At 35.0% G+C, this 67,245-nt stretch overlaps 1 protein-coding gene across 1 annotated transcript; it reads right to left on the bottom strand.

Moving 5' to 3' along the window:
- Positions 1-9,105: 9,105 nt before the first annotated feature.
- On the bottom strand, positions 9,106-29,638 carry CLDN16 (claudin 16). The gene is given in 7 exon segments (XM_045556906.1): positions 9,106-9,388; positions 10,112-10,303; positions 12,894-13,058; positions 16,460-16,562; positions 29,118-29,300; positions 29,302-29,372; positions 29,375-29,638. Coding segments are annotated over 7 exon segments (918 nt in total). The 5' UTR covers positions 29,445-29,638; the 3' UTR covers positions 9,106-9,254.
- Positions 29,639-67,245: the final 37,607 nt, after the last annotated feature.

The raw sequence follows: 67,245 nt of genomic DNA, 5'->3' as shown, positions 1-67,245 counted from the left end.
AGTAAGAAGATGAGAGCTAGCCATAAGATTTTAGTACCTGGAAAGATGAATGAGATGGATACAAATGGTTGTCATAATTGACTGGGGTTTTAACTTTCTCCACATTGCTAAGCATCTTTAAGCAAGAGCCAGAGAATGATCAAGCAAACCCATGCTGCAGCAATCCAGAAATGCCCAAGAATTAGAGACGAGAGAAGTGAAAAAGATTCAGAAAATTACAATGAAGTTAATCTATAGGAAGATAGCACACTAGTCCCCATCAGAACATGACAGAAAAAAGTTGCAGGAGATAAGAGGAATGATTAAAGAAAAAATAATGTAACTGTGGCGTTAAATTAGCTATTAATAAATAGAAAATAAAGTGAAAAAATAAGGTAATTATTAAACTCATTAAAAAGTTGGATAACTTTAAAAGTGGTTAAGCTACAAATATTATAAATAATTAACATTGTTAAAATGGTTAAGCTGTGAATAACATAAATAACTGATGTTGTTTAAATCAATTAAAATCATTAAATTAATATTTTAAAAATATACATTATTCATATTTACAAGCTAGGCAAAGGGAAAGTGCTTGGGAGGGAAGGTGGCAGTAAGGAAACTAAATCCTAATCTCAGATTGTGGAAAGCCAATTAACAACTTAAAGGAAAAATCAAATGGCAGTAGAGCACATAATTTCAAAATTATGTCATAAATATATGAAACAAAATGCTAGAAGAATTGAAAATTATTGTCACATAAAATCTTTAGGTAATTGGGCAACAGGTGATTTTATTTTTTATACATGATTCTGGATTTTCTAATTGTTCAATAATGTTTATATATTACTTTTATAGTTAAAATTCACCAAATTTCTGTTTTGAAAAATAGACACAGAAGAAATATATGTGTGTGTGTATATGTGTGTACATATATATAATTGTTTTTATTTAACAGATGAGAAAATGTGAACTCTGTCTGGAAGAGGATTTGATTTGCCCAAGGTGTATAGCTAATTAGTGTTTGAGTTAAAACTAGAGACTAGGTATTTTCATCTTTCAATTCCTATTCCAAGTATTTTTCCACTGCAATCTTCCAACTCCAAATCAGCTATGAAAATAAAGAGAATGTGGATTATAATTACATTTATCTCAAATAAGTAATTCTAAGAAACAAGTTTTCATTTGTATCCTATTAGCTATTGTAGGTTAAAATTCATTCCATTTACAGAGCAGGCCTTGGTTATAATTATTAATAACACCTAGAAAAGTATAAGCACATCCAGAAATAGTCTAATGATATAGCAGCTGAATTTTGCCTAAGACATTAGTGAAAGCCATGGTTGAAGCAATCAGAATGTGCTTTTAAGTGACTTGCATTTATGTGTCAGTGCAAGTCTAACCAAAGTGCATGCTTAGCATGTGGTTTGTTGGTTTACTTTTGAGTAGTGGAGGAGGAAGTGTGAGAATAGGCAAATAGGCAAGTAGGTAGGACTAATAGAAAAAAAGAGTTTATTTTTGTAAAAATTTTACTGACAAAGTCCTCTTAAAAAATATCACAAGTTACATTTTCATTTAATATCTGAAAAATGACTCAATTGAATGACTATTTGTGTGCAACAAACTTTGTTAGTATTACTTTTAGTTATCACTGGTGGAGTGTCCACCAGTTTTCCTTTCAAATAGCAAGTGGCTAATGGAAATTGCTCTGACCTCCATCCAGACAGAGACCTGAAAGTTCTGTAGCAGGTACCCTTCGTGGCTTGCTGACTACTACTGCAAATAAAAAAATAATAATCCTAATTTTTATTTTATGATTATTATGACATTTAAAAAATAAATTTAAAGAGATAAACATGTATTCCTTTTCTGGTATCTCATCTCTCAAATATCTTCCTGTATCTTACTTCTGTAATTCTATTTTAACTGGGTGTCTCCGATTTTATTTCTAACAGAATTGGAATTTTTTTGTTCCCATATTAAAGAACGTTCATTTATAAATGACATTTTTCTTTCTGCTAAAAGGTGTAGCTCTTTCTTTGTGTGCCCACCAGAGGGCATGAAAGCCTATCTATGATTCCAGCCCATTAGCTAGATTTGATTTAACGGGTAAATGAAACTATGAAGCTGAGTTACTACTATTATCAGATTATTGACAGACCCTAGCAATATGAAAAAATAATGAGGTTCCAATTTGGGAAGAGGTATCTGGTACTTTAGCTCATGTTGCTCACAAGAAATCTGAGCATCAGATGGGATGCCTGCCATCAGAAGAGTAAGTTTGAGATATACTCTTCAGGGCATGAGAACTTTGAGTTTGAGTTGCCTGCAAAGGTGGGCTAATCTATGCATACGATGCCCATGTGGTATGTAATATCTACAACACTGACCTTACAGGTCTAGAGTATTTCTTTTTTACCTGACCACAATTTCTTCTTTAATTTTCAGTTTTGCAGTTCCAAATTTGTTCATTCGTGTTAGGAACACAACTTTTATGAAAGACAACTTTAAAATTCAATATCTTTCACAGAAATGAAAAAAAGCTGTCATAGAACTGAAAAGCATTGGTGTGGATAATAAAATGAAAGTCACCCAGAATATTATATTTAAGGCAAAATGTGATACACTTCACAATTTAATTTTGTGTAAGAGAAAATGAGACAATGAAAATATGTTGGCTATAAGACCCCACTCTTAATAATGATTTTTTTTTAAATCAAAAAAAAAGGAAAGGGACTAGAATCCAAAAAAATCTTTTACTTTCAAATTCATTTTGTTTGTGATTTTGTACAAAATAACTTCATACAGGTATTTTTATATTTAATATTAGATCCTTGGCAAAATAGTATCATTTTTATGTTATTTTAGTAACTATAGCTTTGGAAAAGTGAAATAGAAATAGTTCCCCTTTATAAAATGAAGTAGTTTGGTGATAAACAAAATGCAATTTTTATTTGTTCGTTTGGAAAATAGTTATTCTTTCCTCTAAGATTATGCTCATCTATACCTATGATCTGAATCATGAAGGAAACAATGTATATCAATCAAGATGCCAGATTTTTATATTATTAAAAGATAGTACAAAAAAAAACATAGTATTGCTCAAAAGTACTGAAATTATTGATGAAAGTAGGTTGGTTAAAATTTCATTATCATGTTTGTTGGGGAGGGTTTCCTCTGGAAAATTTGTTTATGGGATGTAATAAGTTAACTAATTTCCCTTTCTCTAATAATTCATATAATAATGTCTCTCTTTATATTTAAGAAATAGCCAGGTTTTTTTCTCCAATGGATAGGAAAACAGACCAAATAAAATGAAGTCATGTGTCAATTCAGATTATTCTCTCCTTTATGTATCTAAATCTAGGTAAATTTATAATGTTAAAGAGTCTTAGGTACTACTGACTAATTGTCTTCTAGATTTAGAAGGGCTTAAACTATTATCTTTTCTTGAAGAATACTGAGAGACACAAAATATGAAAGCCTAGGGATTTATTAGAAATAACCCATGGACAATTGCATGCTTACCTGATATCCTACAGATTGCTTGCCACATGAGACATGGCCAACAAAATATATTGATGCTATTTGAGGAGAGTTGGAATAAGGAATGGCATGACAATCTCTTCAGAGAGACAAAACATTGCTGGGATGCTAAGCCATATCTGGAAATGTAAGAATTTTTTTTTCTTTAAGGAGAGTATGCAATTAAAAGGATACTTTGATAAACTGCTAAAAGTAAGGGACAGCCACCCAAGGGGCACACTCAGGTAACAATAGATGGTCACTAACTGCTGGCCTTTGAGGTACACATTTTTGGGATCCGAACTAAACTATGTAAGACTTTTGAGGAGAGTTTATTATGTATATATGTACATATAAATATATACATAATATATATACATAAATATATACATAATATATATGTATAAATATATATGTATATGTATATAATAATATACATAATATATAATATATATGTATAAATATATACATAATATATATACATAAATATATACATAATGTATATACATATATACGTAATAAACTCTCCTCAAAAGTCTTACATAGTTTACACATATATAAATATGCATTTACATATACATACAGTGTATGTATTTATTTGTATTACATTTTTGTTTACATAAGGAGTGAATTCCATTAGGAAGGCAACAAGAATTGAAATATGCTCAGAAAACAGCCATCCCTGAAACATGAACTCCACGTGATTAGCCTCCACAACGATTTTATAATAGCTCCCGTTATTCCCCAGTAACACATCCCCCGCATCTTTATTTTGTCTGGTTTTGGCAATGTTTATTGACTGCTTCGCTTTCTGCTATATTAGCTAAATTAGCTTATTTTGTTTCTATTTACAAAATTTGAAGACTTTCCCTTCTCCAGTAGAGTTCCCCTCTGACTTCCTTCCCTAATCAATACTTCCCATTCATTAGCTTAGAAAACAAAGACACTGTATAATGTCTATTTTAATTTAGTAAAATTAAATTAAATTAAAAAGTGCCATACCACTTGCAGCTAGGGCATTACTCAACCTCTAAGTTTACATAAGCTTAGCTTTGCATATAACAACTTAGTTTAGAAAACAGCAGAAAAATTTGATGATCTCAACAGTCTTTCCTAGGTTTCCACCTAAACCCAGTTTTTTCCTAGCAGACTCACCATTACAATTAAATGGCCCAGGTCTACTTTGCTTCATCTCCCTGTATCTGTACTAAGGTTTCATCACAAAAGTATCCTTTTTACTTGCTTTTTTGTAATATTTCTGATTTCCTTTCCAACTCCAATTTTGTTTTTTCTCCCTAACTATTATCAACAAACATTTAACCTGTCAGTGTGGAGGCAGCTTCATTCTTGCAAAGGAAACCTTACAGTATTTCACATTTTTCAAAAGTCTCCCTAACCCTGATTCAAATAGTGATTCTAGAAATTAAAATTACAGTATTTTACTTAAGATTGATATCAACTCCAAATTGTGGACCATTTTGGTCCAATTAGAAAGAACGTGTTTTAGACAACTGAGATAAAATAAACACTGAGAAATTGGTATTAAGAAATTATTCATTGTTAATACCATTGAATGTGATAATGCTATTGTGACTATATTTTTAAAGTCCTTATCTGCTATGTATCTATAATGAAGTATTTGTGAGCAAAATGATGTAATTTCTGAGATCTGTTTTAAATAACCAAATAAATGTTTTTGTTTTCTTATTTTGGGGCTCTGAATAAAGCCTATATGGTGAATTTAAGAATGTGTCTATCTTATACTTGCTAAGTCTAATCTTAGCTCATGGCTCTCCTTTATGTAAGCAGTACAGTTTAATAAACTATCTTTTCTTTTTTTGTAGAGTATATTTTATTGAAAAAGTAATACATGGATTAGCCCAGTATATGCCGAAATTCAGTTATTCACATACAGAGTGAAAAACATTTTTACTTATTTTTATTTAATGTATTTTCAAATCAACTCAGTTTCAAATTTAAGTACATTTAAGTGGAAACTTTAAATTATATCACAAATAGAAAATTGACATTTTTCCAAATCTACATAAAAATAATGGCTATAAAATAAATATATTCCATGTACCACCTGAAAATATTCCAAATACCATTGGTAGTAAGTATATCACCCTTGGAGAACTTCATTATTATATGCTTTGAAATTAGAGATACAACATTGCATGGGACTAAAAACAAGAAAAAAATTTATAATTTTCATCTTCAGAAATATATCTCCAAACAATTAGTGAATATAGAAAAAGTTACTCAATTGTGCTTAATTAAATAAATGCAAATCAAAACAATCTTTGTTTATGCATAAGATTGGCAACAATATTAAAGACTGCTAATATCTTGTGTTGGCAAAGTGTGGAGAAATAAGCATTTTTATACACTATCGGTGGAAGTGTAAATTTATTACAACCTTTTGTTGAAGTCCAATTTGGCTATAGACTTCAAAAATTTTAATACATATTTACATGAATTCAGCATTTCTACTTTTAGATACAGTTAAAAATTAATTCTATAGTTATAATGTTATAAAAAGGCAAAGATGTTTATTTAAAGCATATTCATTGCAACATCGCTCATAATAGCAAAACCTAGCAATAATGGAGATGTTTAAAGGGACAGATTAAGTAAATAATGGTACATATGTATAGTGAACTATGCAGCCATTAAAAGGAATGTGGCACTATGGAAAAAAATGTCAAAATATATTTAATTATTAATTTTATTTTTAAAGGGACTATGTAGAGTAAAGGTATATTGTTTACATTTTCAGTGGATCTATATATGCCATATATTTAAATTTTTTTCTTTTAAAAATATAAGAAATTGTGATAGGTGCACCTTTCAGGAGAGGGATGATGGGGAAAGACTGTGTGTGGGTAGGAGAGACATTGCTTAATATTAATATTTACATTTTCTTCTGTTAATTTTTTAAAGACTTTATGCATTTATAATTTTTAAAAGTATGATAACAAGGACTCTCTGGGTGCTGGGATAATTGGTATGGTTTATTCCTTTGTTTTCTTCTTCATTTTTTTTCTATTTTATGCAATGTTTTTTTTTTTTTTGAGACAGAGTCTTGCTCTGTTGCCCAGGCTAGACTGAGTCCCGTGGCATCAGCCTAGCTCACAGCAACCTCAAACTCCTGGGCTCAAGCAATCCTCCTGCCTCAGCATCCCGAGTAGCTGGGACTACAGGCATGAGCCACCACGTCCGACTAATTTTTTGTTTCAGATGTACAGTATCTTTTGAAATGCTTGAGGAAACTTAAATATGAACTGAGTATTAAATAAGAGAAGAATGTATTGCTACCAAAAGGCAGAGATTGTTAACTTAAAAAAAAAAAGTAGGTATAAAGCAACATATATGGAATGATGTATTTAAAAAGAGATGTGTATATACGAATGTCTTTGTGCATATGTGTATAAATAAAGACTATATGGAGGGATGTGTAGGTAGTCGTTAAGTTTTAGTAGTGATGTTTTAGATGGGGAGAATATGGTACCTTGATATTTAAATAAGATATATTTTTGAGTCATTGTGTTTTCTAACGTTCTATAATGCACATAGACAAATTTTGTAATAATAAAAGGCTAACTTCAACTTTAAAATATAATACTGTAAAGTAAATAGTTAATAAAGGAGTAGGTAAATAGCATGTCCAATTTTCTATTTTTTTCTTTTTTTTATTGTTATAAACAGGCATGACTAAATTATAATACCCAGAATTTAGTGAGCTATTTTAATGTTTAAACATAATAATCTTATTATTTGTGTATACTGTTTATATTATTTTTCTTTCTTGCCTTATTAATCAACCATCATGTCAATTATTAATTCTTTACCATTTGATATTTGTTTTGTTGTTCACTAGTTGCTCTACAAAATATATTCTTTTTTATGCTTTATTTTGGGATGCTTCATTAAATTATAATGGATTAGGAATAAATATTTCAAATAAATAAAAAAACCCAAATATTGTTATCCCCCTCTGAGGATATACAAACATTTTAATTAAGAAAATGTTCAAAACAGTTATACATATTAATTATCACCATGAATCTCTGAAATATTTTATTATACAAATGAAATCTTTAAAAGGAAAAAAAATTAACACTTTTAAAACCTAATCTGTTTTTCCCTGCCTTTGCCATGGGGAATTTCAAGAGACTTATTAGAATATATAAAACTTGACAGAAAACATATCATAGAATTAAAATGGGAGTAAAAATTTTAAAAAAACAAGAAAAAAGAAAAACAAAATAATGAGTAGGATAATATCTGTGTAACTAGTGTATATGATCTAAAAATAATTTTAATGTCAATTATATAGTTAATAATATCCATGAGACAAAGGTGAATTAATTGCTCTTAATTCTAAGATCAGATTGGAATTGCTCCAAAGAGGTACTGTGGGAAGTCATGAACATTCTCAACAACATTAATACATGCACTTGGATTTCATCATCTCATTTTCACAACATGCTTAGCATTTTAAATTTGAAACACATTTTTTGGTGTCTTCAGAAATTCACAATTTAATTTCCATTTTTCCAGAGAGCTAATTTCTAGTTCAGTTGACATTCTTTTAAGGTACTGCAAGGTTGCCTCAAGGATATTAATGATATTCATATGAATTACAAGGAATCAGAAAACTTGAGATTAAATTTGATAACCTTTTCAAAAACTCTAAAATTTAAAAAATGCAAGATGATTGATTACAAATATGTATGAAAAGCTATTAGCAATCATCGACTTCTTTAAGTGTGTATATAATTCTGTTTTTTAAAAATAACACATTTTATGAGGGAAAATTAATTTTTCAGTAGAGAGTTATGAACTTTTATTTATTTTAACCGCATATATTTGTTAAATTTTGTCATATGTCAAATATTTTGCTGGGTTCTGAGAATCCAGTGGTGCACGGGCACTTGCATTGGTGCATCCTAATACGATGCATCCATGAAACATATTTGGATGTTCAATTAATAAATGAGTGAACTCCATGGTTGAATTATTGCTGCTGTAGTCTAATAATTTGGCAATATACAGACAAAGTTAGAATAGTGGTGAAATAATACACAGATCTTTTATGTTGTTAATGAGGTAGAAAATCACCACTGACTCCAGTATTAATTTAGCATTTGCCTTTGACATTTAGAATGTGGAAGAGGAACTTCTTATCTTTAACGCCCACCAGTGGCTGGTATATGAAGCTATTATTTTCTTTCTCTCTTTTTACAGAATCAGAGAAATAGTAGGCTTTGACATACCGTGAATTTCAAAGAATCATCTTCCTCAAAGTTATCAAATAACTCGCCCACTCGTTGAGAATACAAAAAGTGAACCAAAGGCCAGGAAGAAAGATAGGAGTTTATAAATCCTTTCAAAGATTAGGATTTCTGGCTTCATTTGAGATTGCTTTCTATTTTTAACATATCATTTTATTTTCATATCACCATGTCATAATTTCTAATATAAATATAGAAATCACAAACATTTCTACATCCTCACATCCTTATATTAAATTACAGAGAAAGTGTGTGGGGAGAGAAGCAGATAGAGTAATATGAGAATAACAGAAAGGATAAATGATAGGAGATTCAAACTGTTTGATTAAGCTAGCAGTTAATTTAGTTGAACATGAAGTCTAAATGTTCCTGGGATGACATGCTATTTTATTAACTTGAATATATTGATTTTTTAATTAAATAATATACCAACGCAGATTGACAAGTGGCATCTTACACCCTTGTGTCTACAGCATACATTTTGGCAGTCTCTGTCCGAGGGGCCACGTATGACTTAGCCATGGAAACACCAGCAATTGAATAGGCTTTCCTCACAGAATAAGAATAGTTTCTCTCAGATCCAACATCTATTTGAAAGAAATAAATGCAGAGACATAAAAATAACTCCGTAAATGACTCCGTAAATGACTCATAAATGACTCCGTAAACTTTGGAAATGAAAAAATAATGCCATTTTACATATTCTTCCCCCAAAAGGGCAAGAATATAGATACTCAAACTAAGAATCATCTAGTAACCCTAAGAAAATCTAATATTTTCATCCTGAAAGTTGTTTCTAGATTTAAAATTCAGCCAAGTATTTTTTTTTTCTGATGAGCAGAGGTATTCTCTTAGCAGTTTCTTAAGTGGTACTTGTAGAAATCCAATATAACATGTTAAATTATTTAACAATAGATATTCGGCTGGCTCTTAGTCCACTTTTCCATTTAACATTAATTATAAATTGAGCTGATTGAGTGAAGTTTTATATATACACATCATATACATATTATATATGTTTGTGAGTGTGTATGTATATATATAAGATTATGACATGCCAAAATAACTATTATATTTGAATATTGGGCATGGGTTTAGCCATGCATTTTTTTTTCAACTAATATACCACTAACAGGGAAATAAGTTTTGAATATTACAATTCAATTGCCCTTGAACAACTGGAATTTTTAATGATAATAGGTAGGAATTTAAATGAACAATATTATTTTATTCTTGTAAGATGTGTTTCTATTGGGCTAGGAAAAATGATAATGGAGTCAAGAAAGTATGCTATTTTATTTTATTCTTACCTTTGAAGAGGTATAAGCAGCAGGTGAGGACAGCTCCTGCTAAAAAGCAACCCAGAGACCCAGCCATTCCAAGCCAACAGGACCAACCAAATTTATATTGGATGCCAAGAAATATATTGTGTAAAATCAAAGAAGAACGTTCCACATAAACATCAACAGCATACCACACAGAACCAATGATTCCTGGGGCACCTGAAAGAAAGAGAGGATGCTAAGAATAATATGGGGCATTTTCCAAATTTAAATCCAAGGAAAACTGCTTACTACCCAAAATAAATGGCACCATTTAGAGAGGTAACAATACTATGGACTCATGGGCAACTCAAATTTTAGATACCTCTTCTATCTCCTCCTTTTGCCTTCTATCTTATATATCTTTTAAATTTTATTTCAGCTTATACATAAAGAGAAATACAAAAATAAAATAATGCAGTGTTCATCTGGTTGTGTAAACCTAAACTAACTACCATGATTTTCTTTAATTTTCCTCTTTCCTATGCTATATTAGTATTGTATAGAGGAAAATGTTCAAAATGAAACAAAACAAAAAAAGATCACAGAGTCTAATACAAATAGTATAGAACATATATTCATTCTATTCTGATTTTTAAATTGTAAGTACATATCATTAAAAATATTCTGTTGTTCCTGAGCCCCATCATTGAAGCTATGCCAGCTACATAATCAACACCTACATGGAAACTATGCTTTTAAAGTCATTTCGTTTGTTGAGGTCAAAGACAAATAACTAAAGTAAAAAATTGTCTTTATTTTAAAGTAAGTTCTTATATACCATACTATATAAGAATGGACCAAGAAATGTTATTCCCTTTAAATAAAATTTGATTTCCACGAATTAGCCTCTCTGATAATTGACTGGTTTGAAATGATGCCACTAGGGTTCTCTTACTCTAAAGGGATCAATTATTTGTCAAAGCCTAGATACAAAAAAGAAAGGTGTGGAGTTGGGGGACAAAAAGCTATGAGGGAAAATTAATTTTTCAGTAGAGAGTTATGAACTTTTATTTATTTTAACCACATACATTTGTTAAATTTTGTCATACATCAAATATTTTGCTGGGTTCTGAGAATCCAGTGGTGCACGGGCACTTGCATTTGTGCATCCTAATATGATGAATCCATGAAACATGGGCTGTTTCTAAAATTTGTAGTCCTCAAAATAACTTTTACATTTTTTCCCTAGAGAGTTTGTGCTATCTGTTCATTGCATTTTTCTCCTAATTGTTTAATGCAAGGAATTTAAGAAGAACTACATCATGAACATATGACCTTTAGAAAACAGGGTATAAATTGCCATGCCTTTTTCATAACACTGTTACCCTTTGGTTTACACTAGATACTCCTTTTCTGAAACTTCAGAATAGATTATGGCCTTTTAAAAATGTGTTTATTTAGCATACTAATTCTGAATGATGGTTTCAAAGCTTTGGCCATCCCTGGTCATGAAGTCATTTCTTCAGTCATTCCTGCCAGAATTTTCTTCAGTGACTTGCATTTTCTTTAAATTTTATTTGCTTTGTTGTTTTATAAAAAATGTGTATATAGTGATGCCTCAAAGAGTATTCTGGAATAAAATTGTATAGTCTTGAATAATGTTTAAATTTATTAAATAAAATACATTGTTACATGCAAAAGCTTTATGCTGTCAGTAGGCTGGATATAGAAATGAAATGTCCTAAAAAGGATAAATTATTAAACTTTTATAATTTTGTAATGCAACTTGAGGATTATTAGGACCTTGACTCAACACTTCTGTGTGAAAGAATCAGGGAGGTCCCAGTTTTGAGTGTAAAGGTTTAGGCCCTCTGCTAAGAGCTTGCTCTGCAGAATCTTCACAGCAGCAATTCAGGGTGGGTATTATTGCCCCAGCTTCACTCTATTTTGCAAATCAGGAAACAGAGATCATGGAAATATATCTCCATGTATTTTTAGTTCCAAAGCCCCTATCCACTTACTTCCCTACACTGTCTGGTCAGATTCTCACTTACATTTGCTTTACTAAATTTTTGCTGCTACCAGACAAGAAGATGATTTTCTCTCTGGGGTGTGCCCCTTGGTATACAATCTTCTTGTACTTTGATTTCTCCTCCCAGCATGCCTTCAGATTCAAAGAAGATATAATGTTGTGATGGAGGAGTACTAAGCTTTGAAGTTGGAGACAGACAAGAGTAATGTATCAATTTTGCCATTTCACTAATAAACAGCATATAAAGAAAGTGCTTCCTGACTTACTGTTTATTAGTCATGCTTAATTTATTAGTCTTCAGAATTCCATTTCTTTATCTGCTTCTTAAGTGGGGATAATAATATGATCTGTTTATTGTTTCATTTATGATCAAATGGGTTGGTGCATGGGAAAAGTTTCATACAGGATTTGGCACAATTAAATTCATTGCTAAAAAGAATTGGTGGGGTGGGTACAGCTAAGGAGGTGGTGGTTTGGGGCTTACTTTAGGGTTTAACTTCAAGAATAACCACAAAGAAATTATTTTAAAAATTTGAAATATTATATAACTTTTCAAATGGCTAAAAAATAGTTTGAGAACTTTGGCATATATTGATATGGGATATTAATAAAAGCCAAATTATCTAATTCCAAAGCTGAAGAATGTAGGGCTGGTAGACGTGCTCCTTATTCATTTGATCTAGAAAAGCAAGCCACATATGATCCTAAAATGAACTGCTTCGAAACAGTACCCTTCTTTTTCACCTGAAGTCCTTAGCAGAGTATCTCTACCCCATCACTATTCCAGACCAGTACCTGCTATTAGTAATGTGGTTCCAGCAACAAAGCACATGCGGATTTTAATGTACGGCTCATCAGAGAGGAATTTCACACAGTCAAGACCAAGCAGCAGGGTGATAAATCCAAATGCAGCTAGAATATCTGCAGTAATCATCAACGCTCGTGTTGCCACCAACTTCACTGGAAGACCAGGGCATGTGGTTACAGAAGAGACAAAGGAAGGAAACATATTAACTCACAGAGGTACATCAAAAACAGACAACTTCATAACATTAAAATAGGCCTACCAATAGAATTCAGAATTCACATTTTTATGAACTTGGACATAAGTACCCTTAATTTTTTTTATAAAACTCAAAAATACTAAGAGATTATTGACATTACTTCTTTAAGCACTGATGATTACTTGGTTTTGTTGGCATCCTAGCAGATCCTGGTAGATAGCTGGTACTAAACAAATGTTTTCCTTTATGCCTCTTGCTCTGAAAAGAGTCTTGTTCATAAGTATTATAAGTGAATGCTGACTTGAAGCTAGAGCATCTGCTCTACAAAATTACCCAATAAAGGCTGAATAAAGATATGAATAAATTATCACTATAATTGTTCAAGTTTAATTGAAAACAATTATTTCGTTAAAATTTGGCACAGGAAAGCAGGATAAAACATTTCAAGACCTCTCTTGCCTGTTCAGGCTAGTGAGAGCCATCAGCAGCTCTTTAGGAGGAGAATTCATCTCTGCTATTAAATAGTAGAAGACTATTTTGGAAGCCACATCAGCTTCTTTCAGCTCTTCAGATCATAACTCCTCTTGGCCAACATTCCATATCAAGCCTTCGACCTTACATTGTCAAATAAGCTACAGCCCATAATAATATATGGTAAAAGGTCCAAGAAAGAAAAGATTAGGTAAATAAAAGTGGAATACTAGCAATCATCTTCTATAGTAGAAGCATCTTCAACTGTGAAAGCCTCCTAAACTCTGAGTTACAGTTATGCTAAATTAAAATTAGGAAAATTATGTCACAAATGGAGGGTTAATTACCTGAAGTCAGAACTATTACTATTTCAGCTGGCTAATGAATAAGCATAATAAAATTTATTCCTTTCATAGTACACTAAATATATTTTATTTCTATAGTGATCTGGGGTTTCCTTGAATTTTAAATGACTTTTCTCCAGTGGTAAGTCAATTTAGGGCTTACTTGGCAAAATGTTGCTTGCAAAAATGCATCCAATTTTCCTTATTTAAAATAAAAAATAATTTATGATGCATCTGAAAGAGGAAATCAATGTATAAAATCAGTTCTTGCCTTATTAACAGGAGAATATACTATATGTAATTATCCTATTAGCATAATATATGAGTACATATTTGTTTCTAGAAGAGAATTTGCAAAACCTCAAAATTTGGCATTATTTCAAAAAATTCAAATGTTTTAAATATAAGACTCATTTTTCACAAAATAGAGGAAAGTGAAAAATATGCAACTCATTAGGTAATATCACTATTTCAACATATCCTCTTGATCACCACATAGTATATACAAATGGGCCTCCTACTCAGTGTCCCATGCCCAGGGGTCCCTGGACTTTGGAGCATCTCCCTTGAAATTTTCCAAGTCCCCTTTCAGAACCTAGGACTACCCAGGCACAGCAGTACCATTAAGTTGGGGTGGCCTGAACTCCCTCATGCAGACCCTCACGGGTCCTGGTCTTACCCTTCCCTTCAGGACTCTCTGCATCCCATCCCACATACAGGGTCTCTCAAGAGCTCCAGGACTCATACCTATGGGGTGGAGTGGGGGTACCATCGCCATCCAGATTCTAGGAGAGCAGTTTTGCAAGTAGATGGTTCATGCTTGCCAGAAAGGAATTTCTTTGGGGGGGATCATGTGAAATGTGGCTGTTAGGATGACATTAATATGATGATTTGTGGGGACTCAAATTATCTATATCAACAGGAGCCACACCAAACAAATATTTGAGGCCACACACTTTAGGGCCATAGGACAATGGGGAGAATTATCTAATTGTGGGTGTATAAAAGATAGCAAAACTAAAACTAAAATTCTACCTCCTCATAGGTAACATCCCAACGTAGAGACTAAAATATGTAGTTTTCCTATAATATGTTTCCATCTCTATTGTCTTTAAACATATGAGAGAAATTTTTAAAGAAAAATTTGGTATATTATTTGAAATTAGTACGTAAAAACAGAAGAAAAACTATGTGAGATATTATAGGCAAAAGATAAAAAAAGGAACATATTAAAATATAAAGAGTGGTTTTCTCTGCATAGTGGGCTGATGAGTGATTTTATTTTCTTCTTGCATAAATGTATACAATAGTTTTTAAAAGTTTGAAATATTGAATCTTTCATTTTTCTTCTCAGCTCTGACCACATCACTGAATTTTGCAATAGGCTGAATTTCCATTCCTATTCACCAAATGATGTTTCTTTGTAGGTAGAACTAGATTAGTACAGGGAGGAAAAGGAAAAGAATTAAGAGCACTTTTTTTTAAACAAAACAAGGACATTATGAATTATGTTAAAAAATGTTTCAGGTACCCAATTCCTAAATAGCAGATTAAAATATTTTAGAGCACTGCTCTTTTTAAAAGCTTTTCTCTGGACTGAAATAGCTGTTCAGGGGAAAAGTCACATTCCAAGGGTTTACTTTTAATTTATTTTGAGAAAAGAAGTTGCCATGTGGTGCCATCTCCCATCATTTGCTTTGAAAGAAACTATAACTACTTTGCTTTGATAACAGAACTGGTGTTTGTTGGCACAGTTCAATGTTCTAAAATAAGTAAGGAAGGAAGGAAGTAAATAAATAAATAAATGCTAGGGAAAAGGATTGAAAGAATCAACAATTAGATTTTTTTAATTTAAGAGATCTCTTTATTCCTAGCAACATGGGCCTTGCTAACACCTAACTATAATTTAAAGCTGAAAGTAGGGAAGACAAAGGACCTGGCTTTCATATTGCCTGTAACAACGTGTCACATGTGTTGATTTTTTTCATCCACTGATCCCCACTGTCTGTGTCTCTCTTTGGCTACCTGTCTCTTTTTGTCTCTGCCCCTATCTCCACCTCTTTCTTGCTTAGCAAACTTTCAATTGAAATAACTACAAACTTTCTCTTTGAACTAAGTTGTAGCTTAAAGATATCGCTGAAAGGCTTTTCCTCTAACCTGTCAATTTTAATCATAAAATCACAGCACTCTAAAACAATCATTTCAATTCAAAAAGTGTTTACTATAAGTCTACTGTATAAAGCACTATGCCCAGCTCTTTGGGGAATAGCAGAGATAGATAGTATTTCTACCCCCAGAGAATACAAATATATGGAAAAAGATAAAATATGTTACAATATTTTAAATGTTTTTAAAATGTAAATACTTTCAAAATGTTTCAATTCACATTTCAGAAATGAACTCAATTTCGAATTGAAACATTTCAAACTGGACAGGACCTTAATACAGTACTATAGAACACAAAAACCCACAATGGAGGCCTGAGCTCAGTTTTCTGTGGCATTCCCTTCCCGGCAAGCAGAGAGGTCTAAGGCATACGTACAAGGATGTTCCGCATATATGGAATCATACTCATCACAGGTGCGAATCCCATCGAAAGCATTTGTGACACACTCCCACCAGAGGCCGCGGCACTTTGTGCTCACCTAGATATCAGAGAAGACACTGTGTAAACAACTCATGCAGACACATTTCAGCTCCCCTTAATCAAAGGGAAAACTTAGCTGTTGTGTTTGCTGCAAAGAAAAATGGTTATAAGCATGATGAGAATTTCATTTACAGCAAAAAATGCATTTTAGAATATTTTGCCTTAAGCACTGACAAAGGTTTTCTGGACCAGGAACTAAGTCAATTTCCTGATGGGGGCTGGGCAGAAAAATAAAACATGGTTAAGAGGGATAAAATCAAAACTAAATATAATATATTCAAATATCTCTGACTGCTTCCATCATAGAGTAATTGTTTAACATGGAAACAATTCATTTCACCTCTCTGTGCTGACATTTACTCACAAAAGAAAAACAATATACAAATAGATAATAATTGTTGGCATCTTGAGTCTACTAGTAATGTACATTATTTTTTTTCATCATGAACAATGAGTTCCAGGAAGAAAGGTGTTATTTTATAGAAGGTTCACAAATTTAAAATAATTAGCAAAGAACACAAATAAATGAAAAGACACTAATAAATAAAATATGAAGGCCCCAAGTCTTCTTTGTTCCACTGACATAATACAAATGCTTAAGCTATGATATGGATGTGAATAAATTGAACATTAATTTCATACAACTTGACAGGTATAAACCACTTTTACTTGGAAATGATGTACTGATGACTTTAAGTGTCCACTCAGAGCTAAAAGGTACGAATACCCTGAGCCTTCCCATACCTTGTCCATAATCTGTAAGTCATAGTGGATTTCTTAGAATTGTAAACATCCCAGCAGAAAATAGTTTAAGTATTCTTGACAGAGCTCATGCATATAGAACAGAGCTAATATGATTGTTCCTTCTGACTCAATTATGGATTCATATTACCTTGGAAATCTGGGAATAGTTTAGTAAAGTGTAACAAAGAATTATCTTGGAAAATGAAAACTTAAGTTTTTCCCCAAGAAAGAATAAATAATAGAGCAGAGTGGGAAGAGGAATGCAAATGAAGGGGGGCTAAGTTGATATGGAGAAGAAAGGAAGGAACATGAAAACACTTTGCTTTGCAAAAGAAAATCATATCAAGGAGTATATGCATATGAAACTCTCTGCCCCATGTTCTGCTCTCAAGCTGTGTTGTGTGCCAAATAAAACTGTACTGTTTGTAACTTGATCACAATTTTGAATGTGATACCTTTATTATTACTTTATATGTAAAATATTGATAGTTGGCAATAATTAATAATTCTATATTGCATCTATACTATGAAGCAGCTACTATTCAGCATATTATTATTTTATTTATTCCTTAAAGGACCTTATGAGATATTATTATTGTCATACATTTTACAAATAAGGAAATGAAGGCATAGGGAAATTAAGTGATAAATGGAGGCAACAGAACTCAAACACAGCAGTATGTGTGTGTGCTCTTAAGCATCACAATATACATAAAACTCATTTTTTATGAGTTAGTAATCTCTTTACTGGGCATTTATTCAAAGGGAAAGAAATCAGTATACTAAAGAGATATCTGTACCCCCATGTGTTTTGCAGCACTATTCACAATAGCCAAGATATGGAATTGATGTCAATGTAGGTGTATAACAACAGATGAATTGATAAAGAAAATGTGGTATATATACCCACGGGATATTATTCATCATAAAAAAATGAAATCCTGTCATTCATGGCAATATGAATGGAACTAGAGGACATTGTGTTAAATTAAATAAGCCAGAAAGAGACAGTTAAATACTGCATATTCTCCCTCACATGTGGAAGCTAACAAAGTTGATCTCATAGAAGTAAAAAGTAGGACAGAAGATACTGTAGGCTAGGAAAAGCAAGGTAAAGGAAATGATAGAGATTTGTTGAAAGATACAAAATTACAATTAGATAGGAGAAATAAGTTCTAGTGTTCTACACCACTGTAGGATGACTATGTTAGCCATAGTATATTATAATGTATATTTTCAAAAAGCTAGAAAGAGAATAGCAAATGTTCCCAACACAAAAAAATGATAAATGTTTGACATGATGGATATGCTAATTACTCTGATCTGATCACTATACATTATATGTAACAAAATACCATGATCACCCCATTAAAAATGATGCATTATGTGCTAAAAATAATAAAACATGACAGTAAAAAATGTTTAAATGCATTTTTAAAGAATTCCCAACTCCATTTCAGGCTAAAGTACTCCAGAGCTGGGTACTGGAAGATAGCTTCACAGGAAGTAAGCCCATACTGGACTCTCACGGCAAGACAATTATTCTATAAAACCTCATTTTGACTTGCTCTTTCTGAGCTTATATCTGTAAGCAATGTTTTGGACTTTATGGAGGATTATATCTGACCCAGAGAAACATAGAGACCAAAAATCTAATCAAGAAAATTCATCTTGTGAAATTTAACACCAGTTTCTAAAGAAGAATGAGAACGTCTAAATTATATGTGCACTAAATATAAATAAGTTATATATGCATTAACTATTAAATACAAATTGACACTCTTATTATCTGTGTTGTAACCTTTGGCAAGATCTTACCTTTTTTGAACCTCAATCTCCTCATCTGTATAAAGGAGATGTTAGGATAGTTTTAAGGATTAAATATTATAAACATATACAATATAAATGATTTCCTCAATAAATAGATATGGTAGTAAAATGCTTAAACATTATAATGAGCTGAGTAGCGGCTGTGTTAAGCTTTACTAACTAACCACAATGAAAGTGGTGAAAGTTGGTGGCCTTCAAAAATATGTGTCCCCATAGATAACCCCAGAACCTATGACTGTGACCTTATTTGGAAAAGGGGTCTTTGTAGATATAATTAAGGATCTTGAGATCAGATGACCTTAGATTATCTGGGTGGACCCTAAACCAATGATAAACATCCTTATAAGAGACACACAGAGGAGAGACACAGACAGAAAAGGGGACAACGTGACCACAGAGGCAGAGGTTGGAGTGATGCAGCCACAGGTCAAGGAACACCTACAGCCTCCAGACGCTGGAAGAGGATAGGAACAGATTCTCCCTTCGAACCTCCAGAGGAGGTGCAATATTTTGATGTTAAACTTCTGGCCTCCAGAACTGTGAGAGAACAAATTTCTCTTTTGTTCAAGCCACCCAGTTTACAATCATTTGCTAACGAAGCCATAGGCAATTAATACAGTAAAGACAATTTGTTGTGAACTGCTATACCATGACAGAAACCAGGCCTTCTCATGCCTATTGCCCTTCAGTTTCTCAATTAACAGGAACACACTGGATCCAGTTCGTTTTACCTGGAGCCAGGTGATATGGATTTGAAGCCACTGCTCTGTAATCAATGACTGTCCACAATTTCCTACTGTCTAAGCCATCCACTAAAATAAACTAACTAGCCTACTATGGTCATTCCAGTTATATATGACATTATTTTAAAAGTGGTTTGAGATGTACATACACAAATTCTTATTTTACACTAATGAGTATTTCTGTCTTGCCAAAATAATCCAGTAGTGGTGTCAACTTCAAAGCTATTGATCATTTACCTGCAATGACCATATTTAGAAAAGCAATGAGCTCATTAGAGAAAACAAGGAATCCAATTTCATTAGGTATTAATGCTCAGGGGCACACTATTAGATTGCTTGGAATTCACACTAAGTTAAGGTACGTGAGAATAGTGGCTGTGATTAACTAAACTTCTGTGTTAATATAGCACTTACTGGAGACACTCTTAAAGGTGCCTTTGTGCACAAAAGACAAGGTTGAAAGATTTTATTTTATCATATTAAGAAAAGTCCTCTTTGTTATAATGTATAGTCTTCTTTTACCTTTCTCTCTGTTTTAAAATGGCTTATTAGAAACTCTATAAAAGGCAAGCAACTCTAAGTTCTTGAAAGTTTTAAGAAAAGGTTCTTAAAAACCAGACCAATGCTTAAAAAATAATGGTTAACCTTTCTTAAAGGGCAAAAAATGCAAAATATTAGCTAATAATTTTTATCTCACAGGGTTGTCCAAAATAGATGGATGCAAATTTAAACTTTCTGCTTCTAATATGTGATTTATACATTAATAAATAATGTAAAAATGCTAAAATAATTTGTATATTATTTTAATAAATATATATTTTCTCTGAAAGTGAGCAGTAGATTATCTCCTAAATGGGGTGGGGAGATAAGTCAGTTTTTCCAAGGTATGACAGTAAGGTAGAAGGCACAAACATGAGGCCAGCAAAAAACTCTTAATCAGTTACAACAGTTAAAATGTAGAGATTTTACAAAATTTGGTCAGTCTGGCCACCTGAACTTCCCAGTCCCACAAAGCAACATTTAGCAAGAGAGGAGTAGCTGCTTCCATTTAGGTGGGGCTTGTGCTCACCAAGTTTCCCACAGTTCCTACCCAATCTGTCTCTCTCATATCTGTATGCTATTTGTTCCTTAAGGCATTTGAATTTTCTCCTTCTGGCATATACTAATGAGAATAACTTCCCTTTCTCTCAATGGGTCAAACTTCTACTTATTACTCAAGTTCCACTTCAAAGACATCCCTTCTTCCATGAGGCCTGCTCCAGTCTCTCCAGCTGGAGTTAACTTTTTCCTATCCTGAGATTTCACAGTAATTTGTCCATATTTCTGTAGCACTTATTGTATTCTCCTTTATGGGTGCATTTAGTGTATCTGTCTGCCATTTTTCAAACTATATTTATTGAATGCCTGTCTTGTGCCAATCAACATGCTAACTAAATACTGGAGATACAGCAATGACCAAGACAGACATGGTACCTTGCTTTAAGAAGTATACAGCCTCCTTTTGTGGTATACAATAGGTGCTCAATAGAGGCTTATTGAGGAAAAAAATCTGTCAATTTTTCTAATCTACACATGTTAACTCTCATTTGAACTTTTGAGAAAATAGTTATGGATACACAATATGCACAATTGTTGCTTAATATGTGCTTTCAACTTGACTGAATAAACTAGACCAGCTAAATCCAGAAGCCAAAGAATTATCATTTAAACTGGAGAGTTTACACTGATTTGGTGTAATCCTGGATGCTGTCTGCTCAACTGCCCTGGAAAGTGTTCACTAGAGTACTAAGGATGAGCAGGATACCAAAAAGTTTCAGGAAACCATATTGATGATGATTCTTCTCAGATGAGTTAAGGTGGAATAACATAAATCAGTTCCTTAATCTTGGGATTTCTTATTCTGAACTCTGCAGCAGTCTCCCATTAAGACTTCTCTATCCTAGTCTGTGCCAATTTCTATTTTCTTATTACTTCTGAAATATAAACAGCAATAATTTTTACTGTCCTCTTTTTTGTTTATCTTTTGAGAATTAGAGATACTCAAAAATGTATGGTATTTATCTCTTCTCCAGTTACATAGTAGATTGTGTATATATATAATATATGTAATATATATATAATACATACATATATAGTAATTATATACAGTAGGCTTAGTAAATGTTTATTTTTGGTTAACCACTATCAAACAAGATTTTTGTTTGTCAATAGGCATTAGATGATTAATGTATTGACATAAATAATGCATAAAAGAAATGCATAAAATGCATAAAAGAAAAATAAGCCATACTATTTTAAAAACCACCTTGCATACATACAAGAATTTATAATTTTCACACCACTTTACCATCCTTATGCTAATGTACTTTAACATTGAAGATGCAACTTGCCTATAGACAGTACTTACTTAGATATATTTAATAAGATGGAAAAGTTTTAATAACACTGTAGTAAATAACATGTTTTACTACTAAAACTTGAAATATTTTCCATTTTAATAGAAACTGCATTTGAATTTTTAAAAATGGGATTCTGAACTTTTTTACTTTTATATTTTATATTTTTTTACTATCCTAGAGTCTAAAAGAAGTCAAGACAAGCCTTAATAAAGATGAGGAAGTAAAACTAAAATAATCATAATAGATGTCACCTTTCCTTTCTACTTTCTTTATATTCTACATTGATAAGCTATAAAAGAAAGTCATGAGTTTATTTGCTAAAATATATTTGTTTTACCTCTCTCTGGTTATTTGTGGAGCACTGGCTAAAAGTGTAAATGATAAAAATGGGATAATGAAAACTTAGTATAAAAATATAATATTTGTGGTCTTCACTTGGTTTACATATCTGAACTCTCCAAATATTTTAATTTTAATATTTATTGTTTAATTTATTTAAGTTACATACATTAGAATGCTTTCCTCATAAAAGTAAGATCTTACAACTTTGCAATGATTACTGCCCAGTGACAGAGATCAAAATTTTTGTTGAGTGCATTATTGTAAATTATTAATTTTCTTTTTTTCCTCTCTCCTTTTTTTTGTTTATTTCTATCTTTGAAACACTGGCCAGAAAAGCCACATTATCCAGACCAGAATTCACTCTTCATCAACTTTATTAGATATTCCAGAAGATTATATCTGTACTCCTATCTTTAAAAAAATGAACATCTTGTGGAAGTAAAACTCGATGGAAATCAAGCCGGAGGAGAGAGAGGATGGGTAAAATCACGCCTAACGGGTACAATGTACACTTTCTGGGTGATGGGCACACTTATAACTTTGACTCAAACTGTACAAAAGCAATTCATGTAGCCAAAACATTTGTACCCCTGTAATATCCTGAAATTTAAAAATGAACAAAACATATATCTTGAAAAATATAAATTGTAGCAAGATATAAAATCTTGCTTTAAAAAAAAAGTGGTCATTTCCCTACAGACGTACTTCTTATTTAGGGCTCAATATGAGATTTCCAAAGATCGCCTCATATTATATTTCATTCATTTATTCATTCTTTCAACAAATGTGCCATGTTTTTTAATAGGTGCTCCATCAATTCACGTGAACAAATGCATCATGAGCTCCTATTATGTGGTTGTCAGCGCCAGGTGCTGTAAGAAATCATGAGATGAATGGGAGAATATTTGTAGCTTCAAATGTCTACTGAAAGTGTTTAGAATTCAATTAGAAAGTAAAACTATTATGTAAAGGTTCAACGTGCATGCTAGATATAATCATTTTAATATTTTCCTTCTGTCTGAAAGAATTATAGTATCATTAATGCAAACAGACATTTCAAAAGAGAACCTGATGATAGGAATAAAATAAATTCAAAAGTGAGCAACCTTCTTTTGAGGTATAAAATTTCAATCATAACTGTGTTTGGTACATAGCACATTCTCAATAAAAAATTAACAAAAGATTAACTGAAAATGGAATCCTCTTGTAAAAATACTTTTTCCTTCTGATAATTGAGATATCAGTAACTGTGTAAAGAAACTGTCTTTTTATTTCAGTGTGAATAATTATAACTACATATTCTATATTTAACATATTAATAATAAATAATTCATAATTTATTTTGTTAAATGTGCATCTTTCATAGATAACTTTTGCCATTTGACTCTATTGTCTGCCTCATTTCCCTGGTCAGACAAAAAGGAAATAGTCCTAAGTATAAACATGGGCAAACCACAGCTCAGAGAAGTCAACAAAATTTCTGCAATAAAATCAATAGAGAAAATAGGAATAGAACTTAAATCTCATATCTCTCTGCTCAGTGAACATTATGCAAAATGTCATCCTCTTATTCAGAGCAAAAACAAAACAATAAACTGCAAATAGACAATATATATCTAACATTTATTGGCTGATTCATATTTGCCTGCTACTACAGCAAATGCTTTACACAAGCTCATTTAATCCTCACAAGAAACTTCTGATGTGTGTATTATTATTCTCCCTTTATGGAAGAGGAAATGTGGTTTATAGCAGTTTAAAAGCCTGTCTAAATTCATACAGATGCTCCCTGGCTAAATGAGATTTAACCTCAGTTCCCTCTGACATCAAATCTAACCTCTAAACTTTCCCACTATACGTATACCGTGGAGTACTATTCAGCTATAAGAAACAGTGGTGATCTAGCACCTCTTCTATTTTCCTGGATAGAGTTGGAACCCATTCTATTAAGTGAAGTATCCCAAGAATGGAAAAATAACCACCACATGTGCTCACCATCAAATTGGTTTTAACTGATCAACACGTAAGTGCACATATAGGAATAATATTCCTCAGGCATTGGGCAGATGGAAGAGGGGAGGAGGGGACGAGTATATAGATACATAATGAGTGTGGTGCACACTGTCTGGGGGATGGACATGCTTGAAGCTCTGACTCAGGGAGGGGGGCAAGAGCAGTATACGTAACCTAAACGTTTGTACCCTCATAATAGGCTGAAATAAAAAAAAAATCTGTTCCTATCTCCAGGTTTTGTGCAACATATTAAGGCAGAAAAAAAATTAGTGGGATGGTCCAGAGACATTGCTCCATTATGACTTCTATACAAAGATTAATTTTCTTCCCTTTAAGCTCTCAGTGAGTGACTTCAGTATCCTTCCAATTGCCCCAAATCAAATAAGGTGGATTTCAACTTTGTCTTCTTCCTTTTCATCACTTTCTTTCCCACATGTAGTTGATTACAAACCACATCAATTTGAGGTCTTTAGAGTTTGCCCATATCTTTACATACCTCTTCATATTTGCTGCCACTCTAGTTCAGACCACCATTGTTTCCCTCCTGATCTATGGTAAAAATCTCCTAATTGATCCCCCCATACCTCATTTTACACCTTTCAACCACTCTTCACAAACAGCCAGAATGATTGATCTTTCTAAAAAGCACATACCTGTTTGCTTAGAGTAAAGCCCCCTTGCTTATGGTAGAAGATCTATATTTTACATGATATGCAAAGCCTTTGATTACCTAGCTCCTATATTCTCCCACCACACTGGAAACTCTTACCATGCTGAAATATACACAATGCCACAAATATACAGTGCTCTCATATCTAGAGCTCAATGCATACAATTTCCTGTGCTTGGAGTATTCTCTACTTCTCCTGCCTCACTCATCTGTCCTTCAAGTCCTAGTTCAGATACCTCTTCTTTTGGGTAGCCTTCACTGATTATCCAAGACCAGATGAGTGCCCATTTGGGGTTATTCGTTATTGCAACACTTGCCATATCATGCTAAAACTATAAGTTTGCCTATCTGTCTCCCTCACTACACTAGGAGCAATCTAAGGAAGCTCTAAGTCTCATTCTCCTTTATAACCCTGTACTTATCACAGTGCCAGGTATACAGAAGGTTTCAAGGAATATTTGTGAAATGAAGGAAGATGGAAATAAAGAAAAGAGATAGAGAAAGGGAGGGATAGAGATGAAGGAGGAGAAAGGGCAAAAAGAAAAAGGAGAAAGGAAGAAAAGAGTAGGAGGGATAGAAAAGGGAGAAAAGGAGAGAGGAGAAGAAAGAGAAAGGAAGGAAGGAGCAAAGAGAGGAAGAAAAGAGGAAAGGAGGGTGGAAGGAAGGAAGGGAGAGTGTATAAAGTTATAGAAAAATGGAGAATATTCACACTAGACTCCTAATGGAAATGTCTGGGAAGGCTCTAGACAGCATAAGTCCTTCAGTTATTAGCCAACTCTCTGCAGTTGCACTCGTGGTCATGGAGTTCTGCTGTTAAAGAAAATAAAGACTGGAAAGGCCCTCAGAAACAACTAAGTTTAACTTTACCTTAAAATTGAGGAAACAGCTGAAGACAAACTATTAAGTTACTTCATAAAAGATAGTTAATGTGGGTTAAGATGCAAACACAGGCTTGAAAAATCTCAAAACCCAAGTTTTCTTCCCCACATTAGTCTTCCAAGACATCCAGTTGAGTCAATAATGACAAAAGCAGGTGGTAGCTCAGAGCCTTTGGTCCCTGATTTGGGGCTGTACACACTGCAATTCCATGAACTATTTCTTTTTCCCTAAGATTTGTACTTAATACAAAGAACTTCACTCTGCCAGGCAGGTACACTATGGTAAGACACAAGAATACATGAGCTCTTTCTGCCTCTTGCTAGTGTCGCTCGCCTTAACTCTCTAACAAGCCGCGAGCTTTTCCTCACTCTGCACCTCTGCCATATAGTCCTCTTCTCTGAAAGGACCCTGGTGTCATTTCTACCTTTTGAAATCCTTTGCATCCTTTTGAATCTTTGCTCAGATGTCTTTGCTTCCATAAGACCTGCTTCAGTGTCCTTAACAGGAAATAATCACTGTATATTTTTCTGCTTCAATTTTACCTTGTTCATTTCTTTCTCAAAATACGAATTGACCTATGCCTGTTTCATGTGTATCTATTTTCCCCTAACTAAATGTACACTTCTAGAAGGCAGGACCCATTCTTGCTTTGTCTTTGCCTCCCCTAGTAGGGTTAGCATAGTATCTTCTGTAGGACATATATTTTATATTCCTGTTAGGTTGAATTGAACCATAGAATCCATCTTCCAACTCTGATGCCTGTATCATCCTAGAATAGTAATAAAGCTCAAAATTCATAATACTTCTTGTTTAAATTTTCCATGTGTATGCTTTTAAAACACACACACATTTTTGTGTTGTTTGTGCAACAATTTTTAAATGTGAGATATTATATGGATGAAAAGGTGATATATAAATGGAGAAGAGGGCAAGGAAGAAGAGAAGTATAATTCAACTAGTGAGTATCAGAACCTTCAGATTTGTGAACAATAGTATGACAATATATCCTGGCCAACTGAAGTAGCAATTATTATGAGAGATTCCTCTCCGATTAAAAATATTGAAAAATAAAGTGATGATTGAAAGAGAAGGGGGCCTGATTTGTTATGGAGTTCTTCTTACAACGTGGAGGCTTCTTGGGAACTATTCTATCAATACATTTCAAGCATGGAAAATGAGAAAAAAGCTAAGAAATACTAACTCTTGTCCAAGATTAGCAAGGATTTACTTGAGGTGAATAACCTGAACTGCTCATTCCATTCATTTTAACTAGACATATTCTTGCACAGGACAGATGGCAAATTGGTTGGATGTACTAAAATGCAAGAAGGCACTTTAAATGCCAGCACTCCCAATATCTTTCTCTCTCTGCAAGGTTTGACCCTTTCTAAAATTCTATTTCTTATCAAGTGAAGTTAGCAATTATGTGAGCTTAAGCAGAAAGACTTTCAAATTGTTTTAGAAAACATTTTAATAATGTCTTTAGATAGGATTTAGCATTTTTTTACATTTTTAAAAACATACTTTTAAGTATTCTCAAGTCCAGCATATTTCTGCATTAATCACCTACCACTGGCAGTGTAGATAATGGCAAACTAATGGCAGCAGAAGGTTTTATCTGCACTTTTCCCTGAGCACTGTTCAAAGGGCATTTTTTTTCATTCACTGCTTATACTCATTGCCAGATAAAATGCATCAGTAGACTCACTTATAGCAGACATTCTTTATAGGACTTCAATTCTATCACAATTTTTTAGAAGTGTAATTTTCTAGCACTAAAGAGGTATTTATAACTCCTTGGTTTTGAAATGCTATGTAGAAGTCAGAGGAAAATTAAAAGAAAAAGTAAACAGCAAAAATAATGCACAGCAAAACAGGAAGATTATTACTTTCTAACTTCAACTTGAGAATCTAATAAAGAAAATTAGAAGAAAAATATATAAACTCACGCTTGAGTATTTTCCCTAAACTTCACAGAGGTGGCATTAGAGCATTTATTAGGGTAAATTGTCCCCTTCAGGATGTACATAAAAGAGCAAATTGTGTTGCTCTATACTCTTTGTTTGAGCTCCTGAAATACTGTTTCTTTTTCTTACCTACACTTTCCTAAATCTTGATAATGAATAGCAGCTGATTCTGAAGATTTGTTTTTTTTTTTTCACTCAGTTCTACCTCTCTCAGATTTCTATGGCCACAGAAAATGCTTTTGCACTTCAAAATTACTTCTTTCTGCTTCTCCAGTGAGAAAAATAAAATCCTCAAATGTGAACCCACTCACTCATCTCTTGCATAATAGTTCCCAAGAGCAACTGATTTTTAAGAGAGGATTTCTTAAATCCATGTCTATCCCCTTTACGTTGGGATGCACTGGAAAGATTCTTTCTCTCTCAGGATATTTATTTCTACTTGGAAATTCATTAAGATAACATTTTTCAATTGCATACAAATTGGGTAAGTTTTATATGCCTTGCATTTGATTACTTAATCTGTTAGATTATTATCACTCTTATTTAATAAGTCCATCTCACTACTCTTAATACTGTCATCAAGTTAAATTTATCTTTGAAGGAAAGGGAGTTACTGAAACGTTATTCAATCTGGTATATGCAGCAATGGAAGAGGTGGATTTCTGAAGGTCACAGTGGCAGGGATTATTTAATTACCCTTGTGTAAATTTATCCTTATGAAAAATAGAGGGGACTATTTAGTTACCTCATCTGTGTAATGGGATAACAATAAGACCTACCTCATAAAATAGCTATGAAGATTAAATGAGCTGATAATGTAAAGACTCAATAGTAGTCAGTCAGCCCACGTTGCCTATTTTTGCTATTATTAGTCTTAATAAACACATTGAGTTTTGTATATGGCAGTGGGACTTAGAGAAAATTTGGACTGGCTGGGGTCAGAAAAAAAAATTGCTGACTCCTTACCTCCAGGGAATCATCAGCATTCACCATCCAGCAGTCTGTCCAGGTGGCCACAATCAAAAACCCAGCAGAGAAAAAGGCAAAGAAGCACGCAACATATGGAAGAAGATCCCTCATCGTGGCGAGTAGCCAGTCTGGAAGGCAACATGGGCATGTATCACCTTGGGCCCATTCATGTAGCTGGAATGCTGTCGGTCTTCTGTGTTTCTAGTACCTGGGGATGCGAAAATACTGCTCTTTTACTTTTTCTCACACCCCCTGCAGGCGTCTTAAGTTGCAGTAAGAATAATACAAACAGGCTGTAACCAACAGTGGGGTCCTGCAGGTCATTATCCGAGGCAACCAACCTCCAATCAGAAGCCAGGTCAGTGAAAGGACTGAGTGTGTTTTGGGTGGGGAAGAGAAGGAGCCCTGGTAATGTTTTCTGCCCCAACTGTGAGCTGATGCAAGATGATGGTCACCAGAGGCACATGCCACCGCCAAGATGGAGGGAAGGAGGAAGGGTCCCACCCTATGCTGGAGTCTGTAAACTGATCTTTCTCAGGCCCTCTAGGGAAAGTGAGCTATTCTCCTCCCCCTCCGAAGAAGGCTACACGGTTGACTGAGTGTTATTTTATTGTTAGGACTACTTTAATATTCGCTGACTACCTTAGACAGACAGGCCACTGGTGAAACTATGCTAAACAAGCGCTTGCTCAAGGGAGTTTGCATTCCAAAGTGTTGGGCAGAACAGCCCCATGAAGGATTTCCAGCACCTGGGCAGCAGGTACAGCCAAGGCTTCTGACCTTTCAGCATCAGAGAATGGACACAAGTGTGCATTTTAATCCAGACTGCTCTAGATGCAAAACCTTGCTCTGAAGCTTATGGGATGAGAGCTCTTGGGCTGCAGTTTCTGTAAAATGCTGGTATAATACCTTCTTCATAAGATGCCTATGAGGATTAAATGATATTGTATCTACAAATCATTTAGAATAGTGTCTAAATGGTAAATATTAATATAACAAAGAACATCCTATATTACCAATATTTGAAAATGTGTCCAATAAAAAAACCTATTTATATTAGGAAAAAAGGTAATTTAAAAAAAAAAATTTTGATATAGCAGGGGAAACTGGAGTTTTACCTACACCTGAATTGGTAGCCTTAATGGATATAAATCTTTCATAACCAATATTCCTCTAAAAATACTTTTAAAAGCATATATATTGTTATTTTATCTTCATCAGATTTCTCTATATTAAAATAATATTTTTGAATGATAATAGGAGAAAAGTTGTTTGATATGATTCTTGATGCAAGAGAGAATGAGAAGGGAGGACAAACAGAGTAAAGGGGAGGTAGGCGGAGGGGGAGGCAAGGAAAAAGATTAGAAATAGTTCATTATTCTGGAAAGAATCAGCTACAAAGATAATTATTTTAGTAACAGTCATAAAGGGATTATTTGTTTCTATTTAATAATAATGATTTGGTCATAGTATTTAGTATAAAGGGGTAAAATCAGTATTGATATGGCATTTTTCAAGAGTATATTAAAATAATAAACTTGTAACAACTTTGTTATTTCTAATTTTAATTCATTTTTATTCAAGTATATAAAATGTAGATTTAAATATAAAAGCTAGATGAAAAACCATATGTAGACTATAAGCCCAATTACTGCTATACAAAGTATTTATATTCATCCCCCGTAAACCGGGGTTTCCCTTTTTAAGATTTTAGTTACCCATAGTGAACCATCATCGAAAAATATTACATGGAAAACTTCAGAAATAAACAATTGGTAAGTCATAAATTGTGCACCATTCTGAGTATCATGATGAAATCTTAAGCCATCCCACTCTATCCTGCCCAAGGAGGTGAATCATCCCTTTGTCTGGCATATCCACACTGCATACACTACCCACCCCTTAGTCACTTAGCAGCCTTCTTGTCAGATCCACCACATACAGTGCGTATGGAGTCTGATGCTATCCTTGGTTTCAGGTATCCACTGGGAGTCTTGGAAGGTATTCCCCAGGGATAAGAGGGTACTACTCTATACATTAACATTAGTTATCACTACTTTATGAGGTTCCCTTTTATATTTTATTTGACTTTTATTATAGATGCCTTTCATTTTATTTATTTTACTTGACAGAAAAACATAACACATATTTTTTAAAGTGCTCAAAGAATGTAATTACCCATGGCATACACGTACACACATGCTGCTTTGGTGAGTCACAAGTGAATATTTCCCTGTGCCCTAAAACCTAAAATGCTAATGCTCTATTGATCTGGGAGAGCAAACCAATTCCAAAAGCACATTCCCATTACAGGAAAAGTCCTGAATTCAGCTGCTAGTTTTCCACCCAGGGACCTTTCACAATGTAATTTTCTTGCTAAGAGTGCACCCATGGGCAGTGTTTCTTAAATGTGAGTGTACTCTAGAATCTCCGAGGCCACTTGGTATAAATGCAGACCTAGGAGCTCCACCCTCAGAGATTTGGATTCAAGAAATTGGGAGTAAAGGCCAGGAATTCACATTTTATATACGTTTTCTATAAAATTCTGATTCTGAGACAAATGACTATGCTTTGAGAGACTGGTTCAGAACAAAAAAAGAAAAACTGGCATAAAAATCAGCATACTATTTTTTAGAATCATATACTATGAATCACAGACAAAGCTGTAGGAAAGGGGATATCACATTTACATCTTTGGTACAATCTCTTCCCTAACTAATACCAATAGCAGGTCCCAAATTCAAACATCAGAACTTAATGGAGAGGAGTAAGGAGGGAAAACACACTGAGCACATGCATGCATTCCCACATGGAAACACACATGTACACGCATACCTCTGGAAATCAGAGATTCTTCCACCATAAAGATCTAGACTATGACTTATTTATTTCACTCTCAAAATTTACTGGATATTGTATGTGGGTGGGGGTGAGGGATAATTCAAGTAAATACAGAACTGTTCCTGAATTGACTACTTTTAGAGAATGACATAAGACAGACACAAACTTAAATTAATTTCTATGGATGAGGCCATGATATGATGGTAGATCTAAGAAACAAGAGTCATGCAGACTGACAGAGCAGCAGAGACTTCATGGTTGGAAGGTGAGTGCGTTTCTATGGAAGATATAAATGTTCAGGGAGCAGTGAAGATGGAGGGTGCAGATTTGGAATAAATCACTTACAAGTCTACATAGATAAATCTCTTTCATGTTCTGTCCTGCTCTAGACTCCCATATTTAGCTTTATGTACAGCCTACTCTGACTCTAGTACTATGCTACGTCCTGGAAACACAGAGAAAATGAAAGATGGAAGATCTCATCCCAGTTTTTGAGAAATTTACAATGCAGTGAGTGGACCAGAGTCAAGCACATGAGAGGAAGCAAAGAATTCCATTCACATTACTCTGACAACAGCCTTAAGTTATAGTACCATTTCCAATAATAGTACACAGGCATATTAGTTAGAAATATTCAGGATTTCTCCAAGGATGCATTTAGACTGAAAATAAAACAGTGGAAATTGATATTTCAAGTAAATGGAAGCCAAAAGAAAGCTGGTGTGGAGGTTTTAATCTCTGATAACTTAGTTTTTAAATCAACAAAAGTAATGAAAGACAAAGATGCTTACTATATACTGGTGAAGGGTACAATTCAACAAGAAGACATAACTATACTTAATATATATACACCCAACTTAAGTGCACCCAGATTCATAAAGCAAACCCTACTTGATCTGAACCAAATGATAGATAACAACACTTTAATAGTCGGAGACTTTAACACGCCGCTGACAATACAGGACAGCTCCTTCAAACAAAGAAATAATGGACTTAAATAGAATGCTAGAACAAATGGGCCTGACAGACATCTACAGGACATTCTACCCAAAATCCACTGAATACACATTCTTCTCATCAGCTCATGGGACATTCTCCAAGATTGACCATATCCTAGGATATAAAGCATGTCTTAAAAAATTTAAAAAAATAGAAATTATACCATGCATCTTCTCAGATCACAGCGGAATAAAAGTAATAATGAACCCTAACAGAAATTCTCATTCCTACTCAAAGTCATAGAAGCTAAACAACCTTATCCTGAATGATTATTTTATAAATGAAGAAATCAAGATGGAAATCAAAAGATTCTTTGAATCAAACGACAAAGGAGACACAACTTATCAAAATCTGTGGGACACAGCTAAAGCAGTCCTGAGAGGAAAATTTATTTCCATAATGCCTATATCAAAATACAGAAAGCTTACAAATAGACAATCTAATGAATAGATTCAAAGAGCTGGAGAAGGAAGAACAGACTGACCCCAAACCCAGTAGAAGGAGAGAAATTATTAAGATCAAATCAGAACTAAATGAAAAGGACAATAAACAAACCATAAGGGAGATTAATAAAACAAAAAGTTGGTTCTTTGAAAAAATAAACAAAATTGACACATCCCTGGCTAGACTAACCAAGAGCAGAAAAGAAAAAACTCTAATAACCTCCCTCAGAAACATGAAAGGAGAAATCATGACTGATGCCACAGAGATACATGATATCATCTATGAATTCTACAAAAATCTTTATGCACACAAATTGGAAAATGTGGAGGAAATGGACAAAATTTTAGAAACACATAGCCTTCCCAGGCTCAACCAGGAAGAAATAGAATTCCTGAATAGACCAATATCTAGATCTGAAATTGAAACAGCAATAAAAAAACTTCCCAAAAAGAAAAGCCCTGGTCCAGATGGGTTCACACCTGAATTTTACCATACCTACAAAGAAGAACTGCTGCCCATCCTACATTAACTATTCTCCAATATCGAGAAGGATAGAATTCTCCCCAACACATTTTACCAAGCCAACATAATTTTGATACCAAAACCAGGAAAGGATGCAACAAAAAAAGAAAACTACAGACCAATATCCCTTATGAATATAGATGCAAAAATTCTCAATAAAATCCTAGCAAATTGAATCCAAGTGCTTATCAAAAAAATAATCCATCACGACCAAGTGGGCTTCATCCCAGAGATGCAGGGATGGTTTAACATACACAAATCTATAAATGTAATTCACTACATAAATAGAAGCAAAAATAAAGATCATATGATCCTCTCAATAGATGCAGAAAAAGCATTTGACAAAATTCAACACCCTTTTATGATAAGAACACTTAACAAAATAGGCATAAACAGGGCCTATCTAAAAATGATAAAAGCCATATATGACAAACCCACAGCCAACATCGTACTGAATGGGGAAAAACTGAAAGCATTCCCACTTCGAACTGGAACCAGACAAGGCTGCCTACTGTCCCCATTACTTTTCAACAAGTATTGGAAGTCCTTGCGAGAGCTATCAGGCAAGAGAGCAGAATCAAGGGAGTCCAAATAGGGAAAGAAGAGATCAAGCTCTCACTCTTTGCTGATGATATGATGTTATATCTAGAAAACCCCAAGGATTCAACCAACAGACTCCTGGAATTGATCAATGAATTCAGTAAAGTCTCAGGATACAAAATCAATACACACAAATCAGAGGCATTCATAAATGCCAATAACAGTCAAACGGAGAACCAAATTAAGGACTCAATACCCTTCAAAATAGCAACAAAGAAAATAAAATACCTAGGAATATATTTAACTAAGGAGGTAAAGGACCTCTATAGGGAGAACTACGAAACACTGAGGAAGGAAATCGCAGAACATGTAAATAGGTGGAAAATCATACCATGCTCGTGGATTGGAAGAATCAACATTGTTAAAATGTCTATACTGCCCAAAGTTATCTACAGATTCAATGCAATCCCTATTAAATTACCAACATCATTTTTCACAGATATAGAAAAAATAATTTTATGCTTTGTATGGAACCAGAGAAGACCCTGTTTAGCAAAAGCAATTTTAAGCAACAAAAACAAAATGGGAGGTATTAATTTACCAGACTTCAAACTAGGATGTGGTTCTTAAAACTGCTTGGTATTGGCACAAATGCAGGGACACAGACCAGTGAAACAGAACAGAAAATCCAAATATAAAACCATCCTCATATAGCCATCTAATCTTTGACAAAGCAGACAAAAACATACTCTGGGGAAAAGATTCCTTATTTAATAAATGGTGCTGGGAAAACTGGATAGCCACATGTAGAAGACTAAAATAGGACCCACAGCTTTCACCTCTCATAAAAATCAAATCACAGTGGATAACAGACTTAAACCTTAGGTGGGAAACTATTAGAATTCTAGAAGAAAATATAGGAAAGACTCTCACAGACATTGGCCTAGGCAAAGAATTTATGAAGAAGACCACTAAGGCAATCACAGCAACAACAAAAATAAATAAATGGGACCTGATCAAATTAAAAAGCTTCTGCACAGCCAAAGAAACAGTCATGAGAGTAAACAGACAACCTACAGAATGGGAAAAAATTTTCGTATAGTACACATCAGATAAAGGACTGATAACAAGAATCTATTTAGAACTCAGGAAAATCAGTAAGAAAAAATCGAACAACCCTATCAAAAAGTGGGCAAAGGACATGAATAGAAATTTTTCAAAAGAAGATATAAAAATGGCTAACAAACATATGAAAAAATATTCAACATCTCTAATCATCAGGGAAATGCAAATCAAAACCACAATGAGATATCACTTAACTCCAGTGAGAATGGCCTTTATCAAAAAGTCCCCAAACAATACATGTTGGTGTGGATGCGGAGAGACAGGAACACTCATACACTGCTGGTGGGACTGTAAACTAGTGCAACCTCTATGGAAAACAATATGGAGATACCTTAAACAGATTCAAGTAGACCTACCATTCGATCCAGCAATCCCATTATTGGGCATCTACCTAGAAGAACAAAAGTCATTCTATAAAAAAGACACCCGCACCCGAATGTTTATAGCAGCACAATTCACAATTGCAAAGATGTGGAAACAACCCAAATGCCCATGAATTCATGAATGGATTAGCAAAATGTGGTATATGTATACATGGAATATTACTCAGCTATAAGAAATAACGGTGATATGGCATCTCTTTGGTTCTCCTGGAGAGAGTTGGAACCCATTCTATTAAGTGAAGTATCCCCAAAATGGAAAAATAAGCACCACATGTACTCACCAGCAAAATGGTTTCCCTGATCATCACCTAAGTGCACATTTGGGAATAACACCAATTGGGTATTGGACAGAGGTGGGGGCTGGGGGGAAGGGATGGGTGTATACCTACTTGATGAGTGCAATGCGCACTGTCTGGGGAATGGACACGCTTGAAGTTCTGACTGGGGGGATGGGGGGAGGAGATGGGTACATACCTACGTGATGAGTGCGATGAGCACTGTCTAGGGAATGGACACGCTTGAAGCTCAGACTCGGGGGTATGGGAGGGCATGGGCAATATATATAACCTGAACTTTTGTACCCCCATAATGAGTTGAAATAAAAAAAAAAGAAAAAAAAGAAATATTCAGGATTTCTCAATTTATTATAAACACAAAGGACAATTATCTCTGTGTATGGCTCAATAGGGCTTATAGCATATTTTCAAATACATTATTTCATCTAAGCTCCATGAAGACAGACATCTTTGTTTAGTTCATTGGTGTATCCTACATGCTTAAAATTCTGCATAGCATGTGGTAGGTCCTCAACAAATATACATTGAATTTAATTCAATCGTCATGGCCCCCACATTTTACCGAAGAGGGAGTAATATTGGACTTTCTCTTTTTGAAACATTCAGGGTCCTCCAGGATGCATACTAGGCTGGTAGAAGTGGCCTGATCACCTTTGCAGCCCCAGAGCTGTTTGTTCTGCAAAATCCTTAAAACAAACATTTTGATCAATTCACTATGCACCATGTTCCTACTCACCTAGTATTTGCACTGCTCCTGGCTGAGGCTTTAGAGCCACCTGGTGATGAGATGAATGACACTCTCAGCCTAGCACCCTGGCTATTGGTCTGTGAAAGGAACTCATTACAGAACTGGAAATACTGCAGTTGTTCTTTTGGTCTGCAGGTGGAAGCAGCCTTGCATTCTCAGTTGAACAAAACAGCAAAAATTTTTCTCTGTGTTAAATCTGTTGTTTCCTCTAGTGTCACAAAATGTCCTTTCTGTATTCATTATAATAATGTGAGTTCTTAGAAGGAGTAAACTGATTTATACTATACCTTATGAATAATCTTTTCACTCCTTTTTAAATGCCCAGTGTCTATAGGAAAAATCTACACAAGAAAATCAGTTGCTGTTGTCAAAGGCTACACTGACTGTAACTAATGGCAAAATAAATCACAAGTTAAAAGCTTGGGCCTCAGAGTCAGGCAGACTTTAGTTCAGGCTAAGCCACTTAATATATATCAGATCTTGAGCTAGCTACTTAAAGTTTCTGGGGCTGCCTCCTTGTCAATAAAATGAGAATTATGAATTCTGTCTCATAAAATGACTGTAAAAATGAGTAACATTTGTAAAGGCCTAAATATAGTGTATAAAATATAATCAATAATTTATAGCTATTATGATTTTATGTTATAAGCTTATTCTTTTACATGTGTATCGTATATACATATGTGTGTATATGTGTATATATGTATATATACATGTGTATATATGTATATATAAAACAACTTAGCAAGTTGAACACACAGGAAACAAAAGGTATAATTATAAACCTATTTTATTTTTGTCTCTTATGGTGATTTCAAATCCATTTAGTTTGGGCCAATTCTTCCCCTGCCCCTTGGATAAAATCTAGGGCTAGTTCTATGACATTTTTGTCATTATCAAGTAATATAAATTCTTCAGACATTTAAAAACATAAAGATACAGCTTCATTACAGTGATGTAAACATCTGTACACAGGCTGATTTCTTTGCATCCGCTCCTCCATCCTGTAGACAGCAGAGCAATGTCCCCTCCATAATCTTTGTCCTTTAGATTTCTTAGACTGGACATGTACAGTTGTCCACTATGTTTCTCCAGATCCAGGGACAAATACAAAGCTTTCAGAGTAGATGAGCTGAAACCTTGTTCTTTAGGTATAAAGTGAACTACAAGAACCCCCACTGCCTCCCTCCTCAATTGCAATGTGGAAGTGGCACTCAGTAGGTACCAATAGCTCTCTCCAAAAATTCTCCCCTAATCTTTAACTTCTTTCTTGAAGTTAACTTTGCTTTTTTTTTTTTTTTTTTTTTGAGGAGGGTTGGGGAGGGAGATAGCTTTAGCTTGTCCACTAAGGGTGGCAAAACCGGTTCTCAGACATTTCTTTTGCAACTCCTGCCTGAGGGTCTCCCATTTCATTTTGGAATGTGGTGTTTATTGTCTAGGGGCCTCAGTCGAAACTGGGACTATAATGGTTCCAACTGAAAAATTTATTACATAGGTTTACATGATATTAGACTGGAAGTCTAGTGTTCACTCTGGGCAGACCACACCCGGATTTGTTGTGTTTACACCTGGGTACCACCATTTAAGATAAACTGAAGCCTATCTAGAAGATAAGGTTCCAGTTAACGAGATTAATGAGGAGCTTGGCAACCATCTCATGTGAACCGACTAAAAGGGAAGTTTTCTGGTTTGGTGGGTTTCCTGACATTGGAGGTTCAAATAGAGGAAGGCTCACCATTGTTGGAAGTGTTACCTAGAGGGGTCATGAATCAGTTCGTGATGGAAATAGTTGACCATTGCAATTTGGAGAGTGCTTAGGAGAGCATGGGGCCCTGGGAATTTTATGCTCTTAATTTATCTCTCAGCTTACATAGCATTTGAGTTTTACTGAAGCCAAAACTCAGAGATGACTCAGTAAATCATTCATCAAAAATCACACCTCAGATTTATCAGCAAGCATATTCCATTACTCATTCTGTAACTTATTTCACCTGGAAAAACAAGATGTTAATCACAGTACAGAACGATTAAGCCATCAGGGGTGCTTTGGATAAACCAGGATGGAATAAACTTGGTGTTTAAGGTTACTCCCTTTGAGTTAGCAGATAACTCATGAAATCACTCTGGCATGAAACTCCTCTCAAACATCCTGCACCCTTCCATGTACATCCTATGTTCATTATTAAATTGTAGGTAAAATGAATCCATCTGAACCAGGCTTAATCTCACAAATTGAAAGTTTTTGCAATTGACTCAAGCACATTCAATTGGCCATTATTAATTTTTTCTCACCATTTTGCATTTCCTTCTTTTTGTTTCCTCTCCAAATTTTTAAGCATTCTCTTATGAAGTCAGTGACAGCTTTTCCTTTTAAGTCACAAAGGCTATGGAAATGGTGAATATTCAGTGTATACCTAATCCATGTTAGGCAAGAAAACAATGAAATTATCAGGCAACTGTAGGAGACTCCCTATAGACTGTTAGGTTGTGTCTTGTCACTGTACTCCTGTCCTCCTTTCCAGCCCAGACAACTTTATTGATGTATCTTCACTGAGTTCACCTGCTCCCACGCACCTAAACACTCTGGAATGACAAGTACATAATGAAAATCCCTACTTAAGACAGTAGATAACCAACTTTCAATTTTACTCAGAACAATGGTGCTCAATGCCATTAAGGATACAAATAATGTTTTTAAGGGCCTAGAGACAGGAGGACAAAGTATAAGATTAAGAAGTGGTGAGTCAGTGCTCATGTATGTTTGAAGTTTAGCATATGTTTAGGACAGTATGAGAAAATAAAGCTGGAAGATCTTCAGTTCCAGATGAAGGAGCATGAATTAAGTTGAACTTATCTTTGAGAGCCACTAAAGGTTTTAGATAAGAGAGCAACAGCAATCAAAAAGCAGACAGATCAAGTAGCATCCTTTATTACTGCCTCTATAAATGTAACTCCTGTCTGCCTTAATCCTTAGCCTTTAAATCAGAGTGACCTCCCACCAGCCAGGTGTGGGGGAGTTAATAAAAACCAGTCCAAGTCAATTATAGTTTAGGAAATTATCTTGGGTTCTCTCCCTTTACTCTTTCCCTTGCTCCTTGCCCCACAGCACCCCACACCACCTCCACATCTTCCAATAGCTTCCTGAATTCAAAGCCTCTGTAGTTTATTAATCATTTAAATTTCAGTGCTGAACTCTTGGACTTGAAAATTGCCTTTAGATTTCCAATCTTTTACTTTTAGTATTACCTAGGATGCAACTTGTATTCACCCTGCTGGTTAATCTGAGTAACTCTCATCTCATTCTACCGAGCTCTGGTACTGGGACCCTACCCTGTATCAGTTAGTTTTCAAGGACTGTTTCCTTCTGCCTACGAAGGCGAAGCAACTCCAGGCCTTGATTGTCCTTCTAATTCCTTGACATATGACCAAAAATTCTAGTAATTTAGAAATAAATCCATCAATCTAATTTTTTTATGTTTCTGTAATTTTTCCATACTCTATATATCCAACAGTATTTTTTTTGGTCAGCTTTGAACTAAAACAGGAGGATATGAGAAGAGAACAGAAACTCAAAGCACTGACTTGTTGAGGAAAGAGGAGGTTTGGAGTGGGGAGCATTTTGCCACTCCCGCTTTATATCCTATGTTGTACTCCATGTAGGTGACCATTGTAGGAACCACAAATATCTTGTCCATTTTTCACTTATATTTTTGCTCATGCTGCTTTGACATTAGGAACAACCCCCATTAAAACCCCAAATCCACTTATCCCAAACCTACATATCCTTCACAATATCTTTTCTCAGAAAGCCTTTTATTAATAATACTAGAAAAATTAATATTTCCTGATTTGTGTATATATATATCTTGTAAGGATTAATTTTATGTGTCAACTAGACTGGGCTACAGAGTTCTCAGATATTTGGTCAAACATTACTCTGGGTGTTTCCGTGATGATATTTTTGGATGAGATTAACATCTGAATTGATAGACCGAGTAAAACAGACCATCCTCCCTAATGTAAGTGAGGCCTCATCCAATCCACTGAAGGTCTGACTAGAACAAAAAAGGCTGACCTTTTCTTACATTGGAGAGAATTCTCCTTTCTTGACTGCTTTTGAACTGGGACATTGGCTTTTTCCCTGCCTGTGAACTTGAAGTGAAACATCAGCTCCATCTGAGTCACTAGCCTGCTGGACTTGAGACAAGAAATATATTATTCACTTTCGGGAGGGGGTGGGGAAAAAATATATTATTCATTTTCCTGGTTCTCAGGGCTTTGAAACTAAACTGGAACTAAACCATTGGCTCTCCAGGTCTTTAGCTTGCCAACTCACACTGCAAATCTTGGGACCTGCCCCTCTTAATAATCAAGTAAGCCAAGCCTTATAACAAATCCGTTTCTCCTTCTCACTGCCATCTATTTCTCTCTCTCTCTCTCTCTCTCTCTCTCTCTCTCTCTCTCTCTCTCTCTCTTCTCATTATGCACTTTCTTTCTTAATGCCTGACATGTCTGATTACTTCTGTCTCTGAACATATGTTTATGCTATTTCTTCTGGCTGGAATGCTTTTTATTTTTCTTGCCATTTATTATAATACTAACCACCCCTCAGGAATGGGTATTAACTTTATGAAGACTGAATTGATATCTTCAGCTCACTCTCCTCTTTGTTTGACTTCCAATCAATAACTGCAGAGTTTAGCATGTCACCATTGCAAGTTTTCTATATGTTAGATGATGTTTATTAGGAAGGAAGGAAGATTTCACCAAGTAGAAAGTATGTGTTAGGCACAGGGTTAGTCACTCAGTATCTATAGATGAATAAAACATTCAGTAAGTTTGGAGTCAAATAGGAGAATAGATAGATAGATAGATCCATAGCTATAGCTATAGTGTTGAAATATATGTTTCCACAAATGTGATAAGAGCATAATGAGAGAATGATTAATACTTCCAGGAAATCATTACAAAAGGCTTCATGGAAGAGATGATGGTTGATTTTGTTCTTTAAGAAAAATTTACTAAAGACAAAAGAAGGAAAAGAATGTTTCTGAAGGGAAACACCTTGAGCAAAGGCAAAGAAGTGTGAATGTGCATCACTTTATTGAGGAAAGAGTTTGTGACAAACATAAACAGTTTCGAAGCAGGGATCCTTCATTTTGCCTGGGCTTGTAAATGTCAAACAATTCCAAATACAGTGAGTACATCATTGTAGAAGGCCACATGCTGAGACTGTTTATTTAAGAACTTAAGCCCAGTGGAAATAAGGATTGTGTGATTAGAATGCTGGGTTTCAAGACATATACATTGAGTGAATAAATAAATGAACAAATGCATTCTATGTGCCAGACATTGTTCTAGGCACTAGAAATTAATCAGTAAACAAGATATTCTAGTGTAGGAAGAGTATCAACTAATACTTACACTCTCAATAGATATTTACTATCTCTCTATCAAATAAAGATATAAGTTTACTATAAGTATTCTAAAGAGATCCTTCTAAAGTGATCCTATACTAGTGTATTTTATTTAGAATATATTTTACATTCAAGAGGAAGGGCATTTTAATAGAAAATACTGGACTGGAATTCTAGATACTTGGTTTCAGTCCAAGGTACACTTCGGGTTTTTTATTAGCTTGGATTATATGGCAATAAGGGAGGAGGGATTTTGACAATTGTCCAGTAAATCTGATCATTGTAGACAGACAGTCTGTATAACTGAGGCTCAAAACAAAAAAATGCAAGTAAATTTCTTTGCTTGTTTCAACGAATAATAGTCTATATTCCAAGTTTTGAAAAATTAGTGAAAAAACTCTTTATCAATATTTCTGATTTTAGTCATATTTAGAGTACATAAACATTTCCATTTATATTATTTCATTTTGTACTAAAAATTATAATTGAAAAGGCATTATATCACCATTTTACAGATGAGTGAAATGAAGACCATTTGTTAAGTGACTTACCCAACCTGACAGAGCTAGAAAATGATGGAATCAGAGTTCGGATCCAAGACAAGCAAAGTGGAATCCAGGCAAGCATCCAGTGGAAATTACAAAAGCAGATGTAGATGAGTCAGACAAATCAAAGTCCTCTTGAGCGGAGCAAGGCCGCTCAAAACTGGCACTTGTCAGGGACAGGCTCCCACTCCACCTGTTCCTTGTCCACAACCCTAACTCATTAAGATCCTAAAGCAATGTACAGACATAAGATCCTCATCCACTGTGGAATAGGACTGAATCAGGGCGTGGCACTCACGATGTCTGGATCATCATCCTGGTTTCATGGAAGCTCTCTGCTGAAACTATGGAGCAAGTCACTTCATTCCCTTGAATTTATCAGTGCAGTAGTTTCAACCCATCTGGCTTTAGTGAAGCATCATCACTCCAGAAAGGTGGAAGTTTCTCTTGTATTTTATATTCTAATTTACACATGTGTGAAAATGTTGTGTAAGTTCTACCCTCTTTTAGAAAGAACTCTCCTCCTATTCTTACTTCTTCTCTGGTCCCCTGACCCCTCCTACTGAGATCGTCCTCCATCTTCAAGAATCTTCTCAACTACTGTCTTCTTATGAGTGCATTGTGAGCCCCCCATCTGTATGTAATATCTACTTTAAGTTAATTTTAACTCTTTGCTTGTTGTAATAATAATTACAGAACAAGTAGTCACTATTATAAACATGCATTTAATGGATGAGGAAACAATTGATAGGAGTGGTAATTTAACTTATCCTAGTTTTTACAACTAGTAAATAATGGAGCCAGGATTTAAACTCAGCTCTGACTGACTCCAAAGAACATGGTCCTAAATACCACAGTGCAATACAGATTTCTACCTTGCATTATCAACATACCTTTTCCTACTAGGTCACTGGAAACTAATGGTTAAAATTAGAAGGGATCTCGGGGGTAATCTTGTTCAGCCCCCTCATTTTACAAATCAATAAACTGAGTCTCCAGGAAAGTCTTTTACCCAGGGTGACACAGCAGGTTAATGAGACACATAAGACCCAAACTTTCTCTACTTTATACTTTCTGCAGTGCCTGTAAGATTCACAAGGGCGGAGAGGACAGCTGTTCACCCTCTTATCACTCACAGCATTGCACACACAACTTGTTCATAGCAAGTGCTTAAAGACCTAAATTTCATTGGAATTTCTTTGTGATCAAAGATCACTAATTAGAAAACACAGAGATGTCAGAGCTTATCAGGGTTATTAATAACAGACATAGGATACAAACTAGTGTACTAAGTGTAACTTATACAAACTAAGTGTAACTTATTTGCATATCTAAGGACACTTTAAATAGAGGATGTCAAAACATTGTTTTGTTTTGTTTTACCAGGAACCAACTAAGCTTTGCTACACTAAACTGATTTATACAGATAAAACTAATAAAGCCCAAAATGGAGCTTAAGAATACACATTCTTATGATAGAAGGACAATAACCATGCAACCCCTCCATTGTAGCAAAATGTTCCAACTACACAATTTAAACATCAACCAAAAAAAGCTTTTTGTGGATCAAATGCATTAGCAGTATTTTCTTGGTGCCTCTTTTACCACATTCCTCCTTCTACCTTTTTAAAGATTCCCATCACTCTCAGGATAAAATAAAAAAATATTTAGTGTGGTATGCAAGATCTTTCCCAGTCTGGCCCTTCTCTGCTTCTCTATTAATAGATTCACCTCATATGGGTCCCAAATATGCACCCTTTTTTCTTGCTATTCTGAAGTGCGCATAACATTTTCTCTGGTATGTGGAAAAGGCTCTTCCCTTTGCCTGGAAGGTCCCTGTCTTTCCCTTCTCCTCTCTCCCTCACCACTTAACTAACTCTGCCTCCTTCTAGACCCAGGTTTCATCATCTCATAGCTAATTGATTCTAAAACCTGCTTGATCACCAGAATCACCTGGGAGTTGCTACTAAAAATTAGTTGCCCACAGAGATGATGATGATGTCTAAGAATTGTAATCTCTTAAAATTGGAATACCAGGATATTCTGAGAAATCTACACCTTAGATAGCTCCTCTGAGCCTACCCCTTCCTATTACATCAGTTATCAGGTGTTCATTCTCTGTGTCTCTTCTCTCTACCAGGTTGGGAGCTCCTTATGGGTAGAGACGCACCTTCCATCTCTCTAATGCCAGCAGATCAGTAATAAAGTTTGGATGAATAAATGAATAAATGAGGTTGGCAAATCATTAGCTAACTTTCTCAAATCATTTCCTCTGCCTACAATATGACCATATCTACCTTTTTTTCTGATAACTTTTTCAGATCCTCTTGATTAAAGTTAATCTCTCCTTGCTGTATATTCCCATGGCAGATACTTTGATTCATTTTTCTCTTATAATATTTTGTAGCCTTACTTATATTTATGTGTTTGTGCATTTCTTCCACTGAGCTTCTGGAGTCAGAGACTAAGTATTTTTTTTTTCTTTCCAATTTTGTGATTGCTTCAGCGATCATCAACATACCTCATCCTCGTTGATGAAATAAATTAAAATTTTGTATTTCTTTAATTTTATGGTATTTCACATCATTGAGATTCTCAGAATAAAATCCTTATGACCCTTTAACATTCCATAGAAAAAACAGTTCTCTTGCAGAGCTGCTGGGGAAAACATTAGATGCTCAAATTGGGTACAAGATTCTTAATAATAAATCAATCTGTAATTGATAGTGTCAGCAGAATTTATTCTGAAGGTAGTGATGTGGATTCCTTTGCAAATTGTGCCTCAACCATCCAATGCTAATGTTCCTTCAGTTTCAACCTATGCCCAGTAGAACTTTCCAATAAAAAAACAGGACAAGAGAATGATTGTGATGCTTGGTAAAATGGAGGTAGTTCCTGAAATTATTGTATCAGATGTGATCTGAGACCAAGATACTGGGACAACAGAGACATGAATTTGGAACCAGGCGGCTAATCAGGGATTGTTTTAAAATGAGAATGCTTAATTAAGCAACAACGAAGAAATGGACAAAAGTCAGAGACGGAAGATGACCAGAGGAAAGTAATGATTTATTTGGAGAAGCCAAATCTTCTAAAACTAGAAAACCTCTGAGGTACTCATTTTGCATTAACCCACAAATACCTTGCTGGGTAGAAGGAAGACTCTTGAAATGAATAAACTGGAATCAACTGTAAATGCTGAAGAAATAGATAAATGAAGAACGAGTAGATGCATGAACAAATATCTGGTTTCACTTATGCCATAATTTCAGATAGTACCATCACAACCTGTCATTTATGCCCTGCCATAGTCTTTGTGCAGAGATGTGTAAATCTTTCACCTGTAACTATGTTCAACCATAAAACAAACTGGTTCCTTCCTTCATGATTCACGTATGAGGTGCTGGTGTTTTCTCAGCTGAGTTCCTGTAATGGCTAATAGCTTCCTCAAGACCTATAACGAGTCTACACTTATAACCCTGGCATTCCAAAGAGCCCAGGGGCTGAAGCAAAATTAAATGCCAAGTTTGCAAAACAAAATTAAACAGCCTAAATCCCCTTGGTCAGTTAACATTTGCAAAAATGCTGTCAGTAAGTTATTAAAAAAACATTATTTCTTTGACCTTCAGGAATTATATATGAAAGAAAAAGGTAGGGTTGCTTGTCATTTATCCTAATGTGCATCTCACTAACTGGAGTTTAAACATCCCATTCTGAATAAATAAAAATGGCAAAGTGAAATACAGGGAAGAGAGAAACAGAAAGATCATACTTCACAGTAATATACCAGGTAAAAATTTTGTAACCATATGCCCCTTTTTATAAAGAAATATAGAATAGATATAAATACAAAAGACTTGTAAATCTAAAGCTATTTAAATGTATTTAATAGTTTTCCTACTCAGTATCCTTATTTTGAAAATGTCAAATCCAATGGTAGAGCTAATTACTCTCTATTATCATTAATAATGCTTAAAACTAGACCAAATAGTATTAAAAATCAGCATACAGTATATGTAGAATTTCTAAAATCTTGTTTTAGCTTTACTAGCCTTCAGTCTTTTTTACAACCTTTGTTTTCTGCTTATTTTAACAAAAATAAATTAATGTCACCTGAAGAAATAAGACTAATAAGTGATATATCTGAATCTAGCTAGGTAAGTTAGTGTCTGGATGCAAGAAAGAACTCAAACTCTCACATGCTGAACTCTAGGTTCAACTACAAAAAGATAGTTTTCTAAAGAGGTGACCAACAGCACGTTCAGTCCTGCAGAATGATAAAAGAATGAAGTATTTCAGGGCATTAGGGCAGGCAAGGGAAGTAAACACTTGCTTGCCACTCCTTTAGATGGCATCTTTCATAAGCTGTGAGCTTTTTCTGGTTGAATGCAATTCATGGAACTTGTTGATAACTTACACCTTTAGCCCGTACACATTAAGGACCTCTGACTCTGCCTCACTAAAAACCACACACACACACACACACACACACACACACACACACACACACGCATACATTTTTCAATGTTGGAAGAAGAATAGAAAAATCTAATGGTGCCTCCACATACTGATGGCCCCCATCTCTCATATAGTAGACCAGTCTGGGTTCTTGGAACCTGGAGATTTTTACCTGCCCTTTGATCTCTCCCTAACCTTTCTATGACTGAGTTCTATGATTATATGAGCTAAAACCTAAAAAGCTCAAATTCTGCTGCCTAAAATCCCCACTCATACTTTCATTACCCAGAAGGAGAGAGAAGCATCTGGAACTAAAGTTCAACCACTGGGAAGTTTCTTTTTTTAAAAAGGGAAAGAAAAGGGGGAGTCAGAAATTTCCTAACAAATAAAATGAGTTTTTTAATTACAAAGGAAATATATAAAGATATTTCAGGTCCCTTGCTAGGTTACCAAAGCAGTACTATTCTTTCCTACATTTCTAAAAGTATGGGTACATTCTAGACAATTTATATATCACTGTCATATATATTTCCTACGTCATTAACTGGTTCTAAAGAATCTATTCATGAAGTAAAAATGCTGCCTAAGCACTGTACTAGATATTGAGCAATAAAAGTCTGTTCTCTAGGAGCTCACAATGTATTTTGAGCACGATAGCATTACTTGAGGCAATATAAATTAGTTAACTGCAACATGCTACAACTATATTTGAGGCATACGCACTCCTCACACTTAAGAAATTTAGAAAAAGATATTCTTTCTTAGAAGTTTTATGCTAAAAGTAGAATTCAGTCAAAATTTCTTTTAAGCTTGTCAAGCAGATTAGGAACCAGAGAGCATATTTATTTTTTCATAAGTGAGTCACTTATAAAATTATAATATGTTCTTAGCCTGTATGATTAATGGAACTATTCATAAAATGCTTCTGTCGTCATAGGTGTGAAGTAAGAATTTGCTAGCTAGTAGTTTCAGTGACTCCCAGAAGATGGATGAGGAATAGGGAACAGATAAGTGAGTCTATGGACTAAGGCGCTGGAAGACCCAGACTTCCAGAGACATATTCATTATATTGAGAAAAATATATCACTGCTTTGAGCCTCATTTTCAAAGCACGAGGAGGGAGGCAAGTGAGTTTTCCGCTCTTAAAACTCTTACTCTAAATTGGATTTCCTAAATGCTACACACGTCAAATAAAGAACACTTGAGAGTCAGAGAGAGTCAGGCTAGTTATGTCAGGGATTGGAAGGCAGAACAATCAAACGGCTGCCCTATGAAGAGTTGGGCAGGTATCAGCAGGTACAGTAAGGACTGATACACAGGCAAATAAATATGCCAGAAAGAAAAGAAAGGTGGACTGGGACCAATAGTCAGGAAACAGGAGCTGGGCTGCATGGAGCTGAAGAGGCAGGCCAGCACAAGCAGATCAGATACAGACACAACAAGACACCTGCATTGGGAAGAGCTTGATACCCAAGGCAGGCCTCGGACAAATGCCAGCTTTTATGTTTCCCCTTAAGGAAAAGATCAAAGAAAAGCTAATTGGGATATAATTGCTAGGTACTAAGGGCCACAGTATGCACTTCCAAAGTTCTAACTCCCTTAATTCATCTTAGCTTTCGAGGAAACTGAGGTGCAGAGAATGTTAGTAATTTTCCCAAAGTTCAGAGGACATTAAGGAGCCAGGTGTCCATTCTGAAAGGGTCTGGTGATAAGCTTGACAGTGGTGCCTGCCTCTTTTTGCAAAGCTTTTCGACTCCTGGGCTGAAAAAGGAAATCTCCAAATGCTAGATTTATTGCTATCCAGGATTCAAGTACAGTAAGTTCTATTGGAACATGAACTAGCTGGGAAGTGAGGAAGTGGGAGAAAGGGCCTGGGACCTAGAAATGAGACACATTTCACCCTGGAGTAGGTGATCAGAGCCAGCATAAGACTTCTGAGATGAGGGGGGCAAACAGCTCAGGAAGTAGAGCACAGAAACAAAAGGTTATGGTGGCCATAGATAGGCATCAGTGCAGTCAGCAGATGGTCAGCCACCTGGGACAGCACACATGGGGGCTCCAGTGTCAGGGAGACTATTGTCTGGCAATGCACAGAACTAAGGAGAATGGTAGAAGCTTTGAGGGACTGGGCAGCTGACATGGAGCTTGGGGTCAGGAGTGGGTAAAACTCCAGTTACTGGCAAAACTCCAGTTACTAGTAAAATTGGACAACATACTCAATTGCCTCAACAAATATTTATTGAGCACCTACTGAATTCAAGGCTTTGCTCTAGCTTGGGATTATATCAGTGAACAAAATAGACAAAAATACCCACCTTTATAGAACTTACTTTCTATTGGAGGAAGGAAACCAGCAAATAATTCACGTACCGAGGAACAAAACAGAAACATAATTTCAAGGGCAGATATTAGTGGGAAAATCGAGAACATCAGTCCTTATTATATCCTTATTAATGGCGACACACTTGTTCTCAAAGCCTGGAGTGGCAGTGAACCTTCAAAGTGTGAGTTTGGAAGGGGAGGCAGCAGGAAGGTCACCATTGGTGTTATAGCATATATTATCTTGGACAAATGTAACCCTCACATGTGTATGACTTATTTATATCTATCTGATCACCTATATGAGATGTTTAACAATCAGGAGTACATTTACAATCAAAACACACATTTTTGCAGGTTGCACGTTATGTAAATTTAGTTCACCTGTCAGATCATAGTCTATGGGAATTACACCCCTGCAGATAAGCAATTCACAACTTGCATGGCCACATCTAGAATCTCTAAGTTTTTACCAAGCTGTAATGATTGGTGTTAATTTGTAGTGTGTTAACCAAGATGTATGACACTAAAATCATTCCCTAAAATTTTTTTTTTGCAAAATACTAAGTTTAACCCATTTAAATTAACTAGTATGTTCAAAACATAGATAGCTGAAGATCCAGCATGAATTGAGGAAATATTCGTTTCTCCTGTCTTCTAGAGAAAGGAGGAACTTTCAGGATTAAATTAGAATAGCTGAAGAAGCAAGTCCTACACCTAAGTGATTCTCCATGTATTTTTTAAGGAAAAAACATATCTTTTCAATCCAATCTCAAAGACTGTTAAAATAGGGGAGTTAGAACATCTCTAAGAAATTTATTAAAAAAGAGACCTTCCCAATGTCACATAAATGTTAGTGACAATTCTAGTTTCAGGACCCCGGTTTCCTAAAAGCTCATTTAGTGCTCTGTACACCTCCACCACATTGTCATGCCCCTCATGTAAAAGAACGTCAGCTGTTTAGGATAAAAGCAAATGCTCTCTGGAGCCTTTCTCAGCATACAAAATTTGCCTTAAAACTTTGTGTTGATCTGACTCAGTTCATGGAAACTTCTCAGGTTTCATCTACCCACACCTTTTATTTGAACAAGGGAAAACAATATTTAGTTCTTTCCTCCAGCAAACAAGTCTAAACAGAGCCAAAGCTGGTTTAGTCATTTTTCTAGCCATTCTTTCGTAAGATTTTGTTTATGATAATGAGTCTGAGTCACTGTTTTTTCCTAAAGATAGACACAAAGAAATATATGAGAGAATGATTATGAGAATACAGAGCTCAATAAACAAATTAACGTGTATTTGTTGACCTGAAAAGATGTTCATGATACACTTTTAAATGATGAAACACTAATAAAGAGCTCACTTTTCTAAAGTATACATATAGATAGGACTTTAAAAAAAATTGTTTAGAGATGAGGTCTTGTCCTGTCATCCAGACTGGAGTGCAGTGGCACAATTATAGTTTACTGTAACATCAAACTCCTGGGTTCAAGAGATCTTACCACCTCAGCCTTCTGAGTAGCAGCTATTTTGTTTTTATTTTCATGTTTTTAGAGATCTTGTATTTAGCGCTCTTACTATGTCACTCAAGCTAGTCTTGAACTCCTGGCCTCAAGTGATCCTCCTGCCTTAGCCTCCTGAGAAGCTGGGAATACAGACATGAGCCAAGGCTAGAACAATTTACATCAAAATTTAAACAAGCAAGTTCCTCTAATGGATTCATTTTAGATTATTTTGATTGATGGAGTGGTTTGCTTATCTAGATTTTCTAATTTTTCTACAATTGTACTATACCATTATTCATTGTATAATAAAATTGACAGAATAATCAAATTATGCCAAATTCCCTTATGAGTATTTGGAACTCATAGAGTTAAAGGGCATTTTTGTGCATCCAATATACATTTACTGAGCAACTACTACAAGCCAGACCTATACTGAATTTCATCTGAACCCCACAACAGCTTTGTGAGTCCATTAAAAGATATGCTGGAACTGAGACCTTAACAGTAATCATCTAAGAGAAAAGAAAAGGTATGGTCAGGTACAATGGGCTGGTTGAAGTGACTTGACCCCCTCAAAGGCAGTCTGAGAATGAGGTCTAAATTAGAGAGGTGCATATGGCACCAGAATTTACTAGTCAGTAGAGATAAACTAAATGAAGTGAATAACAATGTTATTTTGGAAAAAATCCGTCTTTTAAGAAGCATGACTATAAACAGTATAATACAGAGCAAGGGAAATGACGGCTAATCACATTAAGATTTATGACCACCTATTTGAAAACAGGGAGGCGGATTTTATAAGTTTTACAAGACTGCTCTTTGTGCCCTAATACTACAGTATAAACTAAGATGCTCATTGAGGTTGAAAGGCATGTTCTCTGCCCATGTGTATGCTGGGATGTTTTTCAGTAGCAAGGGACAGAAAACCCAAACCAAACTAGTTTAAACAATAAAAGCATTTGGCTGGTTTGCCTAAGGGAAAAGATAGAGAGGAAAGATGGAATTTTAAGCATTTTTCATCAGAGTTCTGGGGATTTCTCCGCAACTCATTGCTCCACACTCTTCAGAATGATAGTTTTGTCCTCAGGCTGGTTTCCCTTGTCCTGACAGAATGGCTCCAGCATTCACATACACACAGGAGACTGGATAATATCCATGTGCTAGAAATCCCTCCCCCAAAGCCCTGAAAGTCACTCTGAATGGATGAACTTAGATAACTTATCCACTTCTATTCCTATCACTGTGGCAAGAGGAATGAAATGCACTGATTGGCTTAGTTGACATCATTGTATTAGGTTTCTACTGCTGTGTAACAAATTACCCCAAAACTTAGCAGCCAACACAAGAAGCATTTCTTTCTATGGGTCAGGAACACAGGATCACCTTAGTTGTATGGTTCTGAGTCAGGATCACTCATGAGGTTGCAGCAAGCTGTTGGCTAGGGATATAGTCTCACCTGAAGGCACTACTGGGGAAAGACTTGCTTTCCACTCCACTGATGTTGACAGCCCCCAGTTCCTGACTGGTTAGTGTCTGATCACCAGATCCCTGTTACATGAGCCTCTCCACAGACTGCCTGAGGTTTCTCGTGACAGGAAAGCTGCTTTCCCACAGAGTAGTCAGAGACAAAAAGAGAGTGTGCTCCCAAGACGAAAGCCACAATCTTTTTATAACCTAATCTCAGAAGTAACAGACCATCAATTCTGCTAAATATTATTGGCCACACAGACTAATCCCAGTAAAATGTGGGAGGGAACTGCACAAGGTTTGAATACCAAGATGGCAGAGATCATTGAGGGCTATTTTGGAGGTGGCCACCACAGCCATGTATACAGCTCTGTAGCCAGGAGCTGTATCAACTTCCCCAACACCACAGGGAACCCGACAGAAATTAGATTACAAAGACTTTTAAAAAGGAAAAAGAGAGAGAAGACTCTGGGAATGTAACCAACAGGTATCTACTGCAGCCTGCAAATTTCTATTTCACATTACCTAGGGCCACTAAAAATTTTCAAGAATGAAGTGGAGCCAAAACTGCATAAAATATATTCTACTAATTCTAATAAATTACAAAGAGCTCTACAGTAAAGTGGGTTTTGTGGCCAGAAAATTAAGGCAACAAAACAAAGCAAGTTTCTTTTTGGATAATAAAGCCATTTTAAAACAAAGCATTTTGTGGGCCCTATTTTCTATGGAATATTCTTTGGCATATAGCAAATTGTACATTTGAACAAAATTTGCACCTTCATCCCCCTTCAATCCTAATATATTATATATTCCTTTCTTATTCAGCATTCATGTATTAGATGTCCCCACTGCAGAAATTCACACTGGAACAGTGGTAGCAAATCACTAGTTCATAGGCCAAATTTCTCTGTCAGATGGGTTTCATCTGATGTGTTAGTAAACTCCTAAGAGAACTTAAGTTATGCCTATAATTTCAAGTTTTAAGCATCAATTCTATAAAAGGTCACAGGATAGAAAGATAGTTTCATGGAAGAAATAATGATATATATTATTTTTCTTTCTATCATATCTAAAGTTTCACCATGCACTTTTATATCCATAGTCAAATACAAACCTTTGTAGCTACCAGGGCAGATAGTGTTATCTATTATAAAGTAAAGAAGAAAAAGACCCTTTTCTTTTAGAATGAAAAGTGAATCTCCCTATTTAAAGGAAGCAAGATGTGAAAGATAGTCATAACTGAAGATAAGAAGGATTTCAAATTTTGTGTTGAAATTAAAATTTTGAATATTTTCATTTATCTAATTTCTGGAACACTCCTACATCCTGCCTTGGAGCAATTTTAAGGCCTTGGTAATCCTCAGACATTGTTAATGTTGGAGGCCCTAGCTCACATCATATCAAACACAGCACAGCTATGGCATGTTTCTGAAATCCCTCTATGGGGATAAGACTCTTTCTCACCCAAGCTACTGGGAGTGTTAGATGTTGCTGGCTCACAACTGAGATGCTCTCCAGAGAGTACTCTGTTATAGGGAGCTTCTCTCCCAAGGATATCCTCCCTCCCAGGAAGCAGCCCACATCCAGGATATAGGATAACAAAGTCATGGCTCTCTTCCCACGTTTGGGTCAACTCTAAAGGATCATCTTAAATCCAGAGCTCCGTGTGAAATTGGCCAAAGTCTTGTTGCAACTGCATCAGAGATCAATTTCTCACTCTGTCCAATCTTGCTCCCTCACTCTCTTGAAGGTATGTTCCTATAAGCACTCTTCAGTAAATCTCCTGCTTCTGAGTCTCCATCTCAGAGTCTTTTCTCCCAGGGAACTTGACTTAAGACCATTTATATCAGGAAGGGACCTAATAAACAGCTTTTAAAATGGGATTTTTAAAGCTGGATCATCTACTGACTAGCTGGAAATGAAGATCCTGTCATTGGAGTACTCATAGCCATTGGCAGGCTGTGTTAGTGACATTGCTAAAACTTTCATTGGTGATGAACTTGGATGTCATAATGTTGGAAAGTAATAGCCTGATGGTACAATATGTCATATATTTGCAGAAAGATAATGAAAGACTGAAAGTTATAAATTACCAAGTTAAATTGCCAATTTAAGGTAAATGTCAGAGGCAGCATGCAAAAAGACTCTCATCTCCCACAGATGAAGGGCCAATAAAAGCAGGTCTGGGATTCAAAAGCTTCAGAAAGTATTGATTTGTTGCCTGACAAGTATTCTATGCCAAGATCAGGGCCCTGATTGGGAAGGAGTAGGATCCTTAGACTTGGGATGGGATATCTGGGTCGATGTACCTAACAACCTTGACTCCCCAACCTAAATCCTCTAGGCCTATAAGAATGTTTCACTATGTCAAGTTAAAGAATAATGTTCCCCTTGAAGGAATAGGATACTATGATGAAGAAATTGCTGGACCTAGACAAAATATAGCGGCAGGAGTTGGAGTATGTACAGAATAGGACTCTAAGAATCATAAGGGAAGGGTGCTAAACAAAAAGGGCTTGGCAAACCACAAAGCTGTAGCAGGGAGAGTTGACTGATCTGGGAACCCTCTTCTGTGATACAAAATTTAATACTTGATCAAGGATCCTGGAAAACACTACTAACAAGCTACTAGGCTGGCTCTTGGAAGCTTGGAAAAAGAGATGGCTCATACTAGGTGAAGTAGCAGTACTAGAACTTTCATGAAACATGGTGGTAGGAAATATCAAAAGGCTTAGAGATACGAGCACGCCAGATTAGTTACTCTACCTAAAGTTGAAGCCCACCATCCAACTCTATTCTATGGAAGGGTCCAAAAGATGCTCCATTTACCAATACAGGATAGAATTCACAAGGGAATGGGGCCTCAGGCTAGTTGAAAAGATCAGTGGTAGCTATCATTAGTAGGCCAAGACTGATGGCAGGGAAGGCTGTTATAGAACAAGCTCTCTGGTAACAATGGGGAATCTCAAAAAAAAAAAGCCAAAAACCAAAAACAAAAACAAAAAAAACCATAGGCCAGTCATGGTGATTAACCATATGAAGCAAGAACATGTAATTACTGTAAAGTTTAGAGTACCCCCCAAGGGACATGAGAGATGTGCAGACATACAGAGATAGTTAGTAAACCATAGTCTATCCGGCACATATATGTGAACTGCCAAAAACAGTGTTGCCTAATGCATATAACCAAAACAAATTAAGGATGGATAAACAGGAGACTGAAGGCAACTCTCCAAATAGAAGTCCTAGTTTTCATATCTGAGCCAGTTCTCAAGACCAAAACTCATTGATTAAAGGAGAAAAGGGAGAGATAAGATTCCAGTGAAGAGAAATCCTGAAAATATTCAGGAGTCTGCCACATGAATGAGGTTTTGAGGGGCTCTGTGGTGTGGGGCATGTTGAGATAACACCTAATTTTTTTTTTAAAAGACAACATCCAGCAGCCTACATTGCAGACAGAATATTCCCCATTTGAAAATATTTATTTGACTTCTTTACCAAGTGACATTCATGACAGCCAGCTTTGAGTGGACCCATCACAATAAAGGACTCTGTAGAATATCTAGGCTGCAGTGCAGGCAGCTTTGCCACATGCACCAGCCAGATCCTAAGTATGATAAGTTCCAGTAGGAAAATCACAATATAAATCCCTAGGGCTCTAGGGCAAGTCATCTGCAGCAGAGAAGTAAACACCATTTGAAATACAGTTCCTGGTATGCAACTGAGACCTGGTAGAGATGAAGTATCTATACATGGGACAATAAGAATCCATGTGGCCAGACCTATTCATCAACTGCTCATTATGAGGTACATTCTGCCAGAACTATTATACAAAGTCATAAGATCAGGCACGTTTACAGCAATCATTGTTAGACAGAAAAGGTACATCGAGGATGGCATGAACAGGACCAGAGCTACACGAAAGGTGACTCAGACCCCCGAGCCATACACTATTATAATCCTGGTACGTCTCCTTGAGCCAAATTATGTTCACATGGGCGCTTCATTATATCTGGCTGAAGGAGGAGGAAAAAGCATAAGTTTGGTTCACAAACATATTCGTTTGGCTCCATATATGGTGCAAGCCAAATAAAGGACCATTTTGTACTACAGCCTCACTCAGGATAGCACCCAAAGAGAGTAGTGAGGAGAAATCCTCCTGCTAGGCAGAACTTCAGGTGATATAGTTGATCCTTCACCCTGTGTGGTAAAAGAAATATCTTTTAGTAAGAACATACACAGACTCAAGGACAGTGGCAAATGGTCAGGAGTCTGGAAGATTAGATTTAGTAAAAAGAGGTATACAGAAGAGACATGTGGATAGACCTATGGGGCTGGGCACAAAGTGTCATCTTTGGATCACATGTTAATGCCCACCAGAAAACATACATTATGAGAGAGGCACTAAACAACCAAATTAGGCAGTTGACATCAGCCAGTAAGTAACAACTTACTTATAGCTACAGCTGCAGCTCAACTCATCTCAACTCTCCAGGTATCTCATTGATCTGCACCTCACCCTAATTGCCAGACTTGGAAGAGAAACAAATAAAAAAAATGATACTTTGGTCTTTGCTTTCCATTTATTCACAACATCTAGAATATGATAAAAAATTATAAGACAGTTAATGAAGCAGAAACATGTGGCCAATAATTAAAAGAAAACAGTTTGTAGACACAGTCCCACAGATAACCCAGACCTGTTTATTGTAGCTAGCAGACAAAAACTTTACAATAATAATTATAAATGTGGTAAAGCATTTATTTACAGGTAAAGATGAATTGAGTGAGTAAAAAAAAGTTAGACTGTTTAAGGATAAAAATGGGAGTCATTTAAAAAAAGCAAATGGAAAGTCTATAACTAAAAAATACAGTATCTTAAATTACAAAATTCAGTTGAGTGGGCTCAATAACAAATTGGACAGTAAAAAAGAAAAGAAATACTGAACTAGAAGACAGGTCAATAAAAATAACCTAAACTGAAACAGAGAGAAAAGACAAATAGGAGGGGGAGGAAATTTGTGTCCTGTGAATTAGTATCAATTGGTTATAATTGAAGTCTCTGAAAGAAAGGAAAAATAAATTGGAAGAGAACAATATATTTAAAAATAATTGTTCAATTTTTTTACAAAATATATTTGATTTAAAAAAAATAGTGCATATATCCAAGAAGTCCAATAAATCCAAGCAGGAAAAATACAAAGAAAAGTACACCTGGATACTCCTTTACCAAAAACCAAAAATAAAGTGAACATCTTAAAAGAGGCCAGGGACAAAGAAATATTAAAGACAATGAAAAAGAAAAGGAAAATAAAATGGAAAGGGAAACAGATACAAATACAGAAACCCATCATGGTTTCACTTTCCCAGGTTTCAGTTATCTGTGGTCAATTGTGGTCCAAAAATAGGTGAGTACAGTACAATAAGATATTTTAAGAGAGAGGAGAGAGAGAAAATATTCACATAACTTTTGTTATGGTATATTGTTATAATTATTCTATTTTATTATTGTTATTCTCTTGCTGTGCCTAAGTTATAAATCAAATTTTACCATAGGTATGTATGTATAGGAAAAAGCATAGTATGTGTACGAATCAATACTATCCAGGATTTTAGGCTTTCACTAGCATCTTGGAACATATCTCACACACATAATGAATAAGGAAGGACTACTGTAATGACTGATTTCTCATCAGAAACAATGCAAGCTAGAAGACAAAAGAAAGATGCATTAAAGACTTGAAATAAAACAAATCGAAACAAAAAGTCAACTTAAAATTATATAGTCAGCAAAAGCATTCTTCAGAAATGAGAGTGAACTAAAGACAAACTGAGACAATGCATGTTGAAGTATCCAATTACTAATTTTGTTACTAATTTTATAAATAGTATAAAACTGTAAGTCCTCAGTATCTATCAAGTAACTAGTACATAGTGGGTACTGGATAAATACTGGCTGAATGAAAGAATGAAATATCATTGCATTGAAGTGTTCAATGTCTGTGAGATTATAAAAAATGTTTCTTTGCTCTCTATCAAAAAAAAGCTATAATTGAAGGAATTATTTCACAGCAAACCTATACTAAACATAATTTTTTAACCACTTTAAAAATAATTTGATGGTTTAAAACCTGCACAGTAACAATGTATTGTGGGGTTTGTCATATCTAATAATAGCACAAAGAACAGGAGAGGTAAATATATATATATATATTTGTAAGGTTCTTTCTAAGTGAAGTGCTATCAATATTATTTCAAAGCAGACAATTATAAGTTAAGAATGCATATCTGAATCACTAGAGCAACCACATAAAAATAAAATAAAAAAGAAAACAAAGAGACAGTGAACATAGTAATGGAGAAAATTAAATAGAACTATATAGAAAAAAAACTTTATAAAAGCAGGAAAGGAGGACATGAAGGAACAAAGAACAGAATCGGAAAAGTAAAAGAATAGTAAGATGATAGGCTCAAGTTTAACCAAATCAACAATTACATTAACTAAAAATGGACTGAAAACTCTAGCTACATTTTATTCTTATCTCACTCATCCTCCTCATTTCAACTCTGTTGTTATATCAATTTAGTTTCTTATTAGTTTCCTCATTTTAATGATTGAGAAAGCTTCTTAAAATGGCCATTTTGACTCAACATCTTCACGTACCACACCAATATCAGATAAATCTTTCCAAAACCCAAATTTTGTCACAGAATTCAGCTCACACAATCCTTACTGCCTTACCAATTTCTTTCTCAACTACAAGTGAGGTTGCAGATCTCCTATTTACAAAATGTCTGGAGCTGAATTTTGGAACCTTAGAAAATGTCCCTATTGTCCTCCCTGGAAATATTTTATACTGTTTAGAGGATTTTGTACATCCTTTAACTTGGAATGGACTTCTACTCTCTGCTCCAGATCTTTGGGCATCTATGCATTTTTTTTAAGGTTTCTCTGTTTCTTGTCTATTTGTCCTAAATGCTGTAGTCCATTTCTTTTTTAGCTTCACAGTGTAGAGGCTAAGGGTCAGCCAAACCTCAGTCTCAGCTCAGCCCAACCCAACACAGCTGGGCCCAGCCAAGAATTCCAGCCCTTGGCAGAGTGCCGGCTTGACCAGGAGAAGCATTCAAATACTTTGCACTGCTGAAACTCTAGCATGCATGCACTCTTGATATCAAGCCCTATAGCTCCTTTCAAGCCACAGGTTACAGCCACACCAAATTTCAGAAATCCCCTGCCCTTTTATTTTTCTCTTTGTTTGCACCTTTACAACCACTTCTATTCTTTCTGAAATATCCTAACCATTTTCTCAGCTTTGGGAACTCATCATCTAAGACCTGATTCAAATCTTACACAAAGTCTGAAATGTTTCCCAATCAAGTTAGTCTGCCTCTTCTTCCTCAGTAGCCCCACCTACTTTGAACCAGCACAGATCACATTCAATTGTAAATGTCGTCTGTCTGACTCAACCATTACACTGTGAGGGACAAGATTTTATTTATCATTGTATCCTCTTTGCACTTAGTACTAATGCTAATATTTGAAAGCTTTTTGCTAGGTGATAGTTGACTGAACATACAATTTGTCATAACGTAGAGTAAGCAATTTATCAAAAAGAGAGGAGAGTTATGTTATACTCATTTGCTGGTTAGAAACAGCTGTATGATTGTCTTAAAGTTGCTGAGGATTCCACTTATTTAATTCAACCAGCATTTACTAAGCATCTACATAGAACTAGAGCTGAAGCATATGTGGAAATACTTTATTCCTGACAATACTGATTGGGGATCAGGAGAGTCAAACTGGTAGTCCTTCATGCAAGATGTATGATGTCTAAACAATTTAAATGTTCATTTGTTCAGGAGCAAAACTGATGATGCCTTTCATTCCACAAAAGTTTTGCCAGAGATGAGGCAAAATATGGTGCATCAAAGTTTCAACGAGGTGATTAAAACACTTCAGTGACCAAATTATCACATTTCACAAGCATTCAATTATATAGAGAGCTCTGATGCCCTGATTACAAATTGTACTCACTGTGATATAAGAAAAGTATATTAATTAACTAGAGTAAATATATGCATCAAAACAACAGAACACCAGAAAGCCCAGAATGAATCCATGTGTAATTTGAAAAGTAGCATTCTTTAAAAATAATAACAAATTAGTGTTTAGTAATATCCTGAGTTATGAATATTTTCCAAAGAACAGGTCATAAGGCCTCTTATTTAGGAGAGTTTTCCTATTAAATTGTACTATACCTTTAAATAACTACTGAAATTCTTCCAAGAGTGACAACTGGAAGAAAGAAACATGACTTCAACAGACCTGGATTTAATGAAAAACTATGTGCATTGGATTTCAATTTAGGTAGGTTAATGTGATGGGTATGGCTATCATTAGTTTGCTAATACAATCTTAGCTTGTTGGAGTCTCAAGCAGTAACCTTGTGTTTGAATTTTCTAGGAAAAGTTTACTGTGGATACTAATTATGACATCCTGGGAATAAACAGCCAGCTCTCATTGCAAAATCCCACACACTTTGCCATCATCCTACAGTTGCTTCTGTCCCTGAAAATGCTTTTACTTTCCAGTCCACTTTTTGTTTGTGGATGAGAATTTATAGAGTGGGTACCTCTCTCTGACTCATCCATTTATTTGTACTCAGGAGGAATTAGCCAGATTTTTATTCTGCTTGAAGTGTTCAGTCCTGTGTGGCATTTCTACTTTGAAAGTTGCTGAATTGGGGAAATGAATGCATTAATGGTAAGATATTCTTACACTGTGAGAGAAAACACATTAAAAGCATGCTTTATTTCTAGTATCCTTATGGTACCTCTTGATGGTCCTTATTATGACTTAAAATTCACAGAGTCGCATTCTGGGCTTACAAAACAGGAATTTGAGGCAAGGAGAAAAAAATTATTTCTCCTAAATCACAAAGCAAATGATATTCATTCTCATTTATAAAGAAATACAAAGAGGAAAGAAACCAGAGAACAGAGTTCAAGTTCTCAGATTTCTCATTCCTTTATAGTATTTCTTATTCCTCAATGTGTGTAAGTCTATGTTTAGAGTTCTAGTCTGTAAATATGGATTGAATGCCTACTACTTAGGGATATCTGCACTAGTTCCCATGACCCAGTAAAATAAACAATCCTTCCCCTGAAGGAATTTATAAATCGTGGCAGAGAGATTAATTAATGCTAATATGAATCAAAGTGCAATAAGGGCCATGAGAGTAGACTGAAGTGCTGTGGGACTGTGGAAAAGGAAATGTAACTGACAGGGAGATTCCAAGATGGCTTTAGGCAGGCTGTGATGTTTGAATTTAAAGGAAGGGAAGGATTTAGGGACAGCTAGAAGGAGGTAGACTTCCAATCTGGGCTGATAGGAAACCATGAGTAAAGCACCGAAGTGTGAAAGGAAAGATGCAGTCAATATGGCAAATGCACAGGATGTGGTGTAGGAGTCAGAAAGGTAAATTTGGATTATTTTGTGAGGAATTTTGAGTGTTATGCTGAGGAATTGCACTTTAGTCTTTGGGAAACCAGAATTTTTTTAAAGATCATGTTTGGAGCTTCGAAAGATCCTTCTAAAACAGAGGTAAAATGTGAAAGGAGGAAAAAAAAATGAAAGCAAGGAGAAGAGGTAAGAAGTTGTTGTTTTAGTCTAGGCAAAGATACAGAGTACTTGAGGCAAGGACAGAGGCGGCAATGAATATGAGAAATGTTTGAAAACGGAATTGAGTTCTAAGTTAGGGAAGAGTATAGCTTAATGATTAGGTAGAGGCAAGGCTATATTGGGTTTAATCATAGCTCTGCATAGTTTTGGAGAACTTTCATGTATTAGAAGCCCATCCACAGAATCCTTTGGCTGGGTGCGGTGGCTCACACCTGTAATCCTAGCACTCTGGGAGGCCTAGGCGGGAAGATTCCTTGAGGTCAAGAGTTTGAAACCAGCTTTAGCATGAGCGAGACCCCGTCTCTACTAAAAAAATAAAAAAATTAAAAACATTTAAAAAAAAAAGAATCCTGCCAAAATTTGATACTTAGGACATACTCCATAGGAGGATAGTTACTCCATATGAACATTCTCTGTAAAAAATGGAGGCAACTTCTTTTTCAGTCCAAAAAAATGGGGAATTTTTTGATTAATTTAATTACCTTTAAAGTGATATAACGATAAAGATTTTGAATATATCTGGTACTCAAATAGGCATTTGTATAACATGAAGATTACTTTTTATTATTTTTTTGGATAATATGAAATGCAAGACTGTGTAATCTAGCATAGAGAATCATATACCAGCTATGCTAAAATCCTTGTATATTAATTCACATAGAATAATTTTTCAATTTGAATGCAATATTGTAGAATTTTTAATAATTGAATGAGAAAAAATTTTCAACCTAAATAATAAACGTCATCTGCAATCATTAAGCTTCAAAATTATATAAATTATTTATAGTTGTAATAATTCTTTTTTATAGACTTTATGGTGTAAAGGAAAGATATAACTTTATTTCTTCAAAATAGAGAGCTATTCAACACCACTTACTAAATCTCATACCCCTAGTGCTTTTAATTGCTAGCTTTATTACAAAGTAAATTATTTTATATTTTTCCAGATGAATAACATGGGGTTTTAAATGAGATTGGGGAGGGCTATCTAATCATGTCGGACAAACACACCTTTGGTTTACCGCAGGTAGGTAATTTACCACAGAGTTATTTGTGCCTGGCAGTTCAAAAATTTTCCATCAACAGGCACATTAGTCTGAAAATATACAGGTTCATCCAGACATGAGGTATCTACGCTGCATGTATACAAACATTTTGTTACAAATAAGAATTATCTAAATTTGAATGTTATCATATCTTTTAGATCTTATGCTTACTATAGCAGTATTTTACCAATAATTAAAGCAGGTCAATCTACAAAAAGGAAGAGACTATTCAAGCTTGTTATTTATTAACTCCAGAAAACACAGTTATAAGAATAACCTATAAATATAATCATTAATATATTGTTTACACTTGTGTGTTATAAGAGCCTGAAAAGAAAAAAGATCACACATGCTCAGCCCACTAAAATGATGGTTCTTATTCTTTTCAGTAAAAATCGTATTGGTTTTCCTCCTGAGTTCCTTTATGCTCAGTTTAGTTTTTAATGACCCTGAATCTGTTTGTGTGAAAGACCCTAAAAGCTAAAAATTGATCACTTCAGATATCCCTCATAGAAAAGTAAAAGACAAAAATAAAATCCCTATACAAAAATGAGAGATGTAAGTATGGACCTGGAAATTTTTCCATACCCTTACAGCAATAATTAATTATATTGCTATTTTTTATTTTATGTGGGTGATCAATCTGGCATTGACTATGTGCATACCACTGGAATGTTAATGAATATGAACATCCCATTAAAATGCCCTATATATTGGTTCTCATAGTACTATGAGGAATTTTTTTAAAAATTGTAATAATATAAGCACTTGTTACTAGAATTAATATAGAATGATATTAAGCCCATAAATTACACATTTTTCTAATAATCTGAGATCTAGTGATTTCTTTTAAATTCTTATTAATTTTAAATCATTCTAGAAAATAGGTGGAGCTTTCTACACAATTATTTCTCAAGTGTTTTTTATTAGAAAGTTTTCAAGAAATAAAAATAAACGGAGTCCATAGCACACTGTTTTTGTGTCCCCAAGTCAAAGGTTTAAAGAGAAAGGACCAGCATTTGGGATTTTTTTTTTAATGTCAATAATCATTAAGTATTTAGCTAAAGTGAGGGTAAAGAAAGATCACAGAAATCAAAATTTTGGTGGAAATTAAAATATAAACACAGCAAAGTTAAAGGTATAAACAACTAAAAAACAAATGATTCTTAGTCTAGCCATGACAAATCCTATTTATCATAGACATTTAATTATCCCTGAAAGTGTGTAATGATGGTGTGAGAAAGAGACCAGACTACTAGGAGGGCTTGTTGTATGTGAGAGTAAATCCAACACAAAGGAGTTCTAAAAATAACTTTGCAACGCTTTATACGTGTTAGAGATTCTCTTAGTTTCTTTTCTTCAGATAAATATACTAGTGCCATGGAAAGACCTTTAGAATAATGCTGATTTGTTGAACAACCACTGCGATGCTTTTTGTGAGCCAGACCACTTGTTAGGTACTCAATGTGCTGAGCAGAACTTTTTAAGATGTATAAAAATACATCACCCCGAGCAAAAGAGAAGATTTTATGAGCTCACATGGAAAGGCAGGGCTATCTCAGAAAGGGCAGGCACAGCTCTAGTATTAGGGACATACAAATTCAGGGCATTAAAGCCTTTAAGATTTCCCATCTCCTCTCTGCTTCTCCCTATCTATTGGGTTCAGTCTTTAATTGCAGAAACTTCACAAAGCCTAAAACCATGAGATTCCAAGTAGTCCTAAGCTTACATTCCCCACAATCTCACAACCAAAGAGAACAAAAGTCTTGCCTATGGGCATGACTTTTAAAAAGTAGAAAAAACTCTTATTGACCAGTTTTGGTCATGCACCATCTCAGACAGTGGCCCAGGAATCAGGAAACAATGATTGATCCACCTGTCTTGACATCAAGGAAACAAGAAGACAACACAAAACACGTGGAAAAAGAATAGCTTCCTAAGGAAAAGAGTGCATCTTCAAAACCCATTCTTTCGTACAACATAACATAATCAAGTGAAATCCATTATGTGACAGTTCTACCCACACTCAAGAGGAGGTTCATATACAAGGTCTGCACACCAGGGAGTGGAAATCTTGGGAGACCTTTCAGAATTTTACCTCCCGCAGCATTATTAAAGATTCTTGCAAGAAAAAAAAAAACAAAAAAAAAACTGTAGTCAACTAAATAATGGCCCCCCCAAAAGATATCTTCTAACTCATTCTTGAAACCTGTGAATATTAATTATATGGCAAAAAAAAAAAAAAGGATTTTGCACCTATGATTAAGATAGGGATTGAGATAGAGAGATTATCCTATCAGAGTGGGACCTAAATGCAGTTGCTTACCTAAATGCAGTTGCAAACCTCCCTGGGCAGAGGGAGATTTGATACAGACAAAAGATAAAGCAATGTCACCATGGAGGCAGAGATTGGAATGATGTGGTCACAAGCCAAGGAATGCTGGCAGCCACCAAAAGCAAGAAGAGGTGAAAAGAAAATTATCCTCTGGACTCTCTAGAGGGAGTGCAGCCCTGTCCACATCTTGATTTCAGCCCAGAGAAACTGATTTCAGACTTCTGGCCTCCAGAATTGTGAGAGAATAAATGTCTATCCTTTTAAGGCACCAACTTTATGGTAATTTATGACAACAGCCAGAGGAAACTGCTAATACTACAGAAACCATAAGTTAAAGATAAGATGAATAATGTTATCTTATACTAAACAGAAAAACTCCACAAGAAGAGGAGGGCTTTTACTTTCACCACTAGAAACAACTCTTTGTCAGCAACTTTATGAGTAAAAATGATGATAAAAGCAGGTCTGGTAAAGTCAGCCATAAACAAACAAATAAATAAATACATGCATACATATCAAGAGGACTATTTTATATCTCAATTGTTAAACCTTAAGTGTATATTGTGCCTTGAATATTAAAATAGAGCCACTATCATTAACAAAACCTTGAAAGTGGTGTTCATTTCATCTTTATCGCAACTTCTTGTAAGGTTTATTTTTAGGTGATTATACTGTAAGTAATATGACAATTTTATGGCCCCTAGATATAATTAAATAATTGAATATACTTACTTCTGGGGTAAGTATATTTATTTATTTATATTTTTACTGTTACGATTAAGTGACCAAAAATCTTTAAAGGCCATAGCCATAAAAAATGGGATGCTATTGGAGGCTTGATGTCATGAGCTTGTCATGATACTATTGATATTTTAGAAACAATAACTTTGGGAGTACTATGGGAAGTAAGGTGAAGAGTCTGAAAGCACAGGGATCAGTCAAGCAGTTATTGGAGTGTATTAGTCACACTAGGTCACTCAGATTGAATGAGGTGGCATAGTAGTATGGCTAATAATACAATAATAGTAATAAAAAGCAACACACAGGATTGCCAACTGGGTGGCAGACTCTGTGACTTTGTATTAATATGCATAATAACCCTTTGGGGTAGGTACTATGTTGATCCCATTTTATGAAATCATTTAGTCAACAAATATTATTGAGCATTAACTATGGGTTTAGTACTCCATTAGGAGCTGAGGAGGAAATTAAGATTAAGTTGTAGTCAAGGGCCTAAGGACACAAAATTTCTAGATATTGAGCTAGTACCACGTTCTCGTCTATTTGATACCTATTCCTGAAGGGCAGAAGAAAGAGGAGAGCAAAATGTGAAAAAATTTAGCACTATTATAATTCCTTGAAACCAGTGATCTATCCAATGCCTAGAGGCAGTTGATGTAATCAAAAAGGTTTTGTTTGTTTGTTTCTCCTGAGAAAACAACACAGCCTTGATAAA

Source organism: Lemur catta, chromosome 1 (assembly GCF_020740605.2).
Source record: "Lemur catta isolate mLemCat1 chromosome 1, mLemCat1.pri, whole genome shotgun sequence".
NCBI classification, from domain to species: Eukaryota; Metazoa; Chordata; class Mammalia; order Primates; family Lemuridae; genus Lemur; species Lemur catta.
The sequence above is the reverse complement of the archived record's forward strand: the minus strand, read 5'-3'. Positions and strand labels throughout refer to the sequence as shown.